The sequence below is a fragment of the Lathyrus oleraceus genome, chromosome 2 (assembly GCF_024323335.1).
Source record: "Lathyrus oleraceus cultivar Zhongwan6 chromosome 2, CAAS_Psat_ZW6_1.0, whole genome shotgun sequence".
Taxonomy (NCBI): Eukaryota; Viridiplantae; Streptophyta; class Magnoliopsida; order Fabales; family Fabaceae; genus Lathyrus; species Lathyrus oleraceus.
Window position 1 is genome coordinate 448,079,683 of NC_066580.1, and position 72,089 is coordinate 448,151,771.

At 36.5% G+C, this 72,089-nt stretch overlaps 2 protein-coding genes and 2 non-coding genes across 4 annotated transcripts; all 4 read right to left on the minus strand.

The window, feature by feature from the left end:
• Positions 1-26,541: 26,541 nt before the first annotated feature.
• Positions 26,542-40,436, minus strand: LOC127120243 (uncharacterized). Its single transcript, XM_051050654.1, has 4 exons — positions 39,647-40,436; positions 26,987-27,076; positions 26,773-26,840; positions 26,542-26,662 (listed from the first exon to the last, which is right to left on the minus strand). Exons 1-4 carry the CDS (start codon positions 40,262-40,264, stop codon positions 26,542-26,544), a joined length of 897 nt encoding a protein of 298 aa, XP_050906611.1. The 5' UTR covers positions 40,265-40,436.
• Positions 31,709-36,153, minus strand: LOC127120244 (sulfite exporter TauE/SafE family protein 3). Its single transcript, XM_051050655.1, has 9 exons — positions 35,337-36,153; positions 35,208-35,235; positions 35,011-35,087; positions 34,838-34,924; positions 34,703-34,753; positions 34,302-34,617; positions 34,079-34,219; positions 33,475-33,755; positions 31,709-32,280 (listed from the first exon to the last, which is right to left on the minus strand). The coding sequence occupies exons 1-8, from the start codon at positions 35,424-35,426 to the stop codon at positions 33,742-33,744; spliced, it is 804 nt and encodes a 267-aa protein (XP_050906612.1). The 5' UTR covers positions 35,427-36,153; the 3' UTR covers positions 31,709-32,280; positions 33,475-33,741.
• Positions 40,437-49,453: 9,017 nt separating the features above from the next.
• On the minus strand, positions 49,454-49,560 carry LOC127124110 (small nucleolar RNA R71). The gene has a single exon (XR_007803747.1). It is a non-coding gene; the product is annotated as a small nucleolar RNA R71 (small nucleolar RNA).
• An 11,944-nt stretch (positions 49,561-61,504) lies between these two features.
• Positions 61,505-61,611, minus strand: LOC127124111 (small nucleolar RNA R71). Its single transcript, XR_007803748.1, has one exon. It is a non-coding gene; the product is annotated as a small nucleolar RNA R71 (small nucleolar RNA).
• Between the last annotated feature and the right edge of the window lie 10,478 nt (positions 61,612-72,089).

A 72,089-nucleotide genomic window follows, 5' to 3' on the forward strand; every position in this document is an offset into this window, starting at 1 on the left:
TATTTAATCGCAAGTATATAATTCAAGTTTTGCTTTCATTGTTTATCTTCCCTTACTTTATTATGTGATTATGTGTGTATTTAAAATTATTCATGTGTTTATCGTTAATATGTGCTAGTAGTCTATTTTAGATGTAAGCTCTAAATTAAATATTTGTCATGCAAAATTTTGTTTGCTTAGGTGTTTTAGGAGTTTGTGTATATACCTTAATAAAATTAGAGATATCCTTAGATATAAGTTGTGCAAAAATCGGGGATATGAAAGTGCCTCTACTTTAATCAAGAAAACTCTTTAAATTAAAAGTCACTTAAAGGATATTGAACAAATGAATTATTCTACACAAGCAGATGATTCAATTGATCGGGATAATATCATATGCTCTAAAAGGAGTTGGAATACGAGGCTACAATTATCTTGTGTCAATTAGAGATGTTTTTCCCTCCATCATTCTTTGACATTATGGTTCACTTAGTTGTTCATCTAGTAAGGGAGATTATAATTTGTGGTCCAGTTTATTTACGGTGGATGTATCCTTTGATTTTTCATTCTACATCAGTGTTATTGTCAATCCACTTGTAAACATCACCTTGCATCAGTGTTATTGCAAGCTGGTTTTTTTCCAGGTTGTGCTGAAAATTGCGATCTTTGTATACTCCGACCCAATGATTGCTTGAAGTTGAGGAATGGTATTCAACGGCTGATGGATGATCGTACAATTCTCTTTGAAAAGATTCCTAAGGTGGAAAACCCTATTGAAGAAATATCTGTGATTGCTAGGTCCAAAGTTCCAGTGAAGATTACCGCCACTAGAGTGCCTGTGAAGATTACTGCTGAGCCCAAGGTAGCTCCCCTAATTATTACTGCACCTGGCCCAGTATCGTATTCCTCAAGCAAAGCCATTCTGTGGAATTATGGAGGTGATGTTTACATCCACGGCATAAAGCAAGATGATAATTCTGCTAATCCTAATGACGTTGACATTGTTGGGACTAGGTGATGTTTACAAGTGGATTGACAATAACACTGATGTAGAAACCGTTGAATTATGATTCACATGAGTTGATCTTCAAATGTTGTGATACGGTGAACTGACTTTGTGTTTTTGCTTTGAAAAGCAATGTTGCGGATAGCAAGAGTTGCCACCGACTTTTCTTTTATCCAATAAGGAAATGCGGAAAAGAACAGGAAAGACCTTGATTAGATTTTGAGTTCGGGAGGTACATTATACAAAGGGAAGGTGTTAGCACCCTTTGTATCTATGGTTATCCATGGGCTCTTAATTGCTTAACTCACTTATGTTTTCCTTGTTTGAGAAAGTGTTTGAGAAATGTGGTGTGTTTAGAAAATATTTTGAAAGGAGAGTTTAACTTTGTAATGATTCTTGTACGAATGTATACAAAGTGTTTATCTCGTTTGATTTTGAAAGATGTTTAGAAAAATATAACTCGACGATGATTCTGGTGCGAATGTATACCAAGTGGTGATTTTCTAAAAGATGTTTTGAAAAGTGTGAGGTGTGAAGAGTATTTTAAAATGTGAGCAAGCATTTAAGAGTTATACCTAACCAAGGTCTTTATAGGTATTTCCTATCCTTAGGAGGGTAAAACTGTTCTTACTATTGAGAAGTAAGTAGTCTTATCCTTTGGATGTAAAGGGACATCGTGGGGTCGTCGATTGACCATTGAAGGCAACATTTGTAAGGATACCTTAGCATTCGAAGGGACGATCATCATTTAATCGTAGGCTACAACGAAGGGTCATCGAGGGACAAAGTCATATATTCGAAGGCAACGTTCGAGGGACAAGGTCATATATTCGAAGGCAACGTTCGAGGGACTATGATTTATCTTGTAGGGACATTGACCTTTTGATCGAAGGGACTACGACTTATCTGTTTAGGGATGATGATGATTTAATCAAAAGGGTATTTGCTAAGGGTATCCCCACATTCGCGGGACATGACCGTAATATCGTAAGGCAACAAAGAGAGGGTTACCCTAGAGGTGCAAGTGTGGAAATGATATATTATCTTGAATTAATTTATCTAAGTTCGATTATTTATCTTTCCATGCAATCCTATTAGCATACATCTAGACAATTATATTCACAGTATGGAAAAATTAAAGTGCGGAAAGGGACAAGGTCATATATTCGAAGGCAACGTTCGAGGGACTATGATTTATCTTGTAGGGACATTGACCTTTTGATCGAAGGGACTACGACTTATCTGTTTAGGGATGATGATGATTTAATCAAAAGGGTATTTGCTAAGGGTATCCCCACATTCGCGGGACATGACCGTAATATCGTAAGGCAACAAAGAGAGGGTTACCCTAGAGGTGCAAGTGTGGAAATGATATATTATCTTTAATTAATTTATCTAAGTTCGATTATTTATCTTTCCATGCAATCCTATTAGCATACATCTAGGCAGTTATATTCACAGTATGGAAATGGCTTCGGGATGGGGGTACATAATTTAAAAGGGATATAAAATATCTAAATCTTAATTTACGAGTACAAAATTAAAAGGGCATACAAAATAATAAAACCTAATTAAACTAAAAAGAAAGAAATAAAAAAAATCCTAATTAAATCTATTACATAGAAAGTTCATGACAAATGAAATAAATAAACTAAATTTAAGAATGAATTAAGAATATTTTTAGTCTATAATAATACAAACTTTTTTTTATGAATTTATGGAAAAACTTACATTGCAGTGAGGGGGGCTACCAACGAGTCATGTTGGTCCATTCGGTATTTATTCGCCTTCATTAAAATATATATTAATTATACATGGATTTTTCCATTTTGACACAACACCACCATGCATGTTACAGCTTTCTCTCTTACGACAAGCTACTTTATTTTTTCTCATGCTGTTTCTTTCACGTGAATACAACAAATCTGTAACTTCATCTTATATCAAACCACACACATAAAATAAGATCATATGTAATCATCATGCAATAATAAAAATAGTCATGCACAAATCAAGAAGCTTATATTATTTTACTCATGTATTAGTTCTCTTTACTGCAAGTGATAATGATAAAATAAACCTTACACATACATGTTAAAGACAACCAAGGATTTATATTATCACCATGATATCATCATCATCATTATGTAATAACAGCATGTGAAATAATTAAATGGTAGATATAATTCTTTAATCATGCAAACAGAATTTCTCCAACATGCTATGACATATCAAGAACAAATGCATACTTGAATAAAACAATATCAACATCCACCAAACCATGAATACATCATCTCAATATATATATTAAACCAATATTATTGATGCATGAATTAAGGAGTATTGCAAGGTAATCATGCTGGATGCAAATTCCATAATGAACACTTACTGGGGATTTGATTCCTCTAGCTTGCTCACTGTATGTGTGTTGTTCTTATTCAGGCTATGAGTGCTTTATGGTTGCTTCTCTTTTCCCTGCCCGTGAATCTTCTTGCTTCTGCCTTGCCTTGTGTATCTTCTTCTGCTGTATCTCTCCTCTTTTTCGTCTCCCCCCTTGCTGCAGCCATATGAAGTATTTATAATGGTGTGGATTAGGGTTTAACCTTGCTAAATATTTGGATCCCTTCCTATACTTTAGGGTTTAACCTTGCTAAATATTTGGATCCCTTCCTATACTTTAGGGTTTAACCTTGCTAAATATTTGGATCCCTTCCTATACTTTAGGAGAGTTAGGGTTTAACCTTGCTAAATATTTATTAAATACAAATATTATTATAAATAATGAATAATTTAAATGACTTTTAACAAATAAAAATTAATTTAAATTTTAGTTACATAATTGAATTAAAATTTAAACCTATTTCTATTTTTACTTTCATCATTTAAAAAAATCAAAATTATTCTTACTTATATCAACCAAAATTATTTTATAATTTATGGGCTTTTAAAAAATGTTACTCTTATAAATAAATTTTATTAAGTAAAAAACGTGAATTACTAAATAAGTACTATTTATAAATAATGAATAAATGGAACATGAGTCACTAAATTATAAAAAATAGTTATTATAATTTAATGAGCTTTAACAAATAAAATTAATTTAAAATTTTAATTATACAATTAAAATTCAAATCTATTTTTATTTATCATTAAATTAAAACTATTTTATTTATATATATATAATTTATTTATATCATACAGATAACCAAAATTATTATTATTTTTTATATCTGTATCACATAATAAATAAATTAAAATTTATAATTTATATGAGAATGTATGCTAATGAATGAATGCAAATGTGAAATGAATGTCATGCATGAATCAATTTATCACAAAAATTAACAGCCAAGTTTTGGGGTATGACAACTGTCCCTGTTCAATATTCTTAAACCGAGAGAATTAGAATGGTATGTGTAACACCTCAAAATTTGCCCTCTTCTCTTGGGACTAGCATTAACATATTGCATACATTTTTAGGTCATTAGGCATTGCATATTGCATATCATGTGGTTACATTGTGCAAGCTATTCTCTCAAGTCTTGATCAGAAGATGAAGAAGTCAAAGTGCGAGCCTAGGGTTTATTGACTGATCATGGGCCATCTGAGGATTGGGCTGTGAATTAGGATTTCATGACTCTCAATGGATGTTGGTCTTCATCTTGATTGCAATGATACATCATCATCATCATGGTTGGTTATCATCAGAAGAATCAAGTGTTGAAGAAGACACCTTGAGATTAGGGTTTTGACCTCTGGTCAACCCTAATCAGTTGCACTGGGCCAATCAGGGCATAATCAGGAGATGAGGTTTCTGATGATTATGAGGTTCATTCTTTGATTATATTGTGTTTATTGAGGCTAGGGTTTCACCCTTGAGCCATTTCAGTTGAAGATTGGGGTTTAATTTGATCTATGCATTGCCAAATTCATCTGTCAGTTGAAAAGTTAACTGTGGTCAACTGTACATGATCTGATGGATGTGGAGGTGGAAATGAGTTGGATACACTTCATTCATGTTGGAACAAGTGTTAAATGGCATCTCAAAGCTTAAAAATGAAGAAAATCAAGTCAGGACAAAAACTGCCAAAAATAGAAAGTGACTTGTAATTGAAGTTTCCAAAAATGGAAAGTTTTTGACCTCAAAGCCACGTGTCCAAGGAAGCTTCAAATGAAAATTTGTTCAACATGAAAGTTGTAGATCTTGTTCTCACCTTTCCAAAAAGTCCAAGAACTTGAAAATCCAATGTATGGTTGGAAAGTTATGGCTCAGTGAAATTCAAAAATGACCTGTAATCAGGAGGCCATAATTTCCACATACTTTGTCCAAATTGCAAGTTCTTTATATGCACAAACTCCATTTGACATGTATTTTCATGGTGCATAATTGGATTTTCCCTAAAATGGCCAAGGCAAAAAGTCACTTTTCAACTGGACAGCTGAATTGGATCAGGGGCAAAATTGTCCAACTCTCAAAATAATTGGAATTTGGAGATGGGACTTTTTTCTACACCTCATAAATGGAATTTAGAGTGTGTTGGAATCATCATTTCTTGCATAGGCCTTGTAAATTGAGATTTGGCTTGAAAAATGCAATGGATAAAAATGGACAAATGGTGTCACATGGTGATTTTGAGAAATAAGCATCCAATGAAGTTGAGGAAAGTTTCTACAGCTCACATGTGATAATTGAAAGGTGTATGTGCTGTCAAAACAGGTGGCACTAGCTGGCATAGTGAAATTCCATTTTTACCCCTCATTTGGAAATTACACTTTCATTAACAAATCCATTTTTGCTAATTAACTTGATTAGAGTTGGATTAAGCTATCATATATAAACATAAACACTCTCTAAACATAACAGAAAAATCACAATTACCAAAATTCAGATCTGAAATCTCTCACATTCTCTCAATTTTCATCAAGAACTCAACACCTTCAACTTCACAATTCTCCCTCAATCTTGAACCAATTTACACGATTCTTGTTGCATTCAACCACATTCATCATCCTCATCGACTGTTTTTGCAAATTGGAAGGCAAGGAGCTTGGATTCTCGACTGTTCAACATAGCTTCATCCATGGACTTTGGAATTTTTGAGTGCTAGGAGCAACCTGGACCTGAAGCAACCACTCCATTCACCTTTCTCATCGTGCCTCCGCATCTGTTTTGAAGAATTAAAGCTCAAGAACAGCTCAATCAACAGTGCCATTCCAGGTATGTTGGATTTTCGATTCTCATGATAGGCTTAATGATCATATGCGTTAGAAAGAGCACACTACGTAGAGCATCCTGATGTAGTTAGATTTGTAAATAATTGCCTGTAGCGCGCGAAATCTGGAATTGAATTCTTGTGACCAAACCCTAATTTGCGCGATTCGTGTGATAGAGAAACAATTAGGGCAAATGAAGTTGATATTTGGATTGTAGGAGTTGAGACGGTTCGAATGACTATAGCCACGTCCATTTTAGTGAACTTTTGATGTTCTTCGTTTTTTTCAATTTCTGGAAATTGTTGCTTGAAGATGATGACTGAATGTGCTGTAGATCCAAAAAAGCGTTTGAAAGTTTGAATCTGGTGTTTCCCTCCCGCGCCAAATTAATTACGATTATGCCACTGTTATTTTAATTAATTTAATTAAATTCTAAAAAAATATTTTAACACCTTTAAAAATTCATAAAAAATAGTAAAAAAATCCTAAAATTGTGGAAATTTTTATGTTGACTTCCTTGACTTGTGTAGAATTTTTTTGACCTATTGGTCAAAGTTGTGCTTGGTAGAAATATCATTTGACCTAGGCTTATTTCACATGTGTCCATTTTTTATACCTTGCACCATTTGACTCATGAAATTCTCATAATGTAAAATAAATTCTTGAAAATTTTTGTGATGATTCTTGACTGATTGATGCTCATTTCCATGTAAATTTCATGAATTTTTGATACCTGGTCATTGAGCAGCAAATTTTGGAACTTAGGTGTGACAATTTGTGTCACACCTCATTATGTCAACTTGCAGGATTTAATTGAGTGACTTATGCTTGTTGAAATGAGATGAAATTTTACATGAATGTTGATTTGCATGTTAGGAAGCTATGAGAATTTTTGTGGAATTTTATACTGCATTTTCAATTTGATCATGATTTTTCATCTCTGTTGGTCACAATTGCAAGCTCATATGTTACATGTTGGTAGATTGATTGAGAAATGCTCATGTGGTATTGTATGATCATGAAATTTGATATGCTTGTAGTAGACACATGTTAGGACCTCCCTGTTTTGGTCTCATCCATTTCTTTTTTGTTTCCATCGAGTTATGAATTTTTGAAGTGGATGTATGTATTGATGTTGTGATTTGGAGCATGAAATTGTGTCTGTTTTTGTTGATTTTCATTGACATGGTTCCATTTGCCCAATTGAGCTCAAATTTGACATGGTAGACCTTGATTAGGTTCTGTTTAGGGGTAAATTATTTGAGAATTTTTGGATGTGTTTTGGTATGGATTTGAATGCAATAGTTCTGTTTGTATGCTTGATGCTTCATTTGAACTAGTTTGCCTTATTTTGTGCATAACATGAGCATAATGAATGATATAAACATGAGTCCAAGGATGTTTGCTCTTGTTTGACTTTAATTTGAGATTGGTTGGTGAATGCCTTGCTGTTTAATATTTTTTCTTGCTTTTGGACCCTAGGCTTGGCCTAGTGGTCTAGTTGCTAATGTTTGCTTGATGTTTCAGGATCAAAAGCATAATGCACATGGAGAATGATCCAAATCAATTTTAATTGATGTTGTTGATGTTTGTACACTAACATAACATTGTTTTGTAGGTGGCGAAGCTTAGGCTTGGGCTTTGAGCTTGCTTTATTGTGCATTGCTTTGTATAGTTTGATTGATTGAACACTTGCTGTTTGGTTTTGTCTGTCTGAGTACTAACTGTGTTGGATTGTTTCCAGGTACTTTAGTTGCTCAGTTCCTTGTGAACTTTTGCTTTGCTTTGCTTAAGCAACTTGCATTGAGGTAAGTCCTCTTGACTTCATGTAGTCTGGAGACCCGGCTGTTACCGGGCCGGGCAAATAAATGTCTGAAGTCCTCCTTAAGAGGCAATGATTGTGATTGTTTAATTTCGTGCCAAGCAGGTGAAAGTCCTTTAAATAAGGCAATTGGTGGAAGGTAGGGGTATGCAGCCTACCCCCCACTATTCAGTTGAGTCTTCTCCTTGCTCCCATTACATGGTTGTAGCATTGAGATCAAAAGCCCAAGATCTGTGCAGTGCACATTGAGTCAGAGTCTCCGAGTATAGAAGGGTCCCCCCATTCTGGACCCATGCTCATTTGTCAGACGCTCTCCCTGGTTAGGGATAAGAGCTGTGAGGTCTGATCCTCACTTCATCCTTTCATCTGCTTCACCTTAGCCTCGTAATGGCAAGGTTAAGAGCAAACCCAGCCCGTACAGACGACTTGCTTCGGCAGTCAAACCTGATTGATTGAGCCCCTTGTTTGGCTATAGTGCGTGTTATGTGGATATCTGATTGACATGCTTGTTTGAGATACCTGTTCTCATTTGATGATATATGATTGTATGCTTGTGTGCTAGCTTCTTTCCTGGTTAGGTTAGTTTGCTTATGCAAGTAGGATAGAAAACCGAACTTAGGTGAACGATGCATGACAACATTAGGCTCGAGTCTCAGCTCCCTAGTTGTGTGTCTTTCCCCGGTTTCTGGTTAGCAATTTTCTCCCTTTCAGGGGAACTACATCGCCCTGATCCTCGTGCCAGACGAGGTATGTAGGCAGGTGGTCGTGCGAGACCACTCCGGGCAACCTTTTTCTTTTTTGCGTGCGTTTACTTGTTATCTGGTTGTGTGTTTGGCTCGGATGCCGACGTAAGCCCAGTGATTGGCTGTCGGGCTCCTCGTTTGCCGTTTGGTGCGTGTTTTGGTTCGGATGCCGACGTAATTCCATCAAGTGGTTGTCGGGCTCCATGTTTGCCACCTTTGTTTGTTTGATTGTTTTGGGTTGTTTGGCGTGCGTAAGCCGAACTACAGTGGCTCTGATTCTTGTTCCAGACAAGATATGTAGGCATAAGGTGCGATACCTTATCGAGCTCCCTTCTTCTAACCCCACCTGCGTTCCCCGTGTGTGTGTGTGATGTTTAGCAACCTTTTCTTTATTCTAGGACGTGGATCCCTAGGAGTACCTAGGACGCGAGGGGTGCTAATACCTTCCCCTCGCGTAACCGACTCCCGAACCTTTTCTCTCTGGTCGCGAGACCATGTCTTTCCAGGTTTCTCTGAGCGTTTCCTTTCCCTATCTTGGGATAAATAACGTTTAGTGGCGGCTCTGTGTGTTTTTATTTTCGAGTCTCGCCGGTTGATTTTTTCGCAGGATGCGACAGTATGTATGCCATTCGTGATCTGGAGGTGGAAGATTATTGAACACTTAGAATGCCCCAAAAATTTGCACTTGTTAATTAAAAGATAATCTTGATGGAGATGGGCTTAAAGATGTCATCCAGAAAGTTTGATGATGAGAGCTTCAGAGTGCGTCGTACATTAGACCATATCTGAAGACATGGGTGTCATACTGGGTCGTACGCTAGACCGTATAATGAGTCATCCATTAGGTGATATTAGGGTGAGCTGAACCTGATGAGATAAGGATCAGAATGTGTCATACGCTAGACCGTATCTGAGTAGCAGAGTGAGTCGTCCGTTAGGCTGTATCTGGAGAAATAAAGATCAGAATGGATCGTACGCTAGATCGTATCTGAGTAGTAGAATGAGTCGTCTGTTAGGCTGTATCGGGCGATAAAAAGTAGTCGTACGCTAGACTACATTTCAGAATGTGTCGTACGCTAGGTAGTATCTGATGAGAAGAGCCAGACTGGGTCGTACACTAGACCATATCTGAGTTGCAGAATGAGCCGTCAATTAGGTTGTATCTGAGGATAAAAGATCAGAATGGATCATACGCTAGATCGTATCTGAGTAGCAGAATGAGTCGTCCATTAGACTGTATCTGATGATAAAAGGGGTAGTCATACGCTAGACTATATTTCAGAATGTACCGTATGCTAGGTAGTATCTGAGGGGATGAATATCCAAATGGGTCGTACGCTAGACCGTATTGGAACAGTTGAAGGAACCATACGTTAGGCTGAATCAGAATGAGCCGTACGTTAGGCTATATCTGATAATATTTGTATATGTTGTATTTGTAATAAATGTCTGGGACGGGCTTAAAGATGCCATCATTAGGAGGATATCAGAATGCTTGTCATAATGAATATTCATATGGATTATATCTTAAAGATGTATCTGAATCTTGAATGTAATCGATAAAGATATCCGTCTGAATGAATCTTTATTTTGACTGTATCAGGAGGATAATTAACTTGGAAAGAAAAAAAAAGAGTTAGCCTCATGCCATGTCATGATGCATGAGATGTTTTATGCTCTTGAAAATAAATGCGAACATTGCATGCATGTATATGCTGTGAAATGATGCATGAATGAATTATGCGTCTGAAAATTTTTGCCATGGGAAAATAAATCCTGATATTCTGGTTGGAGATATTTGTATTGATGACCCTTTCTTAGCTGGGGATATTTGATTTCTGTCTGATGGTAGAAATATTCAACAGAACCTGACTGGGGATAAAAGAGATGACCAGTCTGTCTAGTAGTGCCAATTTCTTCTGGGAATAACTGGTTTTGCTGGGGAATAGGATTTGCAACCGGATTTGTTAGAACACATGGTTAAACCTTATCCTTGATCCTAAAGTCTTTTAGTAATTGCTATTTCTATTTTATGCATGTATTTTCGGTAAACATCAATCATATTCAAATGCATATATTAATTCGAATTAAATCAATGGTCGTTTATGCAAACAAAACGGAGAAAGTAAAACAAAAGTATCTTTTTGGAAATAAAATTGTATTGATTTTGAAAGAGGGCCTATAAACAAGCAATTTTAATACAAGGAGACAGAAATCCTAGTAAGAGGAAATTGTCAAGAAAGCAAAGAAAAAACAGCTATGAAAAAAAAGTCCTATTGATTTTAATTCTACTACTGCTATTATGTCCTCAAGCATCTCATCTCTTGCCGTCGGATAGAAGTGATTGGCTTGTTCAGTCTCTTTGACTTTGGTGAAGCTGACCGAGAACGGGACATAGTCATACGCTTTAATCCCTAATTTTTGCTTGGACCGCCTTTTCAGGTTTTCAGTCCACCAGGATACCCTTTTTTGCCCAAGCCGCCTTTTCAGGTTTTCAACTTGCTGGGTGTACATTTTTATATGTTTATCCCTAATTTTTGCCCGAACCCTTTTGGTTCGCCGGGATGCCCTTACTTTTGCCTAGATATGTCGACCTAACGGGTTTCTTTTATGCGTAGTATTTTTTAACTATGTCCACGTTCACGGGATGCGGGAAATCTTCGCCATCCATTGTAGCGAGCATCATGGCTCCACCAGAGAATACCTTCTTAACTACAAATGGCCCTTCGTATGTGGGAGTCAATTTGCCTCTAGGATCACTTTGTGGTAGAATGATACGCTTTATCACCAAGTCGCCAATTTGATACACTTGTCTCTTGACTTTTTTATTAAATGCCTGGGTCATGCGCTCCTGATATATCTGCCCATGACAAACAACCGCAAGTCTCTTTTCATCAATCAAATTTATCTGATCGAGTCGAGTCTGAATCCATTCATCTTCATCTAAGCCTGCATCTTTCATAATTCTTAGAGAGGGAATCTGAACTTCCACTGGTAAAACGGCTTCCATTCCGTAGACTAAAGAGAAAGGAGTTGCCCTGTCGAAGTGTGTACTGAAGTGCGATAACCATGAAGAGCAAATGGTAACATCTCATGCCAGTCTTTGTATGTTACTGTCATCTTTTGTATAATCTTCTTAATATTCTTATTAGCAGCTTCTACGGCGCCATTCATCTTTGGCCGGTACGGAGAAGAGTTATGGTGTTTTATTTTGAACTGCGTGCAGAGTTCAGTAATCATCTTGTTGTTCAAATTAGTACCATTATCAGTGATAACTCTTTCAGGGATGCCATATCGACAAATAAGACTATTCTTGAAGAACCGTGCCACCACATTCTTGGTGACAGAAGCAAATGAGGTTGCCTCTACCCACTTCGTAAAGTAATCAATAGCAACAAGAATGAAACGATGTCCATTAGAAGCAGTAGGTTTAATCTCTCCAATCATATCAATGCCCCACATTGCAAAGGGCCAAGGGGCTGTCAACACGTTCAATGGAGCAGGAGGTACATGTACTTTGTCCGCATAGATCTGGCACTTGTGACAAGTTCTGGAGTGAAGGTGGCAATCAGCTTCCATGGTAGACCAATAATACCCTGATCTCAGAATCTTCTTGGCCATCGTATGTCCACTAGAATGAGTCCCAAAAATACCGTCATGCATGTCTTCCATAATCTTTTCTGCTTCCTTTTTATCCACACAGCGAAGCAAAGTCGAATCATGATTACGTTTGTATAATACTCTATTACTCAAAAAGAATTTAGCGGAGAACTTCCTCAGAAATTTTCTGTCATTGATGGATGCCCCTTCAGGGTATTCCTGAGTTTCTAAATATCTTTTTACTTCGTGGAACCAAGGTTTCTCTTCTACTTCATCAGTATTAAGTTCATAACAATATGCTGGTTCATCTAATCGTTCAATGGTGATCATGGGAGCTTCATTGTCCCATCTGACTCTGAACATAGATGACATGGTAGCCAATGCATCTGCCAACTGATTCTCTTCTCGTGGAATATGTTCGAATGTAATCTCTTTAAAGTATGGGATTATGTCAACACACGCTCTCGATAAGGGATGAGATTCGGATGTTTAGTGTCCCATTCTCCTTTGATCTGACTGATTACAGAGGCTGAGTCTCCGTACACACTCAAAAACTTGATTCTCAGGTCTATAGTAGCTCTGAGTCCCAAAATACATGCTTCATACTCAGCCATATTATTGGTACAATCAAAACATAGTCTAGCAGTGAAAGGCGTATGGCAACCTTTGGGAGAAATAATTACAACACCAACACCATTGCCCAATGCATTAGAAGATCCATCAAAAACCATAGTCCATCGGGATCCCAGTTCGGGTCCTTCATCCGGTCCAGGTTCTTCATAATCAGTAACAAGCATAACATCCTCATCAGGGAACTCAAAATTCATAGATTGGTAATCATCAACTGCTTGATGAGCCAAATGATCAGCTAACACGCTTCCTTTGATTGCTTTCTGGGTAGTATACTGGATATCATACTCTGTTAAAATCATCTGCCATCTTGCTATTCTTCCGGAGAGAGCAGGTTTCTCAAATATTTATATGATAGGATCCATCTTAGAAATCAATAAAGTGGTATGATTCAACATATACTGTCTTAGTCGGCGAGCAGCCCAAGCCAAAGCACAACAAGTTTTCTCAAGCAGTGAGTATCTTGTTTCACAGTCGGTAAACTTTTTGCTAAGGTAGTATATTGCATGCTCTTTTCGACCAGACTCGTCATGTTGCCCCATCACACACCCCATTGAATTTTCTAACACGGTCAAATACATGATTAGAGGTCTTCCTTCAACTGGTGGCATCAGAATTGGAGGTTCTTGGAGATACTTCTTGATTTTGTCAAAAGCTTCTTGACATTCATCATTCTATATTATCTCTTGATTTTTCCTCAGTAATTTGAAGATGGGTTTACAAGTAGCAGTCAAATGGGAGATAAATCGGGCAATGTAATTCAAGCATCCCAAGAAACCTCTGACTTCTTTATCTGTACGGGGAACTGGCATTTCTTGAATAGCTCTCACCTTAGTCGGGTCAACCTCAATTCCTTTACCACTGACAATAAAGCCCAAGAGTTTACCGGATCTTACTCCAAAGGTGCATTTGTTCGGGTTCAATCTCAACTTGTATTTCTTCAACCTCTCAAACAGTTTGTATAAATGATCGAGATGTTCTTCTTCAGTATGAGATCTGGCTATCATGTCATCCACATATATCTCTATTTCATGATGGATCATATCATGGAACAAAACCACCATAGCACGCTGGTATGTTTCCCCTGCATTCTTTAAACCGAATGGCATTACTTTGTAACAGAAAGTGCCCCATTGCATCACAAACGTAGTTTTCTCCATGTCTTCAGGTGCCATCTTAATCCGGTTATAACTTGAGAATCCATCCATGAATGAGAATACCTTGTGTTGAGCGGTGTTATCTACCAGAACATCAATGTGCGGAAGTGGAAAGTCATCTTTGGGACTTGCTTTATTCAAATCTCTGTAATCTACACACATTCGCACCTTACCATCCTTCTTTGGCACTGGTACCACATTAGCAACCCATTGAGGATAAGAAGTAACAGCTAGAAAACCTGCATTAAATTGTTTCATAACCTCGGCTTTGATTTTCTCAGACATTTCAGGACGCATGCGACGAACCTTTTGCTTAACAGGATGACAATCTTCCTTCATCGGCAAACCATGTACTACTATATCAGTATCTAGTCCTGGCATGTCTTCATAATACCAAGCAAAAATCTCTACATAGTCATGTAACATCTGAATCAATCTTTCTTTGACACTGTTTTCCAAGCCTGCTCCTATTTTGACTTCTTTCTTGTCTACTTCAGTACCCAGATTTACAATTTCAATTGATTCCTCATGCGGTTGTATAGTCTTTTCTTCTTGCAGTAACAGTCTGGCAAGCTCTCCAGGCACTTCGCAATCTTCCTCACTTCCATCCTCGGCTTGGTAGATCGGATTTTTAAAGCCATAATTAACAGTAGCAGAATTATTATCAACAGGATCCAGAGTGGATATGGATCTGCAATTTGTTACGTGAGTGTGTGTAAGAAAACATAGCTTATTTGAAAGATGACAGGAAAGATAAAGAGCGCAATATTTGAATGCAAAAAGTCCATTGATTTATTGAATGTGAATATGCTTATGAAAATAACAAAACCCCTAACAAATTAGCTATTGTGCCCCGGGCCGAGACACAATGCTTTAAGAAGTTCAATTGTTCATAATAAAAATTACAAAATTTGAAACACTAAAATAAGCAATAACAATTACTCCTGACTAAAGGAAATCGGGATAGTGTCTTCAGCCTTCCAATTATTGAGTCCGTCACCAATTGTTGGGAAAATCCAGCTATCCAAGTTGCAATCGCTATCAACATCTTCTACAGCATTAATCTGATATTTGACTATCTTTTCAAAGCTAAACCCCATGCCAAATTTATCAGACTTGTACGGTACATCAATTAGTTGACCCCAGCCAGTACGACCACCATCTTCAACCACGGCTTGAGCATCTTTTAGAGAAATCATAGCAGGAGGAGCACGAATAACCTTGGGCACACGGGAAGTTGGCTTAAGGACAGGACTGGTCGGAGGAACTACTTCAAATGACTGAGAAGGAGTCTCAAAGAATTCACCATCCATCTCGATGTATCTGAAGGTATGCACACTACTGACAATATACTCTTCTTCTCCACACACAGTGACAATCTTGCCCTCTATTGGATACCTCAGCTTTTGATGGAGAGACGAAGCTATAGCACTTGCCCCATGGATCCAAGGGCGTCCCAGCAAGCAGGAATAGGCAGGACGAATGTTCATTACGTAACAGGTAGTGTTGAAGACTTGAGGTCCTATCTTGATAGGGAGAACCACTTCACCATGGACAACACTCTTCGCACCATCGTAAGCACACACCACAATGTCACTAGGTTTCAGTTCAATGCTTTTACAGTCAAGCTTATCGAGCACAACTTTCGGTAGCACATTCAAAGAAGAGCCACTGTCGATCAACACATGAGACAAGGTGATCCCCTTACACTCAATGGAGATATGCAGAGCTTTACTGTGATTCTTTCCTGCTGATGTCAGGTCAGCATCAGAAAAGCCTATGCCATTATCAACAGCCAAGTTAGCAACATAATTTTCTAACTGATCGACAGATGTCTCCTGAGGTACATGATCGGTCTTCAAGAATTTTATCAACGCATTGGCATGAGATTCAGAAGATAACATCAAGGATAAAATCGAAATTTTACACGGAGTATGCCCCAGCTGTTCTACCACATCAAAATCACTCTTACGGATGATTTTCAGCATTTCTTCCATTTCCTGCTTGGCAACATCTTCGGTAGTAACTTCGACTGGTGTCTTTGACTGAGAAGGATTGATTGCTGGTCCCTTTCCTCGAGTTTCAGGGGCGGGAGGTGAGATTTCTGGAGAGAAGATCCTTCCACTTCGAGTAATTTTACTAGTCCCAACAATGTCAATGTCATTAGGATTAGCAGAATTATCATCTTGCTTTATGCTGTGGATGTAAACATCACCTCCATAATTCCACATAATGACTTTGCTTGAGGAATACGATACTGGGCCAGGTGCAGTAATAATTAGGGGAGCTACCTTGGGCTCAGCAGTAATCTTCACAGGCACTCTAGTGGCGGTAATCTTCACTGGAACTTTGGACCTAGCAATCACAGATATTTCTTCAATAGGGTTTTCCACCTTAGGAATCTTTTCAAAGAGAATTGTACGATCATCCATCAACCGTTGAATACCATTCCTCAACTTCAAGCAATCATTGGGTCGGAGTATACAGAGATCGCAATTTTCAGCACAACCTGGAAATAAACCAGCTTGCAATAAATTCTTCTTGATGATCAGGAGAGGAGATGCTAAGTCAGCTACATTAGTAATGTGAGAATTGTCATCCACAACATTAACAGTCTTGTCATGATTAGGCATAGGAGCAGTGATGAGATTAGGAGTCTCCGGAGGATCAAATTCAATTTCTCCAGCGTCGATCATATCCTGAATCTTATTCTTCAACAACCAACAATCGTTTGTATCATGCCCGGGGCTATCGGAGTGATATGCACACCTGGCATTGGGATTATAACGAGGAGAAGTAGTGTTGGGATTTGCAGGAGGATCTCTGAGGGTAATTAAATTTGCTTTTAGCATACCCTGCAGTGCTTGTGCTAAAGTCATATTGATCTTGGTAAACTGCCTCCTTGGCCTGTCTTGTCTGTGTTGGAAGTTTTGAGATGGCGGTGTTGCAATCATAACTGCTCCAACAGTATGGTCACGATTTTTCTTGTTATGACCCCTTTGACCGTACACAGCATTTGATTCATTCTTCCCCTGATAGGACTTTTTGGTGCTTGCAGAGGTAGTCGCCTGTATCTTTCCACTTCGAATGCCGCTTTCAACACGTTCACCCGTCAATATAAGTTCAGTGAAACCCGATGAGGAACTTCCCAATAGATGGTTGTAGAATGGGTCAGTCAGTGTACCCATGAACATGTCCACTAATTCTCGATCAGTCATAGGGGGTTTGACTCTGCCAGCCAAGTCTCTCCATTTTTGAGCATATTCTTTGAAGCTTTCTTTAGAGCCCATAGTCATATTCTGCAGTTGTAGTCGAGTAGGCGCTAATTCAGAATTATACTAGTAGTGCTTGTAGAAAGTTGTCACTAAATCAGTCCATGTGCGGATGTTAGAGCTTTCGAGCTGATAATACCACTCTAACTGTGTGCCAGACAGAGTCTCTTGGAAGAAATGGATCCATAGCTTCCTATCAGTGGTATACGGCTGGATCTTTCTCACATAAGCTCTCAGATGCATCTGAGGACAAGACGCACCATCATACTTAGTGAAAGCGGGGACCTTGAATTTGCGAGGAATGACCACATCAGAGACCAGACCTAAGCTTTCGAAATCCAGACCGGGCGCCTTCTGACCCTCCATAGCTAGCATACGTTCTTCCAGCAACTTATACTTATCATATTTCGGAGAGTACTGTTCATTTTCATAATTTTCATAGTCGTCCTCAGGGTTGAAGGGATCAGCATTCTCATCTTTCGAATCATTTCTGTCTCATCTTCTTTATCCTTCGGAATTCCAATCTTGACTCCTGGAGCCTGTCCTTTAAGCCTTCTTCCCGGGTTAATGTAACTCACAGATTTCTTGTCTTTCTTCTTCTCGAGCAATAGAGTCTTCAGTTCCTCCTGCCCCTTGGATAAGTTCAAGATCATCTCCTGGAATTGAGCATTCTGAGCCTGGAGATCCTTGACAGTTTGTTCGATGGCCATTTTTCTGTTTGAGAGGAAGACCGTGAGAACATTGATCCTTTAGAGTACCTGTTATGCAATGTTATGTTATGTTATGCAATGTATGAAATGTTTTCAAGGACTTTTGGAATTTAACTTTGCGTAAACCACCAAAAAGGGGAACTTTTATTAATAATTTCTTTAATCAATGTTCATTACAAGAAAAAAATGAAAGCTCAAGTCTCCCAGGGACGGCTTCTTTTTGGGCGGAGATATGCATTGAGACTTCGTTCCTCATTAAGCTGGCTGGTGAGCTCTAATACTTTCTTCCTTTCAGCACAGAACTGAGCTTCAAAAGTATCCCTTTCCTCTCTCAACTGGATCCAAGATTTATTCAATTCTTCAACATTGGTAGGCATATCTGGATAAGGAATGATCTGAGGGGTACCTCCTTCAACTTTTGGTTCAACAATCAGAGGTCCGATTGCAAGATATGGCATGATAAGATCACGAGCTCTGGCGCGTACCCATCTGAGATAAGGTTCCATAGGAATAGAGTTTTTTTGTCCTAAAGTACTTCTTTTCACCATGCCCCAAGCTCGTACAAACCTTTGACGGAGACCTTGAGAATCATTGTCATAGTCAAACACAGTGCCTTGGATAATTATTTCATGTGGACCATCTCTTCGAGCATAACCAAACTGACGTAGGGCTAAAGCAGGATTATAAGTAATACCTCCTCTTATCCCCAGGACTGGTACGTTAGAGAATTCTCCACAACGGTCAATGATGATAACATTTTCTTTGGGTTGGGGACACCAATGGATGTCTAAATGGGAGAGCGACATTATCCTTTGAGACCATTTCAAATTTTGCTCATTCTTCAAGACTGTTTGAGGAAGGTGCGAAATAAACCACCTAGATAATAAAGGTACGCAACACATGAGAGTCCCTTGCCTTTTCATAGTACGAGTGTGAAGGGAATGCAAAATGTCTCCAAGCAAGGTGGGCACAGGGTTATGAGTGAGAAATATCTTAACAGCATTCATGTCTATGAATTGATCCGGATTAGGAAATAGCACCAAACCATAGATTAGTAATGCTAGAACATCTTCGAAAGCGTGGACACTCATAGCTTTTAGGAATTCTCGGGCCTTATTTATCAGAAATTTGGCAAGTAAACCCTTAACTTCACTTCTTGTTACCCAATTAGTTTCAATGTCGGACTTTGTCATGTGTAAAGCCGCGACAACCTCTTCAGACCTCGAAATCTTTTCTAAACCACTGAAAGGTGTTTGATCAAGGATAGGTATCCCAAGCAACCTGGAAAATTCTTCTAATGTGGGTACCAACTGATAATCTGGGAAGGTGAAGCAATGATGTTTAGGATCGAAGAACTGGAATAGAACTCTCATCATATCTTCCTTGAAACCGGTGGTAACTAAATTGAGGAGATAACCATGTTTCTTGATGAAATGAGCATGATCGGGAAGTTCTGACACTAAATCCTTGAGTTGAGGAGAGGTCGCTACAAAATTGATACGGATGGTCTTCCTGGAAGCCATAGCCCTACAAAACAGAGCAAAGTTAAATCCCTAAGTCCTCGAAATGGTTAGTACAATACCATGATGTCATGATGTTATGATGTTATGATGTCAAGTAAGTAACAAGCACAAACAAGTCACACCACAATCATTCCTAGGTTTTAAGGCTTGCATGAGTTCCATAGGTAAGTACCCTCCCCACTGAAGTTTGGTTGGTTCAACCTGTCCTAGAATAGTAACCGGGTTCTAGAAGGATCTCAAATCATTGACCTTTCCTTAAGTCCACTTCAGTGCAACACCAAGCGGTTGACCAAAATTTCCCTAAAGTCCAATCTCAAAGAGTGTAGTATCGAGTATCAACCAACCCCAGTCGGAACCGAAGTCAGTTATCTCACTACTTTCTAATGGCTAGGATGAGTCAATTAGGGTTCTAAAGGTCTGGTTAATGCTTTGATGACACCACGCAGACGCCAAATTTTTCCTCATGTAAACATGAGGAACATCAGGACATCCAAAGTGTCACATTAACCGTAACCATCATTTTAACCATTCCAGTATACGCCGGACAGTCGCGATGATCTCTTGCTACTTACCTAAGGTGCACTAGATCCGGGTGTAGGATCTTTCACTCAAGCATAGAATACCCAAACAATCCCTTAAAATTAAATCAGACAAAGAAACAATTCGAAAACATAAGTGATCTTATCTTTAAGGTAACCTCTCTTTTTAAGATTCCCAGCAGAGTCGCCAGTTCTGTGATACGGTGAACTGACTTTGTGTTTTTGCTTTGAAAAACAATGTTGCGGATAGCAAGAGTCGCCACCGACTTTTCTTTTATCCAATAAGGAAAGGCAGAAAAGAACAGGAAAGACCTTGATTAGATTTTGAGTTCGGGAGGTACATTATACAAAGGGAAGGTGTTAGCACCGTTTGTATCCATGGTTATCCATGGTTATCCATGGGCTCTTAATTGCTTAACTCACTTATGTTTTCCTTGTTTGAGAAAGTGTTTGAGAAATGTGGTGTGTTTAGAAAATATTTTGAAAGGAGAGTTTAACTTTGTAATGATTCTTGTACGAATGTATACAAAGTGTTTATCTCGTTTGATTTTGAAAGATGTTTAGAAAAATATAACTCGACGATGATTCTGGTGCGAATGTATACCAAGTGGTGATTTTCTAAAAGATGTTTTGAAAAGTGTGAGGTGTGAAGAGTATTTTAAGCTGTGAGCAAGCATTTAAGAGTTATACCTAACCAAGGTCTTTATAGGTATTTCCTATCCTTAAGAGGGTAAAACTGTCCTTACTATTGAGAAGTAAGTAGTCTTATCCTTTGGATGTAAATGGACATCGTGGGGTCGTCGATTGGCCATTGAAGGAAACATTTGTAAGGATACCTTAGCATTCGAAGGGACGATCATCATTTAATCGTAGGCTACAACGAAGGGTCATCGAGGGACAAAGTCATATATTCGAAGGCAACGTTCGAGGGACAAGGTCATATATTCGAAGGCAACGTTCGAGGAACTATGATTTATCTTGTAGGGACTATGATTTATCTTGTAGGGACATTGACCTTTTGATCGAAGGGACTATGACTTATCTGTTTAGTGATGATGATGATTTAATCGAAAGGGTCTTTGCTAAGGGTATCCCCACATTCGCGGGACATGACCGTAATATCGTAAGGCAACAAAAAGAGGGTTACCCTAGAGGTGCAAGTGTGGAAATGATATATTATCTTGAATTAATTTATCTAAGTTCGATTATTTATCTTTCCATGCAATCCTATTAGCATACATCTAGACAGTTATATTCACAGTATGGAAAAATTAAAGTGCGGAAAATAAGACTACGCTATTACATGGCTTCGGGATGGGGGTACATAATTTAAAAGGGATATAAAATATCTAAATCTTAATTGACGAGTACAAAATTAAAAGGGAGTAAACATAGTAAAACACTGAAAAGCTAAAAAATAGGTCCTGGGGGCTCGAACTCAAGACCTCTACGTTGCCATGTTGGTCCATTTGTTATTTATTCACCTTCATTAAAATATATATTAATTCTACATGGATTTTTCCATTTTGACACAACACCACCATGCATGTTAAAGCTTTCTCTCTTACGGCAAGCTACTTTATTTTTTCTCATGCTGTTTCTTTCATGTGAATACAACAAACCTGTAACTTCATCTTATATCAAACCACACACATAAAATAAGATCATATGTAATCATCATGCAATAATAAAAATAGCCATGCACAAATCAAGAAGCTTATATTATTTTACTCATGTATTAGTTCTCTTTACTGCAAGTGATAATGATAAAACAAACCTTACACATACATGTTAAAGACAACCAAGGATTTATATTATCACCATGATATCATCATCATCATTATTATGTAGTAACAGCATGTGAAATAATTAAATGACAGATATAATTCTTTAATCATGCAAACAGAATTTCTCCAACATGCTATGACATATCAAGAACAAATGCATACTTGAATAAAGCAATATCAACATCCACCAAACCATGAATACATCATCTCAATATATATATATATTAAACCAATATTATTCATGCATGAATTAAGGAGTATTGCAAGGTAATCATGCTGGATGCAAATTCCATAATGAACACTTATTGGGGATTTGATTCCTCTAGCTTGCTCACTGTATGTGTGTTGTTCTTATTCAGGCTATGAGTGCTTTATGGTTGCTTCTCTTTTCCCTGCCTGTGAATCTTCTTGCTTTTGCCTTGCCTTGTGTATCTTCTTCTGCTGTATCTCTCCTCTTTTTCGTCTCCCCCTTGCTGCAGCCATATGAAGTATTTATAATGATGTGGATTAGGGTTTAACCTTGCTAAATAATTGGATCCCTTCCTATACTTTAGGGTTTAACCTTGCTAAATATTTGGATCCCTTCCTATACTTTAGGGTTTAACCTTGCTAAATATTTGGATCTCTTCCTATACTTTAGGAGAGTTAGGGTTTAACCTTGCTAAATATTTATTAAATATAAATATTATTATAAATAATAAATAATTTAAATGACTTTTAACAAATAAAAATTAATTTAAATTTTAGTTACATAATTGAATTAAAATTTAAACCTATTTCTATTTTTACTTTCATCATTTAAAAAAAAATCAAAATTATTCTTACTTATATCAACCAAAATTATTTTATAATTTATGGGCTTTTAAAAAATGTTACTCTTATAAATAAATTTTATTAAGTAAAAAACGTGAATTACTAAATAAGTACTATTTATAAATAATGAATAAATGGAACATGAGTCATTAAATTATAAAAAATAGTTATTATAATTTAATGAGCTTTAACAAATAAAATTAATTTAAAATTTTAATTATACAATTAAAATTCAAATCTATTTTTATTTATCATTAAATTAAAACTATTTTATATATATATATATATATATATATATATATATATATATATATATATATATATATATATATATATATATATATAAAATTTATTTATATCATACAGATAACCAAAATGATTATTATTTTTTATATCTGTATCACATAATAAATAAATTAAAATTTATAATTTATATGAGAATGTATGCTAATGAATGAATGCAAATGTGAAATGAATGCCATGCATGAATCAATTCAGCATAAAAATTAACAGGGAAGTTTTGGGGTATGACAAATGTCAACTTATAAGAACGAATCATTCATCATGGCAACCCAAACAAAACAAGTTTTTTATGTCACTGATCCTTCTAACACTAGATGGTCAATTATTTTTCACGGAAAATATATTTCTAATAGGGTACTGATGAAAATCAAGATTTTAACTATGAGCCTCTTTATTTCGCAACATATGTACTTTATTCATCTGAATAAAATGATTCAGATGATGTGCATGTTATTCATCTTGATCATAAAGAGGGGTTATGAGAAAACTAGTAAGTAAATATTTTATATCAGTTAGTAATTTATAATTATTCATTTTACTCATTTTTATTCATTTTACTAAAGAATTAATGTTGTTGTTGATTATCCTAATTGGTTTTAAATGTTATTCATTTTACTAGAGCTCTGATATGCATGTTCATGGGATACCCTGAAGGAGTTAAAGCTTATAGGCTATGGTGCCTAGAGCTAGGTCAAAAGAAGTGTATCACTAGTCGAGATATAGTTTTCAATGAAGTTGAGATTGCTTTCAAGAAACGTGACGATGTTAGTCGAAGTGTACATATATTTGAAGAAGATCTGGGACATGAAGAGATTCATGTTGAGGTGAGGCATGTCGATGCTGAATTGTGTATCCCATATCAAGTCGAAGAAGAAGCACAAGATGCTGAAGATACTAAGGAAGTTGAGGAAACTGTCGATGACTACCCGCTGGCAAGAGATAGGTCGAGAAGAGTCATCAATCCACCTAAAATACTTAGGTATGCAGATCTCATAGCTTATGCCTTAATCTATGCAAGAGACGTTCTAGATGAAGAACCTAGAGACTATAAGGAAGTTATGAGGAGTCGAAATAAGAATGAATGATTGAAGCCCATGAATGATGAGATGAAGTCTCTTCATGATAACTACACTTGAGAACTGATCAAGAGATCTATTAGAGCCATGTTAGTCAGCTGCAAGTGGATTCTAAGGTACATAAATGAGTCTCTGAACAGAATCCTGATTTATAGTGGAGCATGTGGTGAAAATAGTAAAGTATAAATCAAAGGATAAGTCGAATATGATTATGTAGGTTGTATGAATTCCATAAAATCTATTTCTGAATATGTGTTAACTATGTTTGGCACACCAATTAGTTGGAAAGCAACACTTCAGAAGGTTGTTGTCTTATCAACCACTTACGTGAAATATATCGCTTTCACTGAAGTTGTGAAAGAAGCATTGTGGCTTGAAGGTTTTTCTAAGGAGCTGGAACTTCAATATCGAGTTATCACTGTTAAATATGATAGTCAAAGTGCTATACACCTGCCAAAGAATTCAGACTATTATGAGCGAACCAAGCACATTGATGTGAGACTGCATTTCATCAGAGGGGTAATCGATCATGGAGAAGTCCAAGTGCTGAAGGTTTCGAAAGATCACAATGTTGATGATACGATCACCAAGACATTATCAAGTTGCAAGTTTTTCTATTGTATGCAGTTCATAAAGCTGCATGAAGAAAGCAAGTTTGTTCCTTTGATGTTATAGAGTTTGTTCCAATGTGGAGATTTGTGAGATATTGGATCGAACGCTAGTATGGTCGAAGGATAATTTCTTGGTTTGACAATCCGACAAGATCATTAACATGTCGTCAAAGTCTATTCACATGTTGTAGTCGAAATATGCTAGGATTGTTAGCATGTCAAATTGGGTCTGTTTATTATGCCAAATTGTTTAAGTTAGTTTGTTCTCTAAGTTAGCTTGTGTAAAAGCCCATTATTTTAGTGTGTTATTTTTATTATAAATAACAGAGTAGTATCTTATTGTTGTATAACGCAAATCCTAATTAGGGTGAGAGAGGTTATTTACTACTCTATAACATTTGTAATCTTGTTCCCAAGAGAAAGTAAAGAATAGCAGTTTATAACCAATTTCATTGTGTTCTTATTGCTTCCCTCTTTTCTACCCTTGTGGATTTCTTGCCAATCAAGGAACCGATTATACTTTGTTCTTCCGACATCGTTTTTCAGAACAATTAGTATCATATAATATTTTTTTGTATAACCTCATTCATGCGTGGGTTTTTTCCATAAATATTGGATCTTTTTTAGCTCATATTCTTTTGTAGAAGTTACATTTTCTACTTGTTGGTAAGATTTTCTTTTGGAACATAAAGTGTCTTCATTGATATTATTTCCATCCTCAGCTTATCAATATTTGTGTACGGATTTTTTTTTTAATAAATGGTCAATAATACTTAAAAAAAGATAATAAAGAGAGTTCTTCATACTCAACATTGACATTAAAAAGCATAATCCTCCCAAAATTCTAACAAATCAAGATCTACCAAAATTCTAACATAGTATCCAAATTTGTTCCTATGAATTGCTTCATCTAAGGAGAGAGGGATACCATACTTCTTGCTTTGAAAAAAGATTTGATGATTTTCAATATTAAAGAGGAAGATCATATATTCTAACTCAATGTTATATTAGTATTTTTAACCAAATTCGAATTAAAGATTGGTGTTCACGTGAATAAGGAAAATATATCAAGAGAAAAACTTTACAATCCTACTGCCAAAATCCTCTTAAGATCCGCAATGGATGAGAATGGAAAAAAACCTTACCAATAAATGTGAAAGACCATTTTTCAATAATACTCTTTAAAAATTTTAACTTTCTTTGCACTACATCAATTGTTGGAGAATATTTACCTTTTTTTTCAATGTTTTCATTCCATGATAGAAATTCTTGTAGCTATTGTTAAGCCTAGCTTATATCATTGTTTATGACCTAATAATATTATTAATTTTGTACTTTTAGTGTAGTTTTGTTTCTATTACACTAATAGTTCTATTATTTTGCTTTGTTACAGTTAAAATAAAAGAAGAATGAAGGTTAAATCCAAACATTGTAGATTTAGTGTAAAATTTGTTCGAAGAGCCTTGAGAAAACTACAAAAACTAAGAAAACAAGATAATGGTAGCATGAACTACGACCAACTATAGAAATAACTACATTCGTAATAGATGCATCCACAAGCCACATTTCCATGCTTATTACAGCAAAGACTACAGTCTGCCCCAAGAAATTGCTATGGCCATAGTATTTCTATCTTCTCTATTTTTGTCTATTTCACTCCGTTTAAAACCTTCGTTTAATTTTTCTACAGATGGAATAATAAATTATTTAATAAGTACTTCTCAAATACACTCGTGAATTTGATTATTTTGTTTTATCAAATTATAACAGAAGAAAGAAACTTATCTAGACACTTATTATAAACACAGGGTCGCTCCAAATTAACCAAGTGTCCAGTCTTCTTTATCACTTCAACTGTTGTGTTATTTCCAAGCCTCCTGGCATATGTATCAGTACAAATAATATTTACTTGATCAAGATAAAGTTTAAGAAACCTTAAGAATGAATTAAAACAAATAGTTATAATTTTGTGATCAAGATTTCTTACTCTTTTATTTTGTGTGCGATCTCCGGTTTGAAAATTTTATCTTTCTCACCCCATAAAAGATGTATTCGCTGCAAAGAGAAATTGTGTGAATATTATTAATTCATGTAACAAAAACTTAAATTTGGAAGAGGTAGAAAATATATGGTACGTAACAGGAGTTTTAGTATATCTCATAAAAAATAGTGTTAAAATCTAAATTATCAGGATAACTTACCTGTGAAAATTTTGGAACATGGATGTCTTTGTAGCTAATGACTAGAGCCTCTAATAGCTCACTTCGCTTCTTCCTATTAGAAAACATCACCTGCAGCAATTGATGATATAATGATAAACAATGTCACATCATAAGTAAGCTAATTATTTTAGAGATTATAATAGCATCACAATGGTTCATGAGAGCAACAACCTTATATACTTTCTTGGGTTACTTATTTTTCATTGTTAATGGGCTCCCATATAGAAAAATCAACATTTAGACCGATCTTAAATAAGGCGATCCACTCGCTTTTTTCTTTGTCTACAAAATCTAAATTCTATGGAGCTTGAAGAATGAAGGGATAATAGTCATATCATCATGTGATATGTAAAGTAGAGCACATAGCTGCCTCAAATGCAATCTGTCAAACACTTCAGATATGAATGCTATTGGAAGAGTTGAGCATCCTTGAAGTTGTACAGATTAAATTGTTGGTTGATAATAAATAAACAATTGATTTTTCTAATCATCCAATAAGCTATAATGGTAGTAAACATATTGGAAGAAAGTATTACTTTTTGAAAGATCAAATGAATAGAAACAAGCTAGAAGTAGAATTCTACAAAATCTAAATTCTAATTTGTTGATATATTCACTAAACCATTGAAAAGAGCAAGATTCGATTGCCTAAAGGAGATAATAAGAATGATAAAAACAAGATAATATGAATTAGAAGAAGATATTCTGGATGTGATTCAATAGAAAGGATAAGTTACTTATGTTGCAAGGAAGTGCCTCGCAACACCTGTCAATTGAAACCGTTAGTGGTTAATATAGTTTATTAACATCCTAACTATATCACTATTACAAAATGTAGAATTCGTCAAGTACTTTAAGCTAAGTCGTCAACTGTGGTAAAATCTTTTAATTTATGCATTTTTTTTACTTTCAAAACACATTTTATCACGGGTGGTAAATTTGACCATAGTGAAATGTGACGCATTTCTTTTTTAAAATATAAAATAAAATAACATTTCACCAAGGTCCGAGTTTCCAATCATTGGGAAGTACCCCTCTTAGGGACACGCTTTGAGTCCCAACACTTAAAGTGTATTTTTTCACTCATCTTTAAGAAGCTTTTAAGTTGCAAGATTGTTTTGACTATATATCTTAAAAATTTTGACATTGAAGATTAATGTTCAGTTTCAAGCATCTCATTTACTTGATAAAAGGAAACTTGAAATTAATCTTCAAACCATAATTTTCAATATCCTATTGGATGATCGGTCTACTGCTAAGAGGGAAATGTATTTCAACTTGTTATTTTAATTAAAAAGGAATACTTTTCACCACATTTATTCAAAAAGATTATGGTGATAGAGTATCACATTTTACCACATTCATACATACCAATCTTGGAGAAATGGTCTTTTGATTTTTTTTATATAAAGGTTCAACACGTCCATTCACCTTTTCACTAACCCTAACTCATTCCTCCTCCAAACTCCATCTTCCATTCTTGGTGTGGTGAAAAGTATTCCTTTTAATTGAAAACAATAAGCTAAAATATATTTCCCTCATAGCAGAATGATGCCTTGAGCAAAAGCCCTTTAAAATAGAAGAATTATCTAGCGAAAAACCATATTCACTAAAATAATTTCTTCATTAACCTCCATCATATCCAGTATGAATTGGGAAAGGAAAGTCAAAACTCACAAGAATGGATCATAAAACTCAGCTTTGACTCTTCTTCTTCACCTTTACGGTACGTGAAACATTTCACCATTATTCATGTTACTTTAATGTTGTTGTTGTTGTTGTTCTTGAGACCCAAAATCCTAGAGTTTTAATATTGAGTGTTGTTGTGTTGTTGTTGTTATTATTATTGTTGTTTAATGTTATATCATGCATTCACCACTTTTTTGCGAAGGTTCTTGTCTTTGATTGCACACATGAAGTTCTGTGTGATATGTCTAATGCAATAGACATGGGTAGAAGGAGGATCATGCCATCTGTTTTCATGGTTATTGTAAGCGCTCTCAATAGCAGCATGTCTATCTGAAATCAAAAAGAGATTGGTTTGTGGAGCGACATGTGTTCTAAGATGTCGAAGGAAGAAACCCCAACCACCACCAGCTTCACCTTGAACCAAAGAAAAGGCAACGGGAAAGACATTATTGTTGTCGTCTTGTGCAACAACCATAAGCAGAGTACCCTTATATTTTCCGTATAACCATGTTCCATCAATTTAAATAATAGGTTTGCAGAATGCAAAAACTTTGATGCACGGTTCAAACGCCCAAAAGAGGCGGTGAAAGATTCTATTTCCAGCAACACAAGTTCTGTCTGGTGTAAATGTTGGCAATGTCTCCATAATTGCAACAGTTCTTAGTGTGTATGTTTTAAGTGCCCATAAAAATCGTGACAATTATTTGTATGAATCCTCATAGTTGTTGAATACATGTTCAACAACCTTTGTCCTCGCAATCCACACTTTCTTGTAAGATGAAGTATAATTATATCTTGTGACGATATGAGATATTATTATACTCACCTTCACTGATGGGTCTTTGTTAACAAGCGGCAAAATGTCTTGACATATCAATGCAACGCTTAATTTACGGTGATCTTGTACAATATTGGTGGCAATGCAACTGTGAGGTGGGTTTATAGAAGCTATCTCCCAAGAGTCGTTTCTCTTCTTGTGAGATGCAACCAACCCAAACTTGCAAAGGATGTTACGACATTCGATGACATACCTTCTCGAATCAGTGCGTTTCACGGTGAAATCAACAAAGTTATTCATGTGAAATTTTTTGATAGCTCACACACATTCTTCTTTAGTGCGGAATATGTCTCACACTTTTAACTCACCCTCTGATCGTGGATACGGGTTATAAAAAAAATTGTTGGATGTTTCATCGTCATGCAGATCCATGTTTGTCATATGTTAAGGTGGTCTATATACATGACTTGGAGGTAATGGCATTGGATGATCGTCATCTTCAATGTTGTTGTTCAACATATGATCGACCTGTGTCTCGGTCTCTTCTTCTTCTTCATTAACGACATTGACTTCTGCTTCTGATTCTAGGTCGACTTCATCTGAGTTTTCTGAATCAAATTCAGTAGATTCAACTTGATTAGCTACCTGAGACTGCTGAGACGGTATACTTGGTTGAAGAGTAATATATAACTCAACAGAGTTGCAACCAAAATATCTATGACTAACAAACATATATTCAACATCTTCATTGTCCCGTACCTTTAGCGGGTAAAATTTACATTGACTGTTCTCGAAATAAATTGGATTTTGATACGTGATTTGTGACACAAGACCAGATCCTATGTAGGATTCAATTCATTTTGTCAAATGCAAGAAATTTAAATTTCTCTTCGGATAGTATCAGTGTTTCGAAAATAAAACCCGTATACATCAGACTCACACTACGCCAAACAAGACCTTAGACAGCGCTTTTTTTAGCCTTAGACAGCGCTTTAAAGCGCTGTCTAAACCTCCGCTGCTAAAGGTTTAGACAGCGCTTTTTTGAATCTTAAAAGCGCTGTCTAAGCCCCCCCCTTAGACAGCGCTTTGGCCAAAAGCGCTGTCTAAGACCCTCCTATTTTAATTTTTTTAGGTATACCTTAGACAGCGCTTTCCAAAAAGCGCTGTCTAAGCCCCCCCCCTTAGACAGCGCTTTGGCCAAAAGCGCTGTCTAAGACCCTCCTATTTTAATTTTTTTAGGTATACCTTAGACAGCGCTTTTCAAAAAGCGCTGTCTAAGCCCCCCCCCCCTTAGACAGCGCTTTGGCCAAAAGCGCTGTCTAAGACCCTCCTATTTTAATTTTTTTAGGTATACCTTAGACAGCGCTTTTCAAAAAGCGCTGTCTAAGCCCCCCCCCCCTTAGACAGCGCTTTGGTGGGCATCATGCACGCCTCCACTGTGAACCAAAACACTGGGGGGAAATCAAAATTAAAATATGTTCAAAAGAAAACATCAAAGACCAAATATGCATAAACCTAAGTACATAGTGATGGTCTTAGTATCATAGATAAATAGAAATTTATAACACTTCTATGCATTTTATTAATTAAAGAATAAAGCTACCATTCAGTATGAGAGATATATTACCATGTTGACTACAAAAAGAATAGAATTTATAATCACTAATACATGGATAATCAAAGAAAAAGTAAATTGAGGTAACTGAATACTCCAATTATATAAATCCAGTCAATGGCAAACACATCAATTTGTACAACTTAAAGAATGAGAGAAGATGTTGTGTGACTCTTTTGCCCCGTGATATCTTTCAATCTATATCATTGATATTAAAAATTGCTTAGTCAATATAAAAGCTTAATTCTGGACCAATACACAACAAATGAAGACTGAAGGTAAACTCTAGGTTAACCCATTCAAAAGACTTCTTACTCTGGCACATAGCCGGCCGTAGTAAGCAACCCCCAAAATTATATAACAGTATAGATGTTAGTGGTATATGGCCGCCACTTGGATGTTTAGGGAAACGATACAGGATTTTTTTATACCAACTACATATAAAAGCTAAAAATACGCATATTTAAAGACATAACCTTTACTGATAATAAAATCTCAATGTCATTGATACTCAAACCATATGCTGAGCAAATAAGTATTAGCATCCAATGCGTGAATTTAAGCATCTATGCATTTAAAATAAATACTACAAGTGATTCTTAAATTGAATCGCTGCAGAGACAAATTGAATCGATTAATTAAAAAGGAGTGACATCTCTCCATCAAAGATGAAAGAAAATCAAAAGAAACACTGAAACTCATGATGATAACAGCAAATCCCTGTGCCCACTGTTGTAAAACTTCTTCCATCTGTCTAATGGTTTCAACTGAGGGAAGTATATCCTTAAAGTTCTAACAAATAGAAAGACACTGGCCAAGCAAAAGCCTTGTAATACCACCAACACCAGCCAATTTAATACACAAGTTGTTTGCCAAATACCAAAATCTTCATGGGCGTTTTATAGTAGAGCTGAAGCACACTAGATGTATCTTACTCTTTACAATGGTTATGCCAATTGAGCCTCACTTTCAGTGCACTGAGTAGTGAAATTTCTAAATAGAAAGACACTACAAAGTACTAACTTCCTTGCAGACTGACAAACAAATATCAAGAGAGAGAGCAAAAAGCAATACATTTATTGGACTACCAACCTTAACCATAGTATCCCGCATAAAGTCATATTCAAATCTTTTCAGCTGAAGCTGAAGGACAGGAGGGAAATCAATAAATAGGACACCCTTCTTAGCATCCTGAGACAATGGTACCAGTATAATGTGCATTAGTTTGTGAACCAAACTCAATAAAAATTAAAACACTTAGATGTTGCCATTCTGACAAATACAACAAGCAATTTAGAGAAATATCATCATAATGTTAGAAATACATGGATAAATTCCTATTGAGTAATATAATAACATTAAAAGTCAGAGAGCTAAGTTTAAATAAAATAAATCATACAACTCATTACAATTCCAAAAAGGCAAAAAACAGTCAGTCATAGCATTGACAGTCATCCCATGGCTGTTTCCGGAACAAAAATACCATTGAAGGTTACTGTACTAGATGCAACACAGTTCTTTTTTTTACTTTTGAAATGGTGAAAGTTCGTAGTTCATAAAAGATATTAGAATAAAAATACCAAAAACATGCGTGCACAAGAAAACAGAAATCTTGTGTCACAAGAATATTAATTTCTCCAAATGACACCAGAAATTTATTATAAGCCACTTCAGCTTTTATCAATTACCACTAGAAATCTTGATTAGCTTCATGCCAATTGAATAATAATTAACTGTCATAGTAGAAAATTAGTTATATAAGCTACAGTAACTGCAGCAACCTTAACAGGACTTTGTTAAGTTCAAACAATTAAATTCAATTGATAACTAACCCGCGATTGAACTAACTGAACTCATTGACCTAATCAATTAGCATAGTTTCACAACCTAACTGATTCTAATAGAAGTGTAATAAACTAGCAGATTTTGCTAACAATCAGTAGTGATTAACAATCATTATGACTTACAAAATTCATTGTGAGCATCATATTACTCCTAACAGGTTCTGACTAACAAATTAACATCAATAACATGGCATTCCTTTAACAGAAAATTTGTTTCTAACTATAACAGAATTTTCACTAACACATAACTAATTTCCAAAACTTAATTTAACAAAAGTGCATTTCAAAACAGAAGTTGAATTTCATTTTTACGTTTCATTAAAATTTCGATTGAATTTCATCTAAATAACTATTGCATTTCTAACCGACATTTGAATTTCAGCTGCATTTCATTTGAGTTTGAAAACAGAAAATCAGAACCATATAAGTTCACATCACACGCCTCAAATCAGGATTCAAACTATCTTTTCACTGAACTTATTTTTTCATTCAGACTATTTTTTCATTCATCCACTCTCTTTCGCATAAGTTTTAAGCATACCTCATATCCTACGCATATGAGGTTTGTCGGCCATGCAACAAACGAACCTACTGCTTTTTTCTTCAGTGTCTTTGTTATCCCCCTTGACTTTTTTCTTTTTGTTTTTGACACCTTTACTAGACTCGTCCAATTTCATACCATCTGACCTCACAAGATGATAAACACGTTTCTTTGCATAGTCAAATATCTTATAGCTCGCCTCTGCAAAAATCCAAACAGATCGAAAACTCTCCGACACTCTAAGTGTATCCAAATATTTCAAGTAAGTCACCGCATCATACCTATCAGGAAAATGGCACACAACAATCAGTGCCTAAATGAATAATTAAATAAAAGGCATGCAACCGCAATCTAATCTATGACATTGACGTTTTCAATGTCCCTATAACCGCTTTTGACCCTAAATTTCCACATTGTGGAGAATTGCAAAGCAGCTATTACAATGACTGTGGTTTAAAACCTTGATAAGCAGCAAGCACCATTAAAGATACATCAAATAGAATACAAATGCAATGAAAGAACAAACAGCAAAAGAACTTCAACACAGTAAAATCAAACTTTAAAATATAGAAACTAATTCAAGATAGAGATAATAAGTACTCACCTAGTGCAATTGCACTAACAAGAATTGTGAAGGATAAGACAAAGATAATCAAAGAAGCTCTTTGAAAGATATTGACAAGCCTGTCAATTATTTTCTGTCCTATGTATGCTGCAATTGTAGCCACAATCGTAAGATACAGAGCTGCAAATCACCACGAAAGATACATATTAGTATAACTAGTTGAATTTTATGATGACTTATGAAACATGACATTCAATTTTACCATAAGGAACCGGAAATCGATTCAAGAGAAAATATTGCGCAACCGATATAGATGCTGTGAATGTCATTCCTAATGTGGCCATGGCACTTGCTACCTGAGGCGCGATTCCGAATTCGATAAACAAAGGACCCATGACAAATCCACTACCTACACCAAGAAGTCCACCCAATATTCCAGCTAGCAAAGCACATGAAAGTGATACAATCAGAAGATGCAAAGGCCAATGTGTGCCATGATCTTGCTTAGAAACTGTAATCTTCTTCCCTTGATATAGGCCTATTGCTTGGTACATTGAAACCCCAACAGTAACTGGTGTCTATAAAAACAACAAAATTTAAAGCCTAAAATTTTGTAACTAATTGTCAATTCGAAAATTTCAATATTTGAGTTAAAAATCTCACCTGTAACAAAGTTAGTAACCAGTATTTGATTGAACATGTAGCTGTATAATTCTGTTACAAATTTAGCTTTTATTAATCATGAATCCGTAGTAGTATTTCTATTTCGATGGTCGAAAATCTAGATTAGAAAATTACCTTGGCAATCTGCAAGAGAAGAACTGCAATCCAAACAAAACAAAGAAGTCCAAATTTCTTCCATTGAATGTTGCTAAGAATGGTACCCTACATACATAATTGAATTTATCTATTACAATTAATCAACAAGTTGCTATATTACATAAAGACAAAAGCTATTAAAATAAGCTTACTTGATTAATTTTCTTCTGAGGCTCATCATCTGGACAACTAGGAAGATACTTGTATTCAACATCTTCATTGCTAGTGGCTGAAAAAGAAAATAAGTCATTTTCATATAAATAATTGATTTTCAGATATCTACTGATTTTGTCTCTTGTGACACCATGTGGAGTGGTTTAATTCAAATCCAATTAACCTAATCTCTCACCAGTGGACTCTAAATGCTTCACAAACTCCTGTGTGATTCCAAAAGATTGAAGGAAAAAAGTTAGAGATTATTCTTCATGTTGCACATGAAAATCACTTAAAAGTATTAAAATATGCAATATTTATGAACCTCTTTCACTATGCCAAATTGGATCCAAAGTATGCCAAATTGGATCCAACTGTCTCCTGACAATCTCATCAAACGACTTGAACAACCCATTCTCCACAGTCAAATCCTCCACATCAACCTTATTCGTCTTCCTCATCTCCTTCAAGCACGCACCCATAACTTCAACAATAGCCTTCTGAATCCCCATCATGTACTTACTCATCGGAACCCTAATATCGACAACATCCGACGGGTCCTGCTCAAGCTCCTGCGAAACATAAACCTGAAATCTCGGCCAAAGATGCAGCTTACGAATATGCAAACACTTCATAGTTCTCTCCGCCTTCGCAAAACCCGAAACCATCGCTTGTGGCCTATCGGAGAAAACACGAACAAACGCACTTCGATTGAGAGAACGAAAAATCCTAACAATAAAAGCTTCAGTGGAAGTCTCCGAAACGGAATGAGCTTGAGGATGATGAGTCCGGAGATAATTGAGGCAGGTAGTTTATTAGTGAGAAGATCAACGATGAGGATTCTAGGGGTAATGAAACAGACGGAGCCGGAAGAGTAGAGGGAGTGGCGGTGGTTAACGGGGAGGTCGGCGGTGATTTCGACGGGGACTTGGTAGAATTGGGGGTTTAGGGTTTTGAGATGGAAATTGATTTTGGATTTGAGAGTGGCGGAGGAAGGAGATAGAATGAGAAGTGTTCCCTGAGAAGTGGAGTGAAGAAGGAGAAGAGATGAAATGAGTTTCGATAGAGAGAGACCTGAAGAGAGAATGACGAGACCGTCATTGGTGTCTTCGAGAAGCTCTGTGATTATGTGTTCGTGGAATTGAAGACTTCCAAAAGCGCTTTCTAAAAGCGCTTTAACAGCGCTTTCCAAAAGCGCTTTCTAAACCCCCCCTTAGACAGCGCTTTTGGTTTTAATTTTTTTTTAATTTAAAGACTTTAGACAGCGCTTTATCAAAAGCGCTGACTAAGGTCTATATTTAAAAGCGCTTTCATTATTTTTTTGGAACAGTTTCCGTGTTTTATTTTAATTTTAGCCTTAGACAGCGCTTTCTTTTAAAAGCGCTGTCTAAGATGCGCTGTTAAAAGTCATTTTTGGCGTAGTGTCATATGTCTCACCGTTGCAGTGAGCATTGATAATGTATTTGGGTGCAAATGGCATTGTAATATTTGGGTGTAGATGGAAAGTAAAATTTTTGGTGTAGATGAATTTGTGTTGATTGTAGGATGAAATGGTAAGACACTTAAATAACCATGTGACATGGCATGCATGCAAACCCTAGCGTCAGTCCTATTGGCTCCTGCATGTATTATTTGTACATGGGCGCCAGTCCATGTGACACCTTATAGACCTTGAAATTCTGCATGCAGACAGCCATGCAGCCTGCAGCCTATGTGAAGACCATGCATGCATGCAAGCCTAGGAGGCGCCAGTGCATATGGCGCTTGCATTGTAAGATTGCATGTGTAAGCCAAACTAATTGGCGCCTACATGCAAGCCCGTTTATCCATGCATCCAAACTTTGGCATGTCTCTCATTATAAATAGTCATGCAAGTTTCACTTCTTCATCACCAATAATCACTTCTTCCTCTGCAACAACCACTCTTTCATCTGCAACAACCACTGTTTCATATATTTACTATGACAAGATATCTCTGCTCACTATGGGTGAATCGCATAAAGGAACAATTGCAAACATAGCAACTTATGTAAGCGTTTAATTCTTGTATTATTTTTCTAACACAATTTTTTATAAAGTAATTTATTTTGTTGTTTATTTTTTAGGATGTTTCTAGGTTTCGAACTCGTGTCCACGAATTTGTGCACATGGACTCGATGATTCAACCTTATGTAGAGCTCGACATGTAAGTAAAATAATGTCTTGGTCGGCTGACACTAAATTTATTCTTGCATTATGTGAAAGACGGCGTCCCGAGACACACACATTCTGGTTTCCAACCGGTGAATGTACAGTGACGTTAAAAGATGTCTACATGTTATTGGGACTGCCTATCGTAGGTAAGACGGTAAATGGTAAAACTAACTATGCGAATTCAATTTGCATGGAACTCTTGAATGCTGACTTGTTAGACGATAACTCAAGAGGTCAAGGTATACTCCTTTCACGCCTTAAGGCATATTTTAACAACTTATAGTTAGATGAGAACTCTACCAAAGAGGCTCGAATAATAAAAACTAGATGTTATATTATACTTTTAATTGGTTTATTTTTATTTCCCGAAGATAGTGGTTCTAGTATGCATGTTATGTATTTACCTTTACTAAGACATGTAGATAGAATAAGAAGTTACAGTTGGGGGTCCGCTTGTTTGGCTTATCTTTATAGCTCTTTGTATAAAAATGCACACAAAGACACATCTACATTTTCTGGATGTGCTGTTTTGCTCCAAGCATGGGTTGGTCCAGACTACCGTCCCTAACGCCCGTCAACAACAAACCATTCACATTCCCATACGCCCAAAAATAAGTTCTTAAAAATGGACTATATTTACTTGCTTTACCGGTTATTATCTCTAAATAATATTTTTACTTTTATGGTGTAGATGGTCAGCACGTGGTATGAGTTATAACAAATGTCCTAGACACTGTATTACCCAATATCACAATCTCTTGGATCACCTTCGACCGACATATGTATTACCATTAACCTAATTATTTCATAATAATTTGTTAATTTCTTCTAACAAATTTATAATCTAATATATGTCCACATTTCAGTTCATTTGGCGTCCATGTCTAAATTTGGATCATGACCATGAAATTAACGAACAAGACGCAGCCGTTTGGACTGCATGCACACCGATCATAAGATTCGCCACTATGGAGATGCACAATAGTGATCGTGTTAAATTGCAGTTTTGTATGCTTCAACACATCCCAGATCCCCCGACAAACCTCGGAGAATGACATCTACGCAAAGTTAACGATCAATGGAACTTTAACACATGGCAAAGCTTCGCCAGATTTGAGTGTCGAAAATGGAAGCACCGACAAGATCATGTCTTAACTGACGCTGTGATGCCAACCGAAGAAAAACCAAGTCGGAATTATATGGCTTGGTACAGATCGGTTGAATTTGAGTTCATTGTCAAGGATATGTACCTATACGATCCACGTCAGGCAACTTACACACCAGAAGGTTCAACATCTAACCCCCAACAACATTGTCAGACCGGTTACTCACAACCCCCAATCCATCAAAATTTCTGATCCACAAACACATAGACCTACAATCCTAACACGTCAAACACCCAACCACAATACCAAGAACATATCCCGTACCATAACCAACAAGTAGATCATCATCAAGACACCCAACACCGCTATGTATCCAACACATCACCCTATCATAGCCGTCTTATCCAAAACACTCAGCGATCATTTAACACCAATCGTCCCTCCTCCTACTATAGCCAAGAAACTCAAACATCACAAAACCAAAACCTTCAACAACCATATGACTACCAAACACCACAACAATCATTTCAACATTTCCTCGACGCATCATTCACACCAATGTCTCCCTTCAATCGTCCTGGTCGCCCTCCAACAACTAAAACACAGCCCAACTACTTTGACATGAGTCATGAACTCAGCTATGGCGGTATCCATTTAGTGCATACACAAGACTACGCCGATTTGTTTGGATATCTCAGGTAATCTCTTGCAGTTGGTGGTGATGTTCCTAGGCCCTCAGATACTCAAACACCTAGGGTGAATCATCAACGTGGGTAAGAGCCACGAGTTCGGGTAGCTAGGGGATGTGGGACCGGAGATCGGTTAGGTGATCACAATCAACGACATTAGTCTTTTTGTGTAAATGCATATTAATATTAATATGAATTGGTCCGATTTCAACTTTATCTAAAATGTACAATGTTTTTTAAAAAAATAATTACAAAACACACATGTGTCAGACCAATCGGCGCCTCATTTAAAAATTAACACACAGACGCCAATTGGATTGGCAGTACTAGATGCACTAGCCAATCCAATTGACATCTTCTCTCTAAGTTTAAGAGCAGACGCCAATTCATCTGACGCCTCCTCTTCAAAATGGGATATTTTGGGATCTGAAAAGTGGATTATTTTAGAATTTTTTTGAAAATTAGGATTATTTGGATAAAATATTCGATGATTTCTTTTATTTAAAATAAAATTAACACAAATTCTATTATTATATATTTTTATTTTAAAAAAATTTATTCCACCAAATTAGTTGAGCCGGTCATGTATGCGCTCTAGGTTTTCCTATAATGTGTATGAAACATAATGCTAAAAGTAGAATGCAAACCTGAAGAAAGTCACTGAGCATACAGTTGGGAAACTGAATATTTCTGTATACACCAACTGAAAGAAGTGTTCTCAATCCGTCAGTAGAAGATGGTAATAACATTTCCGAACAAGAAGAAAATCCAATATCTTCCACTGCTCTACTAACCATACACTCTTCTATAGCCAAAACTGCGCCAGATATAACCACTGCTTGAACCAGCTCGCTATACAACTCAGCCATTTTCAACGCCACCATTCCACCGTAACTGACTCCAACCACAACGCACTTCTCCACTCCGAGTTTCTCTAACCCCTTAGCCAAACACTCGGCTTGAAAAGTCAGTGACCGGTCCAGCTTATCCGTTGTGGAGCCACCGAAGAAAATTAGGTCGGGCACGTAAACAGCATAGTTTTTGGATAAGCTGATGATTTGGAACATCCAGTTGGCAAGTCCGTCGGCGCAGAAGGCGTGGAGGAGAACAATTGCTGGTTTGGTGGATTTTGAAATGGTTTGAGATGGAACCCAGAATCTCATAACTGTACCTGGCTCTATCTCCACCGTGCAAGGCTCCACAAAACCAGCCTTTTTCATTGTCCAACTAATCAATGACCAAGCAACAGTTACCATGTTCACCATAGTGTTTTTCTGTTTGCAATATTCTAAGCAATGAACTCTATGTTTGTGATTTGCTTGAGTATAGTATAGAGTTCAATTATTCATAACACTATTAACACCTAAAATGTTTTTCTACAAGAAATCCCATGGTTAAGATAGCAAGGGACCCCATATCTCATAGGCATGCATGTGTCAGTTTAGTGGCTGATCTTGAAAAAACGTATCCCAGTAGAAATTAATTATCACAACTATATATATTGTCAGCGCAGCACGTCAAATCTTTTTGAGGGACCATAAAGATTTACCATTCTATAACTGTATCCATTTAGGAAGGACGATTAGTGACCGAAAATGGATTTTCAATTTTTTCACAAGTTTGTCTTTTTATGTGAAACATCAAGACAAAACTTTTGGCATCTTATCAGATTTTACTCCGGTATTATATATAAGAAAAAAAAGATAATTTTTTACATTTATTAAAAATAATAGTTTGATGTATTTAATTTTTTATTTATATAAAAGTGATAATACAATTATTAATAATTCTTTATTTAAACTATTATCTATAAAATATTAAATGTTCATATATTTATTTATATTTAAGATTAAAATAATTTAGAAGAATTTTATTTATAAACAATGCCGTGTCTTGAAGATCCGGTAAACAAAATGATTGGTAGAAAACTATATTGTTGTGGTGAGTATTTTAGAAGGCGAGACGAGCGGTGATTGGATGGAGATGATTGATGGTGAATTTGGATCTAAACCTCCAATTCAGTTGGAATGAGAATTTGTCTCAACTTGTCCTTAGTTTGATCTCAATATGTTGAATATTTGTCTTTTTAGGATTTCAATGCTTTTTATATTTTTATTTACTCTCCTATTTGTTTAATTAAGACATGATACTTTAAATTTAATAAATACTTTAATTTTGAGTTTAAATGACAAGAGAAATGCTACACTATTGAAGTTTTCTAATTTAGTTAGGATATTTTTCAAGGTGTGCGTTATTGGTGTTGTTCTTGTTGTTACATTCATTTATTGAAAAAAATTAATGTTATCAATCTTAAATATATTTTTTTTTGCTTTTGTTTTCCATCTCACATAATGACGTTGTTGTTGTTAATTTCACCTCTTGTAATTCATTTTTATATTTTGGAATAATTTTTCAATGTTGTCATCTAAAGCTAAGATTCAATTATTTAACTCTTTCCTTGGCTGAAAATAATGAGAAACTTATTCCTAATCATATTGAGAAGTTATTGCAACCCAAAAATGGTGGATGATAAAAATTTGTAAGTGATATACCTTACAGTTCACCATTTTCTTTTTGGATCTGCAATATAAGTTATCTATTACCTCAACTGAGCTGAAAATCGAGGGAGAATTTTTTTTTATTATTAAAACAAACCTTATTACCTCGGTATTCATAAATATTTGAGGAGCAAAGTGACACAGTTTTGTTTATAAACGAATCTTTATCATTCATTTATAAAGTATTAATGCTTAAGACATTACTAACACATCAAACCACAAGAAACATTAGTGATTCACGTGAAACCCTCACACCGGCCAATTAATGAGAACGTGAACGCCACAACTCACTATGCTAAATAAGACTTTAGATAGCGCTATTTTTGATCTTAGGCAACGCTTTTAAGCATTTTCTATTCTAGCGTTGCTATAGGTATAAACAACTTTTTTTTTAAATATAAAAATGTTGGCTTAAGCACTACTTAGGCAGCGCTTTAGGTTAAAAGTGTTGGTTTAAGTGCATTTTAGGGAGTATTTTCTGTTAAAAGCATTGGTTTAAGTGCATTTTAGGGAGCATTTTCTATTAAAAACAATGGCTTAAGTGCACTTTAGGTAGTGATTTTTCTTAAAAGTGTTGGCTTAAGTGCACTTAAGGCAGCGTTCTTTTTTAAAAGCTTGACTTAAGTATACTTTAGAAAGCGTTTTCTGTTAAAAATGTTGGCGTAAGTCCTCTTTAGGCAACATTTTCCGATAAAAGTGCTGACATAACCTATCATTAGGTAGCGTTTTTTGTTCAAAGTGTTGGTGTATGTCATCATTAGGCAGCGCTTTATGATAAAAACGATGGCGTATCATTAGAGAACATTTTATGCTAATAAGCGTACTGGTATATATACTTTACACAATGCTTTAGTTTTTGTCTTCAATTTAAATATCATAAATTTTACAATTCTCATAATCATATGTGATCAATAAAAACCAAAAGAAAACTAACTTAAACTTACATAAATTTCATAATCCTCTCTAATACAAATTCAAAAGTACATATATTGAGAAAGATGATAACCTATATCTATTCAATATATAATCTTCATGTTATAATGAATTATAATTCCTCCTTTTTTGATAATATGATATTTAACTACAAGAATGTCTTTTTTCAATTCTTTCATTTTTATATATCCAGCACATAAAACATTTATGTGACCAATAAATTTACGTCATATATATCATATTTATTATATTTCAATCAACATTTTAGTGACCAATCATCGTATGTGATAAAAAAAAATTGAAACTAGTGAGTACCATATTTGTATATGTACTAATTGAAAATTTTGGTTCACCAAAATGCATATTTTCAATTGTTACATTTGAAGTGGTGGGATACGTCATGTGAAAGTAAGCCAAAATGAAACTCATATATTATTATATCATGATCATTTTTTTTTAAAAAACTATTAATTAATCTCTAACTCGTAGGATCACAAATGATAACTTACAAACTTCTCTAAATAGCTATTAACTAACATATTTGTCTTCACTCCAATGCTCCTTAATTTTATTTTATTTATCTTTTGAGTAAGTAAAATACTTAAAGTCATCAAAGTACCACAGAATATAACATAATATTATGATTGAGTTAAAACGAATTAGTAAAAAAATTGGTAAGTATCAAAATAATAACTAAATTGTCAATTCATACCATTTTTAGAATATGATACTCACTAGGTACTATGGTCCATGTAATGTTATTTGATTTAATCTTTGATACTCGAGCTCCCATTTGATAGTGTTCCACTATTTTGTTTATACCGAAACATTTCCATTGACAAACAAAAACGAGCATCAAATTAAAATTTCTTATTATTAAAGGTATCAAACAATTAAGAGAATAATTATAACCCCTATCTTGTCTCAAAATGAAGAAAGTGCCACAATGCTTCCATTATCCATTCTTTTAAAATGGAGAAAAGAAATTTAATTATTGAATTTTATCCAAAATCACCAATTTAACGGTCAATCATACAATACCACATATTGTTCTCATTGCCCCCTACATGTTTAAATTCTTCCATACAATTCTTACTTCACTTTATATAAATATAATTAAAAATATTTTTAATACTTTGTTAACATGCCTCGATCTAAACAATTATTAGAAATTGATTTCTAAACTCATTATAGTTATTTGTAACTAAACATAAACTTCACTAAAACCCACAAAATTAAAAAAAAATTGTAAAAAAAAAAATTAAAAATATTTTATTTCAAGCACAAAGAAAAATAATAAAAAAAAATTCACAAACTTTAAAGAATAAAAAAAGAAACATAAAAGCTACAAAATGAAAGACAATAAGTGACAAATCCTAAAAAAATGAAAAATAATGGAAAAGAATGAGATAAAAAATAAGAGAGAAATGATTTAGTTAAAATATTTTCTTTTTGTAATTTTGTAATTTTCTTTTTAAAATAATTATTAAATATTAAGTAATAAAATTGTAACATCAAACATTATTTAGCCGTGTGGTAAGATGGTTTTTATATCATTTGAAGAACAAAGATTTGAACCCCATTTGTGCAGATTTTAATAACTCTGCACTATTAGATTAAAATATGTATAATTTTTATTCTTAATCACCTTTCTTTCTCCTTCATTATTTAAATAATTGACTTAAATTAAAATATTATATTTTTTACTATTAAAATTCTCTCTCTTTTCACCCATTTATTTTAATCCAACCATTATTTAAAATATTATATAACGTTTAATCACTTAAGGAAATATTTTTTATTTATTTTCTTGCGTTGTCTAATGTACTATTTAAGACAATGTTTTTATTTAATAATAATCCTAATATTTAACTTAATACAATGCTTTTTTATTTGAGCGCTATCTAAAATATAATTTTTTAGAATTTTTTTTTTTTAATATATAGTCGGGGACGGAGTCAGAGATTTTGAACTCCGGAGATAATATATTAATATATTTATTTATCTCTAAAAAAATATTTAATAATATTTTAAATTTTTTATATTTTATATTTTTTTACAAACTTTATCAAGAAAAAAATAAAATAATATATATATATATATATATATATATATATATATATATATATATATATATATATATATATATATATATATATATATATATATATATATATATATATATATATATATTATGATTAGTTGTATGATTTTTTATGAGATTATAATATTAATATAAAATCCTATAATTCAAATTTTTTTAAAGGTTGAGGGAAAAATTATTTTGAAATTATAAAAAAAAAACACAATTCGACTATATTTTAGTCTAACATATTTTAATTTAATTATTGATATTGAAAATAAAATACTCACATTAATTTCTAACAATATCTTAAAAAAATATTTATATACTTTATGATTTTCACCTAACTTTTAATAATATATAGCAATAAGCTTATTTCAATTGATTTAAAATATATAATTTTAATTAAATATATTGTTTTGATTTATTATATATATATATATATATATATATATATATATATATATATATATATATATATATATATATATATATATATATATATATATATATATATATATATATATTAAGATTTTTTGTTTTTTTTTAAAACATAGTGGGGGCCTATGCCCCCATAGTGGTATATGTCCCTCTGTCCCTGCATATAGTAACGCTTATGTTTTAAATCGCTACCTTTTATGCCAATACTTATTATCAAAAGCGTTGTCTAATGTCCTCTTTTGTTTTTTAGCATCGTTTCTATAAAAGAGAGTTTGTAAAAGGGGTGTTGTCTAAACTCGAAATATGAATCCAAATATTTTCATTATTAATATTTAATGTCTTTCGTAATTTAACATCCACAGATTTTTTTTTAAATAACCATGTTTTTCAAATTAAATCCCTAAATAACCATTTTTTCAAAAAAAAACAAAATAATCATTTTTCTAAGCATTTCATTTACATTTCAAAGGAGACGCCAACTCCATTGGCGCATGCTTTCAAAGGCATTGCATGGAGGTGTCATGGTTGCTGACGCATGCATGTGTAGTTTAGCACATGCGCACATGCATTTGGCACATGCATGTGCTTGTGTGTGTGACGCCTAGCCCTCTGGCGCATGCATTTCATGGTTCATCTATAAATACACTACGCATCTTCCATATTCTTTCACACAAGTTCTTACCCTCCAATCCCATTTTCTTTCATTCTACTTCAATCTCCTTCAATTTTTTGCTCTTTAACCATGTCTGAATACATTCACAAGAGAAATGCCGATTTAATTTTTTCAGTCGTCGTACCACCGGTAAAGATTCGACTTTGGAATATAGATTCGTTTGAAAGTCTTAATCGGACGTTGAACCGTTGGTTAGATGGAGAAATTGCAGATGCTGAAAGAATTAGAAGGATTCAATGGCTTGTGTCAACGTTCAACCAAAATGGAGAAGTGTGTGAATGAGTGGATATTAAGACTGACGGAGACGTTCATAGGATGATGCATAATATGTTCAAAATTGTTTTGATGGTTGTAATCGCTTAGTTATAGTAATGGTATTTTAATTGTTTTGGTTGTTTGTGTTGTTGTTTATGTGTTGCTTTTGTGTTGAATGTGTTGTATTTGTTTGTGATGGTATTTCCTCACAAAGTTATCATATGAAATAAATTCTGTTTTTTATATATTGAAATAGAGGTACATGTAAATTGATCTTGTTGTGCTCGTTCCAACACTAGGAAAGTTAGTACGATTGTGACCTGGATGACGACATGAACTACACAATCGAACCATTTTGTTCGACGTATCCATTTCGGTTCGAATACGGGTGCTGTTTGGGCGACCCTTTTTCTTTCTTCGCATAACTTCATTGTGCCAGACAATGTCCCCTTGATATTCTGGCCAGTAATCCTCTTTTGCAACAACTGAAAAACTAATTTTGTAAGCATTGGATAGGCTTATGACTTTGTAAACAGCAGATAGTAAGTAGGATGGATCCCTTCGAACCTTTGAACATGCCACAATGACATAGGAGCAGGGCGTACGAAAGACTTGGAACTTTCTGCAGTCACACCAACCTCTATCTAGTTTCACTCTGTATTGTCCCATCGGCATGCCTTCATTGTGATCCATGGACTCAACAACAATGTACCAACCTTTAGTACGGTCAAACACCTTGTCCCTTCGAACCTTTTAACATGCCACAATGACATGGGAGCAGGGCGTACTAAAGGCTTGGAACTTTCCGTAGTCACACCAACCTCTATCTAGTTCCACTCTGTATTGTCCCATCTGGATGCCTTCATTGTGATCCATGGACTCAACAACAATGTACCAACCTTTAGTATGGTCAAACACCGTGACCACCTGTGTGTTTGCTTTGGCAGCTTCGTGTCTGATGAATTTCATTGAAGCATCACTGAACAACTGCCCAGATTGCAACACTGAACTCCATTTGGAACGCCTGGTCTCAAACAGCTCCCCTAGCCTGAAATATGTTGTTTGCACTAAAGCGGTTATAGGTAGGTGATAACATGAAATAATATCACATTTTTGGACTTGATTTGATTAAATTATATTATTATTTGATTAGATTCATTTTATATTATTCGATATTACTTGGTATTTTCCTTCTATTTATTTCAGGTAACATTATTTGAAGCATACGTGAAAAAGAAAGAAAAGGGGGTGCAAAAAGAGGATTCTCTAGGAAAAGCATTCCACTAAAGCCCAGCCCACAACTACAAAGGAGAAGCGCTGTGATGCTGTGACGACCGCCACACAAGGTGTGACGAGCGTCACGCCCCTCTGCTTAGTGTTACGAGCGTAACACATGGTGTGACGGACGTCACACCCCCACTCCTATTCTTCTGCCTTTGACTTTGACGCACATAACAGAAGCACTTCCCTATTTCTCCGCTTGACTCGTTGACACGCTAGAAAACCTACTGAAGAGACTTTGGAAGAAAAGGTTACTTTATGGATGAATATAAATAGACCCAATTGTGGATCTCCTCTGCTCTTCTCTCTTCATTGCTTCTCCTCTTTTTTTTTCGCCGTACAAACTTTTACAGCAATATATTTTCCAGCATTCTACTTTCTTAGCATTTTTTATTTCCTTTTCTTTTCTAGTTAATTTCCAAGGCATTGAATTTATTTTCTTTCACACTAGTTTCTACACCGGAAACTATTGTGTAGTTTTTACTGGATCTAACCTTACGTTAGGTCATAGTATTTTATTCCTTCGTTTTTATTTTACTGCCTGATCGAAGATTGTGAAGAACAAATCCAACCGGTTTGTGGTGGAGTGTTCAAGCATCGAAGTTAAGGAACAACCAAGATTTCTATTAATTTTACAGGTTCATTTATTTATTGTTTTAATTTATATATGCTCTGTGCTGCTGTTTATCTATACTGTTTGTCTGATATGGCTGTATTTAAGCATAATAATTGTTTAAGCCCGTTTAGCATGTCCGGCTAATCAATTTAGATATCGGTATGTAAAGTAAGCGGAATAAAGGAATCAAAACTAAGTTGGTTTAAGTTTATTTAAAAATATAGTCACTCTTTTTATGGTCACAATTTACAGAGTTAATACCAAAGTTTTTGTGCGAGAGTAAAAAACATAAAGAAGTTAAAATCAATAGAACGACGGTTTGAGCTTTTAACTGGACAGTGTAAATTGGACACTAACTTTAAATCAGGGCGAAAGCAATTTTTAGAGTTAGTTTAATTCTAATCATTTTCAAAAAGTATTTTTAAAGGTTAAATGTGAGAACGAGAGTTAAGCATTTAAGTTTAATCATATAATCTAAGTCAACAGAGCGAGAGTTTGAGACGAGGGTGTTTAAACGGTTAGTATTTTAATAAAAAGAGTTTCTATAGATTCTATTGTTTTCAAAAAGTGATTTTAGATTTAACTAATTAGTGAGAGAGCACGTTAATATAAAGTCATAGTATGATTCAACAGAGCGAGAGTTTGAGAAAAGACTTTTAATCAATAGTGTCTACTGAAAAGACTTATTTTAAAACTAAGAAACCAACGAAGACTTGATTCCCTAATTACGACGAACTACATACCGATATCCGCGTTATTTGATATTTAATCTAGATCCGATTTTAGTTTTACTTTTCCCCCTAACCATCAAAGTATCATCCGCCTTAGCTTTACGAAGTAACCTTAGAAAAACGGTATATCGATTCATTAAGTCCCTGTGGGATCGATATCTTTTAAAACTACGCGATTAGACTGTGCACTTGCAGTCAATACCCCAATCGACTCATAAAGTCGCGATCAAGTTTTTGGCGCCGTTGCCGGGGATTTTTATTTAGTTGATATCGTAACTCTTCTGTTACGCTGTAGAGACTAAGGCAATTTTTATTTTTCCCTTCTTTTTCGTTGATTTGTATGCCACACACTCGCTCACAAGGCGATCCGTACTACTTACGAATCAACGACGTTGAATGATATCTCCGAGTCTTACGACGAATTTGGGAGTATCGTGCTGCAAACAATCTTCCTCCAATCGAAATTCCTGATCTCAAAAATCTTCTTCCTTCGCCGATACCCGAGATGGCAGAACCAGCTCGTGCTCTTCGAGATTACGCTACTCCATCGCAAGATGAGCCGCATTCGAGTATTGCTCCACCGGCAATCGAAGCAAACAACTTCGAACTTAAACCTTCGCTGTTGCAGGCAGTGCAACAGAACCAATTTTCTGGAAATCCTACCGAGGATCCAAACCTTCATTTATCCGTATTTGTCCAATACGCTGATACTGTTAAAGCTAATGGTGTCACTTCAGAGGCAATTCGACTTCGTCTCTTTCCTTTCTCGTTAAGAGATAAAGCTAGAAGATGGCTTCAGTCTCTTCCTTCCAACTCAGTCACCACATGGAATGAGTTGAAGAAAGTCTTTCTTGCCCGATATTTTCCTCCAAGCAAAACAGCTATGTTAAGAGCCCAGATAAATGGATTTAAGCAGAAAGATAACGAGTCTCTTTTCGAAGCATGGGAAAGATACAAAGACATGATGAGACTTTGTCCACACCATGGTTTAGAGGACTGGTTAGTAATTCATACCTTCTATAATGGTCTCTTATACAACACAAGGTTAACGATAGACACCGCCGCAGGTGGTGCGCTTATGGATAAACCTTACACCGATGCTTATCAACTTATCGAGAGCATGGCCCAAAATCATTATCAGTGGGGAAACGACCGAACAATGGTAGAAAAACCTCAAACAAAAGGAGGCATGTACGAGATAAGTAGCCTTGATCATGTTAATGCAAAAGTGGATGCTCTTGCCCAGAAAATTGAAAGTTTAAATGTATCACCTCCAGCCACCGTGGTTGCCATAACTCAAAATTGCGAAGTCTGTGGAATTCAAGGTCACACCCCTACAGATTGTCAACTCCTAACAGGAATCCAAGCAGAGCAAGTGAACTATGTTCAAGGAAATCCCTACTCGCATACCTATAACTCAAACTGGAAGAACCATCCTAATTTTTCATATAAGAGTAATAATGCTTTATACGCACCAGGTCAAGCTCCCAGTCAAGCTCCAGCTATACCTCCTGGATATCAAAAGCCGACCCCATCTACACCTAACAATAACGTTCCTAGGAAATCCAAATTGGAAATCATGATGGAGAACTTCATAACTTCTCAACAGCAAACCAATAAAGAGTTCTTAAACCAGAATATACACACTAGCGAACAGATTAAACAACTAGCAAGTAAAGTAGATGCCCTGGCTACCCATAACAAAACGCTGGAAACACAAATCTCACAAGTAGCTCAATAACAAGCGCCTACTGCTTCCCCAACTGGTACATTTCCTGGACAACCCCAACCTAACCCGAAAGGCCACGCTCATGCAATTATATTAAGAAGTGGAACAGAGGTAGAAGGATCGTCTGACCCAAGGATTGAGAACCAAAACTCTAAAAAGTCAACTGAGGAAGAAAGTAAACCTAAGGAAAAGGAAAAGTGTAATAAGGAAACCGTAGAAAAGAAAGAACCTTATGTACCTCCACCGCCTTACGAACCACCTATCCCTTACCCTCAAAGGCTTATTAAATCCAAAGACGTGGGCCAATTTAAAAAATTTGTTGACCTACTGAAACAATTAAACGTCACAATTCCTTTTACAGAAGCTATTACACATATGCCCTCATATGCTAAGTTTTTAAAAGAAATCTTATCTAATAAAAGGAAACTTGAGGATAGCGAAACCGTTACACTCACTGCTGAGTGCAGCGCGATAATCCAAAATATGCCTCCTAAACTTAAAGATCCTGGTAGTTTCTCTATACCCTGTCATATAGGAAAATTTGTCATAGACAAAGCTCTATGCGATTTAGGAGCCGGTATCAATGTTATGCCCTTATCCATATGCAAGAAACTGGAAATGGGAGAATTAAGACCAACTAAAATGTCTGTGCAATTAGCAGATCGTTCTGTTAGATATCCCGTAGGAATTCTTGAAAACGTTCTCGTGCGCATAGGTCAATTCTACATTCCCACCGATTTTATAATTATGGACATAAGAGAAGATGAAGTTACCCCCATTATATTGGGAAGACCATTCTTAGCAACCGCCGGTGCCATCATAGACGTAAAACGAGGACGACTCACTTTCGAAGTAGGAGAAGAGAAAATTGAGTTCATTCTTTCCAAATTTTTGAAAGCCCCTGCAATAGATGGCACATGTTACTTCATGGATATCATCGATGAATGCATAAAAGAAACAGAATTAGAAAATGACGAATCGTCTGACTATCGTGTAGAAGACAGACTGAACCAATGTTTAGCAATAACATCGGATCCTACGCAATGCCTCAAGAAACCAACCCTCGACCTGAAAACACTTCCAAAAAATCTGAGATATGAATTCCTAGATTCAGAACTTGAACGACCAGTGATAGTAAATGCAGACCTAGGAAAACTCGAAATCGAAAAACTCCTACATATCTTAAGAAAATATCCAACCGCACTAGGATACAACATCACCGATCTTAAAGGGATAAGTCCTTCTATTTGTATGCACCACATCATGCTAGAAGAAGACTGTAAAACTTCTAGGGAACATCAGAGGAGACTAAACCCGATCCTGAGTGAGGTAGTGAAGAAGGAAGTAATGAAGTTATTAGAGGCAGGTATTATATATCCTATATCCGATAGCAAATGGGTTAGCCCTGTACACGTAGTACCAAAGAAAGGGGGTATAACCGTGATCGAAAATGAAAAAGGAGAAACTATAACCAAACGAATCGAATCGGGATGGAGAATGTGCATTGACTATAGGAAGCTAAACAAAGCAACCCGAAAAGATCATTTTCCTTTACCATTCATAGACCAGATGTTAGAACGATTAGCCAAGCATTCTCATTTCTGCTATCTAGACGGTTACTCAGGCTTCTTTCAAATACCAATTCATCCTGATGACCAAGAAAAGACAACGTTCACATGTCCCTTTGGTACCTTCGCTTATCGACAAATGCCATTTGGCTTGTGCAATGCTCCTGCAACCTTCCAAAGGTGCATGATGGCAATATTCGCCGATTTTCTCAAAAACATCATGGAAGTCTTTATGGATGACTTCTCCGTATGCGGACAAAGTTTCGAAGAATGTCTTGAAAACCTAGAAAGAGTTCTAGAACAATGTGTAAAAGTAAACCTAGTACTTAATTGGGAAAAATGTCACTTTATGGTAAAAGAAGGAATTGTTTTAGGATACATCATATCAAATAGAAGAATTGAAGTAGACAAAGCCAAAATAGAAGTAATCGAAAACCTTCAACCTCCGAAAACTGTGAGAGAAGTACGAAGCTTCCTAGGACATGCCGGTTTCTACCGACGATTCATTAAAGATTTCTCTAAAATAACTAAACCTTTAACCGGATTATTAATGAAAGACGCTGAATTCATCTTCGACAATAAGTGTTTAGAAGCATTTCAAACACTTAAACAAGCATTGATCTCCGCACCCATAATGCAGACTCCGGATTGGAATGAACCATTCGAAATAATGTGTGACGCAAGTGACTACGCCGTAGGCGCTATTTTAGGACAACAAAAGGATAAAAAACTTCACGTCATATATTATGCAAGTAGAACCCTAGATGAAGCGCAAATGAATTACGCCACGACCGAGAAAGAACTTTTAGCAGTAGTATTTGCACTAGATAAATTTCGTTCTTACTTGGTCGGAGCTAAAATAATCGTTTACACTGACCACGCTGCCATTAAGTACCTCTTAACAAAAAAAGACGCTAAACCTAGACTCCTAAGGTGGATCTTGTTGTTACAAGAATTTGATTTGGAAATCAAAGATAAAAAAGGAACTGAAAACGTAGTAGCAGATCACCTCTCTAGACTTGAAAACTTGGAACCGGAAAGAACATCGATCAACGATGACTTCTCGTACGATAAACTTATAGCTAATTTGGAAGAAAATAGAGCTGATGAACAGGTAGAGACCACCTTGGCTATATGCGTTACACCATGGTACGCTGATTTTGTCAATTATTTAGCCGCCGGAGTAGTTCCACTTGATTTATCCTACCAACAAAAGAAACGATTCTTCCATGACATAAAACATTATTACTGGGACGACCCTTTACTTTTCAAAAGAGGCCCCGATGGTGTTTTCCGTCGTTGTATACCTGAAGAAGAAATAGAAAGTATAATCCAACATTGTCATTCCGCTCCTTATGGTGGACACGCAAGTACATCCAAGACCTGCTCTAAAATCCTACAAGTCGGTCTTTATTGGCCAAACATATGGAAGGATGTGCATGCCGCTGTCAAGAAATGCGATAGGTGTCAACGCACAGGAAACATATCTAGACGTGACGAGATGCCACAAAAAGGCATTTTGGAAGTAGAAATTTTCGACGTGTGGGGAATAGATTTCATGGGACTTTTCCCACCTTCTTTCGGTAACAAGTACATACTCGTAGCGGTTGACTACGTATCAAAATGGATCGAAGCTATAGCTTCTCCAACAAACGACACACGAGTAGTAATTAGACTCTTTAAGAATATAATCTTTCCAAGATTTGGTGTCCCAAGAATAGTCGTCAGTGATGGTGGATCGCATTTCATATCTAAGATACTCGAAAAATTATTGTTTAAGTATGGTGTAAAACATCGAGTAGCAACACCTTACCATCCTCAAACTAGTGGACAAGTGGAAGTATCTAATAGAGAAATCAAACAAATATTGGAAAAAACGGTCACTACATCGAGGAAAGACTGGTCATCAAAATTACCCGAAGCTTTATGGGCATATCGAACCGCTTACAAAACTCCCATAGGAACAACCCCATTTAGGCTTATTTATGGTAAATCTTGCCACCTCCCAGTAGAGTTAGAACATAAGGCCTATTGGGCTATTAAAAATTTAAATTTAAACTATAAGGCCTCCGGTGAAAAGCGAATTCTTGATATAAACGAATTAGAGGAACTTAAACAAGACGCATACGAAAATGCCAGAATCTACAAGGAAAGAACAAAAAAATGACATGATAAACGCATATCAAGGAAAACCTTCAAACAAGGCGATGTAGTCCTATTGTTTAACTCTAGACTTAAGTTATTCCCAGGAAAACTACGCTCTAGATGGTCAGGCCCTTTCCAAGTCACTAATGTATTTCCTAGTGGGGCTGTGGAAATTAAGGGAAAATCTATGGAAGCATTTATCGTAAACGGGAAGCGTCTGAAACATTATCACTATGATGAAAACAATGAAGACTCGCGAGTCCTGCACTTAGACGTATTGTCTCCTAAATTTATAGATTAACATTTAATAGTTTTATGTCGAGCTTGCGACATTAAACAAAGCGCTTCGTGGGAGACAACCCACAAATTTTTACTATTTTTTCCTTGATTATTCGTTTGATTTTATTCAGTATTCATTTATTTTATTTTATTTTATCAAACTTTTCTTCTTTTCTCCTTTCGGCATCTGGCCAAATCCTGACTAAATCCTTGTTTTCTTTTCTTTAGTTAACACTAACCTGATGGGACATATTGATCGTATGGGCATCAAATTCCGAGGGAGAGCTCAGAGACAAAAATTTGAAGAACTAGCGAATAGAGAGATGCACCCAAGTTTTTATGCTGATGATTGGGCAATGACTGTCCTTGGACTAAGAGAGAGTGTCCTGTATCTGCTGAGTCAAATAGGGTGGGAAACCACTCCTATTCGAAGACAATTTGTCACTTACCGGAGGCTAACTCTAGAATTCCTTAGCTCCCTGATGTATCTACCAAACCATGGAAAAGGAATAAACCGAGGTTTCATTCAGTTCAGGATGTTCAACATGGAATATCAGTATAACATTCAAGAATTTACTAACCTTTTAGGGTTCCCTACTTCTTTTGATACATTCACCATGAGCCAAGAAGACCTTTTTGAATATAGAGAGCTTGAGCATTTTTGGGGAAGTTTGACGGGTAATGACGACCCTGAGGAACATGAGTTTCTTTCTGGAAACATACATAACCCAGCTTTTTGTTATTTCCACAAGATCCTAGCACACACTATTTTTGGGAAGAAATCAAACATTACCACAGTATCACGTGATGAACTCTTCATAATATTTTTTGCTTCCCAGAACCGTCTAGTGAATGGTGCCACCTATATGTTGGCAAGTTTTGACCGCCTTATTCAAGTTGACCGTGCACCGATTCAAATAGGAGGATTGATAACCATGATATCTAATGCTATTGGATTGCGCCAACCCATGCTTGACTTGAACCCTTTTTGTGGCATTGAGCCTATGAATATACCTTTCCTCTTCAACACTATGTTTATAGGAAACCTTGGGCCTGAAGAGTTTGAACTAATAATTAACAACCAAGTTCTTTACCTATTCACCATGCCTAGTCCGATGACTAGTGTCCATAACCGAAATAATTGGCTCTACAACCTGAATGGAATACCTTCTCCTGTTAGATCTGTTGAATCCATCCAAGATTATGAGATTTGTGACGACCAGATTCCTTATGCTAAGTCTGATCCACAGACACCAACTGGTTACCATGATGTTGCCTCTCCACCTCATCCTATCCCGCCCGCAGAATCGGCAATACCTGATCTTAGACATCATATGCCCGGAACTGATTATAACACCGCCATTCAAGCTTTGATGTCAGAACAAGATGCCATTAGAGAAAAGTTAACTAATATGGGACATGAATTCATGGAATACATGGGTAGAATGACAAATCAATTTCACGAGTTGCTAAACTGTGTCAATTCCTTTGCTCCTCCGGGCAGAAATCCTACAAGTGGCTAGAAGTTTTTAGTTAATTAGATTTAGTTTTAGGTAATTTATAGTTTCGTTTAGCATTACTTTTAATCTTAGTATTTGTTTTTCGCATGTTTTCTTTTATCTTCAAATGTTACATTATGTTTATTTTATGAAGCTATTGCATTATTGGTTAAATTAAATTTTAATTTGTTTTATGCACTGTCTATAATTACCAGTAATGATATTCACTATATGCTACTACTTACATAGCCTATTAGAGAAAAATATATATATATATATATATATATATATATATATATATATATATACCCTATGGTGTGTAGTAGAGTAGCATACATGGCAATTTAAAAATATAACAATAGCAAATATAATAAACAAAACAAAAAAAAAAATTAATAAAAACAATTTATGAAGCACCCACGTAAGCAGTCACGTTGCAAGCTAACCGGTGTGACGAGCGTCACACAAGCCATCACAGTCGCCACACAAGTGCACATGACGCCCGTAACCCCTTCTGTCATGAGCGTGACAGCTTCAGAACAGGTGAACGTTGGTGACCGTTGGGGACATGACCGTTACCCCCCCCCCCCCACCTTTTTATTTTCCCCATTCATTCACCTCTTTACTCCATCCCACTCACATTCATCCACATTTTTTTTTCTCTCACCCACTCCTCTTCCCAATTCCAAAACTTTTCCTATAAATACCTACAATCCATTTCTTCCTACACCACATCATTCCAACAAACCATTATATACAAATACATTTTCATCCCCTTTCCTTCTTTCAACCTACCTATAAACTATGGCAGAGAACCAACAATTCGGAAATATTATCTTTCGATCTGAAGATGATAACTATCAACGGGAGCAGTTCGATCGGTTCCAACAACGAGGTGTCGTATCTACCAGGTATCCTGATTTAAATTGCTTACAAGAATTAGGATTACTTCAAGGTGTGCAATGGATGCTTCGGCTTTCTGATTTAACTTTTCTTTGCACACGAAATCACTCTACATACCCATCACTCACCTTAGAATTTTTAAGTTCTTATTCATACACCACTCCAACCGGTGAAGACGAGTACTTAACCGGTACCGCAACTTTCCGCATGTTCAACACCGAGTACTCACTATTCCAGGATCAGCTGAGTGCCATGCTACACTTCCCTATAGGAGACCAGGTCCACCCAAGAATCCCTCCGAACTCACAGTGGCACATAAATGCATTCGACCTCTTTGGAAAAATATCCGGTGTGGAAACCACTAATTGGGATGCACTACTTGCTTCGCACATACATAACCCCACCATCCGGTATTTTATCCGTATCCTGCAAAACACCATTTTTGGAAGACCGAACAACAACAAAGTCAACGCGAAGGAATTATTCTTCCTCCATTGCATCTTTGAAATGGATACAAAGGTAAACGCCGCCTCTTTCTTATTTCACCATATCCGTACCCTATGTGCTCGAGGCCGTCAACCTTTTGTGATTGGAGGATTAATAACCACCATAGCAATTGGTTTGAATCTAGGGGACCGACTTCAAAATTTACAATCTCTGCCACCCCTATTTATGGATATAAGCTATTGTCGCTCCAGCCGCTTAATCAAAAATAGGGTAGGCGGAAGGTATTATCTTATGGTGAATAACCAAGAAGTCCCAAGCGTTGTTTTGCCCAACATTGCCCTCACAGATGTCACCAACCCCAACCGATTCATCTACAATCTGAATGCTCCCGAACCTACCCAGCCTACACAAGCAAACCCGCCCCCGGACGAGTTTGAGGAAATGGAGCAAGGTGATCAAGGTCCTGAACAACAGTCAGCCCCGCTTAATCCTTCCGATAATGTGGCTGGTCCATCCTCCCGACGCCGTCGAAGAAGAAGGCCCGCAACAAACGATGACATCATGGATGCTATTGATGCCATGCAGGCGTAGAATAAGGAAGTGATGCAACTGATGCGCCAGATGCAACAACAACAGGAAGCAATGAATGCATTAACCGATCAGCGGTTCACTGACTTGCTCAACAGGTTTGATGACTTGGAAGTACGTCAACGATCACCGGGTCCGAGAACAAGAGGACGCAGGCATAATTGAGCGTTTTATTTATTTTTTCCTTTCTTTCATTTCGCTTTTCTCTAAAACATTGGGGACAATGTTTCATTTAAGTGTAGGGGGGAAAACTTTGTTTCAGTTATGATTGTTTCTCTTTCAACATTCCTCTTTCAAGTATGTTATTTCCCTTTCATTGTTATTTCCCTATTAAAAAAAATTTTAAAAAAATAAATAATAAAAATAAAATATATATATATATATATATATATATATATATATATATATATATATATATATATATATATATATATATATATATAATATAATATATTTATTTTAAGTCGAGTCCCTAGTGTGAAAATTTTTATTATCTATCCCCCTCAATTTTCTTGAGCCATAACAAAAATTCAACACACTCAATAAGTATAAAGGTTGCTTATTTTATCAAACTTGAGTAAAATTAAGACAAAATTATTACCGCCCCAACGCTCTAAAAACCTCAACATGTTAGATCAGGAAAAGTACCTATTATACCAATCTCTTGAACTTTTAGTTTTATAGTAACCCCGAGTAGTTTATACGAGAAGTCGACACCATCTTAATAGCAAACTACGTGGAGAGCCGATGAATATAAGTGAATGATTCCCAAAATAATATATTAAAAATCAGGAAATGCACTAATTAAGTTAGGTGATCCTTACCCGATCATTTAATCCAAAGGTTGCGGACCCTACAAAAAAAACATAGTATGAACGATCCATTGTGAGTTGGTTCAGCGGTTTCTGGTGCTGAACTTGGTAGGGCGGACTACGGTCCGATCCCCCGCAATTTGCAATGGACTAAATAACGAAGTTATCCAACTTATGTACCAGAACTTCCAGCTAAAAAGGGGATCAGAATCACTAACCGGTTACTCCACTATGTGCGCGAAAAGATAAAGGGCTTAATGTGATTTTGCTAGAACGAAAACGGGTGAAATAAGAGTAAAAGAACTAGGCTAGCTATAATAGCATGACTCGAACTGGTTTGCATAAGGTGGGGTTATCTAGTGTTGTTACAGTAATTTGTGATGTTAAGATTAAGCTCAGGTTATTTCTAAACGAGATTTACTTGTAACCTACTACGAATTGATGTGTGTTTGGAAATTTCATTTGGCTAATATTTTAAACCGATTTCTACATTATATCTTGCTTGAGGACAAGAAAAAGTCTAAGTGTGGGGGAGTTTGATAACATGAAATAATATCACATTTTTGGACTTGACTTGATTAAATTATAGTGTTATTTGATTCGATTTATTTTATATTATTCGATATTACTTGGTATTCTATTATTATTTATTTCAGGTAACATAAACTAAAGCATGTGTGAAAAGGAAAGAAAAGGGGGTGCAAAAAGAGGATTCTCTAGGAAAAGCATTCCACTAAAGCCCAGTCCGCAACTACAAAGGAGAAGCACTGTGATGCTGTGACGACCGCCACACAAGGTGTGACGAGCGTCACGCCCCTCTGCTTAGTGTTACGAGCGTAACACATGGTGTGACGGACGTCACACCCCCACTCCTATTCTTCTTCCTTTGACTTTGACGCGCGTAACAGAAGCATTCATTCCCTATTTCTCCGCTTGACTCGTTGACACGCTAGAAAACCTACTGAAGAGACTTTGGAAGAAATTGTTACTTTATGGATGAATATAAATAGACCCAATTATGGAACCCTGAGGGTCTTCTCTCTTCGGTGTTTCTCCTCTCTTTTTTCGCCGTACAAGATTTTACAGCAATATATTTTCCAGCATTCTACTTTCTTAGCATTTTTTATTTCCTTTTCTTTTCTAGTTAATTTCCAAGGCATCGAATTTATTTTCTTTCACACTAGTTTCTACACCGGAAACTATTGTGTAGTTTTTACTGGATCTAACCATACGTTAGGTCATAGTATTTTATTCCTTCGTTTTTATTTTACTGCCTGATCGAAGATTGTGAAGAACAAATCCAACCGGTTTGTGGTGGAGTGTTCAAGCATCGAAGTTAGGGAACAACCAAGATTTCTATTAATTTTACAGGTTCATTTATTTATTTTTTTAATTTATATATGCTATGTACTGCTGTTTATGTATATTGTTTGTCTGATATGGCTGTATTTAAGCATAATTATTGTTTAGGCTTGTTTAGTATGTCCAGCTAAATAAACTTAGATATCGGTATGTAAAGTAAGCGGAATAAAGGAATCAAAACTGAGTTGGTTTAAATTTATTTAAAAATATAGTCACTCTTTTTATGGTCTCAATTTACAGAGTTAATACCAAAGTTTTTGTACGAGAGTAAAAGACATAAAGAAGTTAAAATCAATAGAACGACGGTTTGAGCTTTTAACTGGACAGTGTAAATTGGACATTAACTTTAAATCAGGACGAAAGCAATTTTTAGAGTTAATTTAATTCTAATCATTTTCAAAAAGTATTTTTAAAGGTTAAATGTGAGGACGAGAGTTATGCATTTAAGTTTAATCATTAAATCTAAGTCAACAGAGCGAGAGTTTGAGACAAGGGTGTTTAAACGGTTAGTATTTTAATAAAAAGAGTTTCTATAGATTCCATTGCTTTCAAAAAGTGATTTTAGATTTAACTAAATAGTGAGAGCATACGTTAATATAAAGCCATAGTCTGATTCAACAGAGCGAGAGTTTGAGAAAAGACTTTTAATCAATAGTGTCTACTGAAAAGACTTATTTTAAAACTAAGAAACCAACGAAGATTTGATTCCCTAATTACGACGAACTACATACCGATATCCGCGTTATTTGATATTTAATCTAGATCCGATTTTAGTTTTACTTTTCCCCCTAACCATCAAAGTATCATCCGCCTTAGCTTTACGAAGTAACCTTAGAAAAACGGTATATCGATTCATTAAGTCCCTGTGGGATCGATATCTTTTAAAACTACGCGATTAGACTGTGCACTTGCAGTCAATACCCCAATCGACTCATAAAGTCGCGATCAAGTTTTTGGCGCCGTTGCCGGGGATTTTTATTTAGTTGATATCGTAACTCTTCTGTTACGCTGTAGAGACTAAGGCAATTTTTATTTTTCCCTTCTTTTTCGTTGATTTGTATGCCACACACTCGCTCACAAGGCGATCCGTACTACTTACGAATCAACGACGTTGAATGATATCTCCGAGTCTTACGACGAATTTGGGAGTATCGTGCTGCAAACAATCTTCCTCCAATCGAAATTCCTGATCTCAAAAATCTTCTTCCTTCGCCGATACCCGAGATGGCAAAACCAGCTCGTGCTCTTCGAGATTACGCTGCTCCATCGCAAGATGAGCCGCATTCGAGTATTGCTCCACCCGCAATCGAAGCAAACAACTTCGAACTTAAACCTTCGCTGTTGCAGGCAGTGCAACAGAACCAATTTTCTGGAAATCCTACCGAGGATCCAAACCTTCATTTATCCGTATTTGTCCAATACACTGATACTATTAAAGCTAATGGTGTCAGTTCAGAGGCAATTCGACTTCGACTCTTTCCTTTCTCGTTAAGAGATAAAGCTAGAAGATAGCTTCAGTCTCTTCCTTCCAACTCAGTCACCACATGGAATGAGTTGAAGAAAGTCTTTCTTGCCCGATATTTTCCTCCAAGCAAAACAGCTATGTTAAGAGCCCAGATAAATGGATTTAAGCAGAAAGATAACGAGTCTCTTTTCGAAGCATGGGAAAGATACAAAGACATGATGAGACTTTGTCCACACCATGGTTTAGAGGACTGGTTAGTAATTCATACCTTCTATAATGGTCTCTTATACAACACAAGGTTAACAATAGACGTCGCCGCAGGTGGTGCGCTTATGGATAAACCTTACGCTGACGCTTATCAACTTATCGAGAGCATGGCCCAAAACCATTATCAGTGGGGAAGCGACCGAACAATGGTAGAAAAACCTCAAACAAAAGGAGGCATGTACGAGATAAGTAGCCTTGATCATGTTAATGCAAAAGTGGATGCTCTTGCCCAGAAAATTGAAAGTTTAAATGTATCACCTCCAGCCACCGTGGTTGCCGTAACTCAAAATTGCGAAGTCTGTGGAATCCAAGGTCACACCCCTACAGATTGTAAACTCCTAACAGGAATCCAAGCAGAGCAAGTGAACTATGCTCAAGGAAATCCCTACTCGCATACCTATTGGAAATGAACTATGCTCAAGGAACGTTACAATTTGAAGACAGAGTTCATTGATTCCATAAGATTTGTTGTCATGTGGCCCCAACATTGACCGTTGTCGTATGCCCTTGTCCATTTCTCCAATGGAATACAGTCGATCCACCGTACTGCATTTGCGTTTTACAATCTTATGTCTTCGCGGTAGTGTTTAAAACAATGTTCTGATAATGCATAACCTGCATTGATAACCTTCTTCCGTAATGTTTTGTCTTTGATCTCCCGCATAAAATTTTGAGCGATATGTCTAATGCAGAAGACATGCGTCGACGAAGGATCCTTCCAGTAATTATCAATGTTTTTGTATGCGTTGACTATTGAAGGGTGTCGGTCAGAGATCAAACATAAGTTAGGTTGATGAGCAACGTGCAATCAGAGATTTCTTAGGAAAAAACTCCACTCCTTAGCAGTCTCCCCTTCAACTAGAGCAAAGGCGATTGGAAAAATGTTGTTGTTGCCATCTTGTGCCACTTCCATCATAACGTTCCTTTATATTTCCCGTACAACCATGTGCCATCAATTTGTATAATAGGTTTACATAAAGAAAAACCTTTGATGCATGGTTGATACGCCCAAAAGAGACTGTGGAATATTCCATTTCCAATAGCACAAGTCCCGTCTGGGGTATATGCCGACAAAGTTTCCAACTTAACAATAGTCCTTGGAGCATACAATTTAGGAGCTAACAAGTATTTTGGAAGTTTTTTTGTAAGACTCCTCCCAATTACCATACACTTTTTCAACCGCCTTTATCCTAGCTATCCAAGCCTTCCTATATGATGAAGTATAGTTGTATTGTGCTACAATATGCAAGATTATTATACTCATCTTTAACGACAGATTGTTGCTAATGGCAGACAAAATTTCATCGCATATTAACCGAGAGCTAAGTTTCCGATGGTCTTGCATTGGGTTCGTGAGCATGCATGTGTGAATTGGACTCATTGATCCAACCTCCCAAGAATCACTCTTCTTCCGGTACGAAGCTGACAACCTGAAAAGGCAGTGCTCATTTCGAAAATAAATTTTGTACCTCATTGCATTAGTTCTATCAACTATGTAATCAACTGATAGTTCCATGTGAAACTCTTTAATAGTTTTTACACAATCTTCTTTTGTGCGAAATGTGTCTCCTTCTTTCAATGATCCTTGAATTTACACATAAGGATTGTAAAATATATCTGATGAAGGTTCATCGGCACCCAAATCCAAGCTTTTCATGTGTTAAGGTGGACAATATACATGGTTTAGGTCGGTTACAATGCGACAATTTGTGTTTGAGCCATGGTATTTGATTAATCCACACCAACTAGCTTCGTCATCAGACACCCAACAACAAGTCTCCATCCAACACCAATGTCAAACCACCCAAACCTAAAAACCAAACTCACACCACCACCCTACCACATACATCCAACAACTAAACACCCAACCTCGCATCCCATTCATGCCACATACCCAACCTCAAAACAAAGAATCAAACCCTACCCACCAACAACCGTAAACAGCCAACACAATAATCTATAGCCTAGATGATTCATACAATTCATGTCATCGTAGTCCCCCACTAATGACCACTGATCGGTCACCATTTTGATTGTGTTTTCGTTACTTATCCAACAAGAAACCAAGGATTTTGAGACACTGTGCAGGCATTATGGTACCTTTAAAGTCAATTTTAATTCCAGTAAGATATTTTAGCATTTCTATTAATTGTCATTTTTATTTTATGTTTTCACGATTTTATGCGTAGGTTGTCTATGTTTTTGTCCTCCAGGTCTAGGTAGAAAAGCCGAGGGATTCGAGGCAAGACAGTGAGGAGTTTCGAAAAGCAAAGAAAGGAAAAGACTTAGTATATGAGGCCTGACACAGCCACCCGTGTCACCTGACACGGGCCGTGTCAGGTAGAAGACACAACAAGGATGAACGGACCAAAGGGAGAAGCCTGACACGGTCGGCCGTGTCAGGTCAGCAGGAGGCCGTGTTGCAGGATCTTGGGCGTGTCAGGCTGGACAGTGTGCTTACACGGCCACCCGTGTCAGCCCAAGCGCAAATGTTTCCAATTTTTGAGCTTTTATCGGGCTTGAGTTGCAGGGATGTTTTGGAGATTTCTACCTTTTGCCTAGGAATTTTTCACTATATTATGAGAGTTTCTAACAAAGAAAAGATCATCTTGAAACGAGGCGAACACAAAATTGTCAGACGATCAAGGATTACAGAGATCAAGGAATTCAGAGAACGAAAGGTTTTCATGAGCGAAAGCGGTTGAAGATCCAAGTCATCAAATTACTTGTAATGTGTATTTTTTATCTTGAATTTGTTTTGAATAATATGAGTAGCTAAACCCCCCAATGCTAGGGGGTGTCCCTGATTTAAAGTCTTAATGACTATGAGTTTACGATTGCATTTATAATATTGTTTTTACGGTAATCTTTTGATGTGTTTAATGCTTTCTCTTTCGGACTAATCGAGATTGTTATATGGTTATCAATAAGGATGGACTGCCATTGATAAGGTTTTCATAAGATTACTTTGCAGTAGATATCACCTAGAACTAGGGATACCCTGTATGAAGGAGATCATTCTTGATATAATAAAGCTTAATTTCACCTTAATTGCCTATGGACATAGAAATTAGGGTAGAATGATTAAAGATTTTCTCACCAAGTACTTGGGAGAAAATACCCTTGAGAACTGGTAGTAATTGATATTTGTTTATGCAATAGTGACTCAGAGTTTTTACAGGGATAAATCATACACCTTCCCCGACATTGTTCCTCTTACCTTGCAAACCCTTATTTTTCATTATTATTTTCTTTTGCCTTTATTTTATACCTGAATCTAAAAACCTCCAACTATAAGTTTTTGTTTAATTGAACGATAACTTGAACTCAATATTAACTTGCAGTCCTTGAGATCGACATTCGGAGAATTTCCCCTTTATTACTATAACAGGAAAAATAGTACACTTGCTATTTTTCCAATCAAGTTTTTGGCGCCGTTGCTTGGGACTGCCGAAATATAGAGTTTATTTTTGTAGTTCAATTGAAATTTTGTTGCTCTGCAATAAAATTATTTTTCTGTCATTTATATAATATAATTTACTAATTTGTGTATGCGAGGAGAACCCTCAGCTAAATTTCTTTTTGACGCAGAAATTGAGAGAACCCTTCACCGGAGACGCAGGAACGCAAGAGTGGATTCCAAAGAAGAGGTTTCCTATGATCACTCCGATCCCGAAGAAGAACCAATGGCTGATAATCCTCCGATTCCACCTTCTCCGCCTCTGGAAAGACTCCTAGGTGACCATGGAGGTTCAAATGCGTCGGGTGGTAGACTGACCATTGTCAACCAGCCAGTAAACGTGACGAATTTCCAACTGCATCCTAGTACTATCAATCAACAACAGCAACAACAAGCACCTAAAAATCCAGACTGGGAGATTGCCATTGAAAAATTAGCCGCTCACAATATTTAGTTCCAAGAAGAGACTAGAAAGAATAAAAAGAGCACCACTGCCTCAATAAAAAATCTTGAAATCCAGATGGGTCAAATAGCACAACAGTTAGCTTCAAACTCTCAAGCTCCAGGTACCTTGCCAAGCGGCACAGTGACAAATTCGCGTGAGCATAACAATGTTAACGTTGTAGTAACCATAAGCGGTAAGTCAACGAAAGAACCTGAAGAAAATAGTATGAAAGAAGATGGATTGTTAGAGGTCGATTTAGAAATCAAAGAAACCAATAACCAAGATAAAGAAGTAGTGCTAATACTTGTCAAGGAGAAAGAAAAAGTTCCTAAACCAATCATCAAACTCCCTTACCCTCCAAGACAAAAGAAGAAAGATCAACATGAAATTTTTTTGAGAAGTTTTTGGAAATGTTCAAGAAACTTGAAATAAACATTCCATTTTCAGAAGCTTTAGAACAAATGCCAATATATGTCAAATTCATGAAAGACACCATCTCCAAAAAGCGCTCCACAAATATAGACTCGATCATCCTGACTGAAGCATGTAGTGTCGTTCTCCAAGGTATGAAAATTCCTGTGAAAAAGAAGGATAGGGGATCGGTCACTATTCCTTGCACTATTGGTGATAGAAAATTCAAGAAAGCTCTTATGAAAATTCTGGAGATGCTTGAAGATGAGGAGATTCCTCTCATACTGGGAAAACCGTTTTTAGAAACAGGATGATGCATGATCGACATAGAGGAAGGAACAATGACTCTCAAAGTCTATGACGAAGAGCTAAAAATTGATGTGTGAAACATGATGCAATATAAAGATGATATTGACACAAGCCATATTGTAGAGGTAATAGACCGGGTGATTTCTCAAGAAATTGAAAAGAAAATGCCCCAATCACCGTTAGAACGTGTTTTGAGTTTATCCATTTTTGAAAGTGAGGAAGACGAAGGGGAGTCAGAAGTGCTCGCTGTGATGGAGAAACAACCTCAGTGGATTAGATCAAAACCACACCGGTGGGAAGATTTAAGACCACCCCCACCATCAGAAGACACTCAAGAGCCTAAAATAGGGGTAGATCTGAAATAGTTACCGGCAAATCTAAAATATGTGTTTCTAGATGTTGAAAAGAAATGCCCAACTATTATCAATGCCAGTTTACAAAGTGTCCAAGAAGTAAAACTCATTCAAGTCCTAAAAAAATACAAGAGTGTGATTGGATGGGCAATTGAGGATTTAAAAGGTATAAGCCCGAGAGTTTGCATGCACAAGATCTTGATGGAAGACGACCACAAGCCGATGGTTCAACCACAACGAAGACTTAACCCATCCATGAAAGAAGTGGTTCGCAAAGAGGTTGTCAAATTGTTGGATGCGGGGCTAATTTACCCGATATCTGATAGCTCATGGGTTAGTCCCGTATACGTGGTGCCTAAAAAGGGTGGAACTACTGTGATAAAAAATGAGAAGAATGAGTTAATTCCAACTAGAACTATTACAGGTTGGAGAGTTTGCATCGATTACAGGAGGATGGATATGGAAACAAGAAAAGACCATTTTGCTTTACCATTCATTGATCAAATGTTGGAAAGGTTAGCCGGTCATGACTACTATTGTTTCCTTGATGGGTACTCTGGATACAATCAAATTGCGGTGGCTCCTGAAGATTAAGAGAAGACCGCCTTCGTATGCCCCTATGGTGTTTTCGCTTACAAGAGAATGCCATTTGGGTTGTGCAATGCACCAGCCACTTTTTAGAGGTGTATGACATCCATATTCGCCGACATGCTCGAAAATCATATGGAAGTGTTTATGGATGACTTTTTTGTGTTCGGCTCTTCTTTTGATAATTGTCTGACCAACTTGTCCCTTGTGTTAGAAAGATGCCAACAAACAAATTTGATCATAAACAGGGAGAAATGTCATTTTATGGTACGTGAAGGGATAATGATGGGACACAAGATTTCCAACCGAGGCATTGAAGTAGACGTAGCAAAAGTGGAGGTGATAGCTAACTTACCACCACCGGTGAATGAAAAAGGCATCTGAAGCTTCTTGGGACATGCGAGGTTCTACCGCAGATTCATAAGAGATTTCTCCAAAATCGCCAAACCATTATCAAGACTACTGGTGAAGGACATACCTTTCCTTTTTGACAAGTGCAGCGAAGCTTTCGAGACCCTAATGAAGGAACTTGTGTCTGCTCCCATAGTTATTGCTCCTGATTGGTCTCTCCCTTTTGAGATCATGTGTGATGCAATTGATAATGCAGTGGAGCCGGTATTAGGATAACGAAAGGCGAAGCTCTTGCATGTGATTTACTATGCAAGCCACGTGTTAAACCCCACTCAAATGAACTATGCAACCACTGAGAAAGAGCTCCTTGCAGTTGTTTATGCTTTTGATAAATTCGACCCTATTTGTTAGGATCAAAGGTAATTGTGTATACTGACCATGCAGCTTTAAAATATTTTTTTGCTAAACATGAATCAAAACCACGGTTGCTGCGATGGATTCTACTTCTGCAAGAGTTTAACCTAGAAATTAGAGACAAAAGGGGAGGGAAAACAACTACAATTAAAAAACAGCAACAAGCTGAGAAACCCATAAAGAATAAGGCTAGACTAACCATACAAGACCAATTGAAGAACCATCAGAACCATAAAAGAAACCAATAAGAACACAACCAATGGAGGTCGAAACCACTCATCCATTATTAGTTTAGAAACAGGATAGGGTTCTCCAACCAGATCGAGAAGACACAAGAGTTGTCCACTGACCTATCAAGATACCATTTCCAAGCCAAAAGATGCACAAATCTTCCACTTATTTCTGAGTCATCGAAGATCCTGAAAAAACTATACCATTCTGAGATTTCTAAATCGACTAAACCATGACTCGCCACAAAATAAACCTCCATCTAGACCTAAAAGAACCGGGCGATGAGCTAAACATATGAAAAAAAATCAAGATATCACCAAGCAAAATAGTACACCATCCAACCATCTAAAGATCCTATACCAAACAGAAGACGTAATCTCACAAGTCACAAAGAGGTGAGAGACATACTCGATGTGCAAGGAACAAAAGGGGCAGGAAATAGTCCCAACGCTCAGAGGGACCCCCCTCCCTCTTAAGTAAGTTAACTCTGGTTGGGATATGATCTTAAAGCAGTCGCTAAGAGAAAACTATGACTTTAGAAGGAGCCCAACTACACTAAATGACCGTTAAAGCTAAATCTACAATATCACTCTGGCGATCAAGGGGTAATAGATGGACCAGAAGTCGAGAATAAGCACAAGATACAGAATAAAGCCCATCACTCGACTCCCACCACCTCAACATATCCCTCACCAAAGTAGGGGTGAAACCACTAATCACATACATAAAATCAACAAAAAAGTTTATCTCATAGTCAAAGAGAAAAGGTTTCTTCCATTTAAGATCCCGAATTCAATTCTCCCCCTCCCATCTACCAACATCCCCCACAAAACTAGATGACTGGCCAAAAATCAATAAAAGTCTAGGAAACCTAAGGCCAAGAGGACAATCTCCAACCCAAATATCATTCCAAAAGGAAGTGAGAATACCAGAACCAACTTTCAAAGAAAGCCCATCCGTGAATCAGTCTGAGGTGTCACCAAATCTAGATCCCAGAAGGGAGTTCCCCCTTCATCAAGACGAGGAAGATCTTAGACAACCAACTCACCCACCCAGGATAGAAGAGGTAAGGGCTACACCATATCTAGCAGTTAGAATATCACGCCAAATGCCAAAAGCCCTAGAAAGAAGACGTCACATCCACTTACCCAAGAGGGCCAAGTTGACCAACCGAAGGTCACGAACGCCGAGGCCCCCTAACTTCTTAGGCTTACAACTTTCCTCCCACTTGACCCAATGAATCTTAAACCCCCCCTTTCACACCTCCCCAAAGAAACCTACTCTTAATCTTCACTATGTTTTTCCAAACCTTGACATGCATTTTGAGGAAAGAAAAGGAAAAATAATTGGAATGGCATTAAGAACAGAATTAAGGAGGATCTCTCTACCACCCAAGGAGACATACATATGCTTCCATGAAAGAAGCCTTCTAGAAGTGAGATTCACTAGAGGTTCCCACGTAGTCATAGAACGAGGGTTAACTCTAACCGGGAGCCCAAGGTACTTGAAGGGGAATAACTCTTGCTTACAATGGAAGAACTCACAAGCAATATCTAAGAAGGTCTGGTCATAATTCACGCCAATAAGAGAGCTCTTAGCAAATTTCACACTAAGGCTAGAAGCAAGCTCAAAACCACTGAGGATAACCTTAATGGTCCATAGATTATCAATAATATCATTATCCATAATGATCGTGTCATCTGCATACTGAAGGTGAGAGACCACCAAGTCTGCAGACCCAACTCTAATACTAGATAAAAGATTCAGATCTACCGTCCTAGAAACTGAACCACTCAGACCTTCAACTATCAGAAGTAAAAGGAAGGGAGCTAGGGGGAAGCCTTGCTTCAATCCCCTTTGAATACTAATCTCATGGGTCAGACAACCATTAACCATGACAACCAACTTACCAGAAAAAACACAGACTCTAATTCAGCTCCTCAATTTATCATTAAACCTAAATCTAGAGAGCATATACTTAAGAAAAGACCAACTAACAGAATCGTAGGATTTCTCAAAGTCCACTTTAAAAAGGAGGCAATATTTTTTTCCTACGTTTGACAAGGACTACAAGCTCATTCACATCAACCACCCTATTAACTAAGAGCCTTTTGAGAAAGGCAGACCGGTTAGGGGAAATGAGCTTATCCATGAAACTATAGAGCCTAGGAACCAAGACCTTGGAAAGAATCTTATAGAGAGACCCCACCAAGGAAATGAGTATGAATTCCACTAACTGAGAAGGGGAACCAATATTAGGGATTAAAGTGATAAAAAAAGAGGTAAAGCTGCGGGAGAGAGTGGCATGTTGATGGAACTGGGCAAACATTACCCCAAGATCCTCTCTGAGTAGGGATAAAAAAATCTTAAAAAAGGATGAATTAAACTCATCGGGTCCAAGGCTCTTGTTTCCATCATAAAGAGAAACAATACTATCAATCTCAGATAGGACGAAAAGGGCAGTAAGATTAACATTATCCTCATCATAAATAGAACGGAAGGAGACACCTTCTAAGCAGGGACGATTAACAAAGGGTTCACTAAACTACTTAGAGAAATGGTCAACCACTACCTGGAGAATCTTAAAATCCCATTCAACCCAAACATACCCAACCTTAAGAGCAAGGATAGCATTCCTTCCACTCCTACTCCTAACACAAGCATGAAGAAGCCCATCTTTGCATCTCATTCTTTGATCTACAAGGCCCTATATCTCTGCAGAAACTAGGAATCCTTGATCCAGAGGAGGGACCAAAGGTTCAAAGAGGCCTTACTTCTCACCTCCACCTCCTTCTCAGAGAGACCACCCTGCTCAACTTTCAAATTAGGTTACTTACCACTTCCCGAAGAGACTAAATATGGGAATCAAGAGACCTAAACACTTGATAGTTCCAAGATTTCAAGACCCCTTTAAGGGATTTAAGATTCTCTTTCAGGATAAAGGCTCTCCATCCCGAGGACATAGAGTTAGACCAACTATCAGAAACCACCTCAGGAAACTGGGGATGGGAGATCCAATGATTATTAAACTGGAATGGATTAGGCCCCCACAACTAGTTAAAGTACCTGAGAATGATTAGACAATGATAAGAAACATCTCTATGAAGATCCCACTAGGAAGTCGTCCCCCATAACTCCCACCAACCTTCAGAGATAAGGATCATGTCAAGACGGCTAGCAATCCTTCCTTTCAGCTGGAATCAAGTGAAACTCCTACCTAAAGGGGGAAGGTCCCAAAGATCCATCTGGGAAACGAAGTTACAAAACTCAACACAAAGAGGATCCCTAATCCTAAGGTTAGAAGAATCACCACCAACCCTCTTAGAAGGGGAACACACATAATTAAAATCACCCATAACACACCACACCAACCCCCAAAGGGAGGTCCTTCTCTGGAGGAGGTTACTCCAAAGAGCCATCTTCTCATTGGGGCTACACTTGGAATAAACATTGATGACCATACATAGAGACTTGGAAGACCCCATTCTAGACAAACCCCGAGATAACCAGGACCCGTAAAAGAGAATAAACAAGACCCTTTGGAGTTACACCAAATAGAAAGAAGACCACTAGTATGGCCAATAGACGGGGGAAAACTCTAATCACAAAAAGGGTTCTCGCAAAGGGAGTGGACCAAAAAGGTAGAAATATCAGAGAGTTTAGTCTCTTGAATTACAAGAAACTCAAGAAACTTAGAGACCAAGAGATCTCTAACCTTACTCTTTTTAATGCTACTACCAAAGCCACGAACATTAAAAGACCCAATCAACATCGAGCACAACTCCTAGAAAGTCTGGAAGACCTCAACTGCTTACCTCTAGATTCTAGACCAAGTAATCTCTAAATCTTATCCTCATCACTAAGCAAAAAATTACACCCCAATTTCTTAATCT

What these genes read in the sequence shown, in the direction of transcription:
- LOC127120244 (XM_051050655.1), bottom strand. Translation starts at nt 35,426, where the DNA reads ATGGGTTGTTCAAGTCGTTTGATGAGATTGTCAGGAGACAGTTGGATC. An exon ending in TTCTCTTGCAGATTGCCAAG is followed by an intron (nt 34,754 to 34,837) that starts GTAATTTTCTAA and finishes AATTTGTAACAG; the next exon opens with AATTATACAGCTACATGTTC. An exon ending in TCGATTTCCGGTTCCTTATG is followed by an intron (nt 34,220 to 34,301) that starts GTAAAATTGAAT and finishes GGTGATTTGCAG; the next exon opens with CTCTGTATCTTACGATTGTG.
- LOC127120243 (XM_051050654.1), bottom strand. Translation starts at nt 40,264, where the DNA reads ATGGTGAACATGGTAACTGTTGCTTGGTCATTGATTAGTTGGACAATG. An exon ending in ATGTTCCAAAATTTTCACAG is followed by an intron (nt 26,841 to 26,986) that starts GTAAGTTATCCT and finishes TTCTCTTTGCAG; the next exon opens with CGAATACATCTTTTATGGGG. An exon ending in ATCGCACACAAAATAAAAGA is followed by an intron (nt 26,663 to 26,772) that starts GTAAGAAATCTT and finishes TACATATGCCAG; the next exon opens with GAGGCTTGGAAATAACACAA.